We start from the raw sequence: 69,686 nt of genomic DNA, 5'->3' as shown, positions 1-69,686 counted from the left end.
GCTGTTGGGCACATCTGGATTTTGACATGGATTTTACTCTCATGCCACTGGGAACCCTAGAGCTTTAGGGCATGGACACCTTCCTGCTTGGCAGGAACAAAGAAGCCTCCTGCCACTTGAACCTCCAGTGCCCCCCCTTACTCTGTGAGGTTTTCCTTCCTCTCAGAAGCTCTTCCACAAGGCCACAGTTCAGCCCAGGGTTGCTTCCAGCAGACACCTTTGTTGGCTTCATTATATGATTCTTATTCCTTCCAAAACTGCAGACCTGAACCTTTTCTTCAGGTTCTTGTATTTCCCTCCTGTCACTGCTCTGCCATGACTCAGCCTCTTGCTCAATGGGTTTCAAAGAGGTTGAAAAGCACTTTTGAAGGTGTATCCAAAAAGTAGTCCTCCTGCAGGTGCCCCACAGTAACCTCTTGGCAACATTCTGTACAAACCCAGCATTAATTCATGCTGCCCTTGAGCCAGCACTGCAGTGAGAGTCCTGCAGCCTCAGCTTTCCTCTCACTCAACTTTCAAGCTCTTCAAGGAGCTGTCTGAACTCAGGGCTGAGCCCAACAGAGATGTCCTGTCCCCCAAAACAGCATCACTGGGGGAATGCATCCCCTGAATAGCTCTGCAGACCCATTTCCACCAGTCCTCATCACCTCCCTGCTTCTAGGGAAGCTAGACCTTAGGACCCCCATGCAGGAGAAATTCCCATTGCCTAGTAGCTGTTTCAGCTCCATGCCTAGTCCAAGCTATCACCATGCAGGCTCTAACATCACACACAAACCCTATCAGCTTCCACCAATCATGACATCTACCTTGACTCTTGACTTTCTGCCAGGGTCTCTCTTAGCTAAGGCTGCAGGGAGGCTGCACAAAACCACAGAATCATAGATTGATGGAATGGGTTGGGTTGGAAGGGACCTTCAAGATCATCTACTTCCCATATCCCTGCCATGGGCTGGGACACCTTCACAGAATCACAGAATGGTTTGGGTTGGAAAGAACCTTCAAGACCATCCAGCTCCAGCCTTCCTGCCACAGCTGGAGACCTTCCACTAGAACAGGTTGCTCAAGACCTCATTCAACCTGGTCTTGAACACCTCCAGACAACTTGACCAGCTTGATTCAAGGCTTTCTCCAATTTGCTTCTTCAAAGGCAGCAGCAGCCACAGAAACCTTGTGCTCTCTTCCCTCTTTCACAGTAAGACAGCTTTGCAGGAGAGAGAGCTGGTTGGGTTGATCCACTCTATCCACCCCAGCAACCACAAGATTTTCCTAATTTCCTCATTTCCTGACTTTCCTAATTTCCTGACTTTCCTAATTTCCTAATTTCCTGACTTTCCTAAATTCAGAATCCACCAGAGAAAGCTGATGAATTTGTTTGTTTGTTTGGCTCCTGCTGCTGGCTCAGACTCTCTGCTCAGCTCCCTGCTTCACCATGAGCCAGAGGTGTCTGAGGGCTTGCACAAGAGATACCTGGAAGGCTGATACATAAACAATTGCTAATCCCCACAGCAAGATATAAATCATCCCTGCCTGCTTTGTTCCTTGATGGGGCCAACCCCATTCATCAGCAGATCTATTATGTTAACAGTGCTCATAAATAACTTCCCTGCTTCCTCTAATTAAGTATTGGTGTGAATGTGACTTGTCTAACATGTCAAGATTAGTCCCCTGCTGTGAGCTTGGGTAGAGCTCTTCAACCTGATTTGTGACCTCCAACTGGGATTAAATCAGGGACAAGGCCCTGATAATTCCACCCAAGAATATATATATATATTTTTTTTTCATCTGTTTGCTTTTTTTGTTCTGCATCTGTTGTGAGTTTTAAGAACCTGAAAGGAGGTTGCAGTGAGGTTGGGGCTGGGCTTCTTCCCCCTGGTATCAGGTAACAGAAGGAGAGGAAATGGCCTGAAATTGTGTCAGGGAGGGTTAGGTTGGAGATGAGGAAAATGTTCTTTGCTGCAAGAGTGGTCAGGGATTGGAACAGGCTGCCCAGGGAGGTGGTGGAGTCCCCATCCCTGGGGGTGTCCAAGAAACCTGGGGCCATGGCACTTGGGGCCACAGTGTGATGGCCATGGTGGTGGTGGGCTGATGGTTGGCCTCGATGATCTTACAGGCTTTTTCCAATCACAATAATTCTATGATTCTATCATCTTGGAGGTCTCTTCCAACCAAAACAATTCTGTGGTTCTGTGATTCTACCCTTCATGACTGCCCTTACTTTCCTGTCCATTCTGGTCTTCTCCCCATTCCCAAATACTGCCATAGCTCACCTCTTCTGATTTCTCCAGCCCTGCCATCGATGCTTGGCTTTGACTCAAGGCAAGTAATCTGATGCAACCTTGGGGTTTGCACTTCACGAGTCCTGCCCTGTTGATTGAGGAGAAGGAGGAGAGAGAGCCTGCTGTCTGCAACCCTCTTCAGCTCTTCACAACCTTTTAGGTTCCAGCTCTGGACCCACCCCCCACCCCCGCAAAAGGTGAGGATAACTCCTGGCGTGTGATCTCCTGCCGTGGCTGTGCCTGTGGTGAGGAACTCTAGAGGGTTAAAACTGTGCTTCTGAAACCAGCTTAGGGAAAAGTCACATGCACAGGGGAGGTTTTGCAAGTTGGTGCTTGCAGCTCAGGGTAATGAGTGTGGAGGTGCAGACTTCTTGCCTTCATGGCTGCCCTTATTTTCCTGTCCATTCTGCTCTTCTCCCCATCCCCAAATACTGCCATAGCATGTGAGACCCACATCAGCCCCCAGCCAGTGATTGTTTGCCCCCAGGAAACTGCTATTTGAGATGCACAGTTGGTGCAAAATGCTACCTCTCACTAAGGAAAAGGGCTGGGCTCCAGCTTTCATCACCAGTTCCCTCTGTCAGCATGAACAGGTCACTTGCTCTTGGTGCAACTCACTTACACACAGCTCTGAGGAGGAAGTTTTCTCACTTTAGTGATCCACAGGTGATGAATCCTCCTGGGCCAGGGACCTCTGCTTGCAGAGAGTGTGCCACAGACCTATCCAGCCTGCAACCTTTGTGCCTCTGATGGGGAGCAGAGATGCCTGCACTCCCTCACAACTCCTAAGGACTCATGTGGGCAGCACATGAGGGGGATTCTGCCCCTCTGCTTCATTCTGCTAACATCCCACCTGCAGTGCTGGGGCCAGCTCTGGAGTCCTCAGTCCTCTCTGTGTGGTTAGCAGACACAAGGATGGTCTCTGGGCTGTGCTCCTTTTTCTCCACCCAAGGCAGGGACACCTTTCTTGGTGAGAATTGTACCTCCATGACACAGCTGAACTTTTGCTGCATTTCTGTGATCTGCTGGAGCTACTGAAGAGATTTGTGCTTCTGACTGTGTCAGATGTTGCCCAGGATTTATGAACTTGTGCTCAATCCTTTGCAGTTATTCCATTTCTCACCAGCAATCCCCAAACTGCTTTAGCTGTTACTTTAATAAATTAAACCTTTTGATCCTTTAAACTTTTTGATCCTGGGCCAGTGCCAGTCCTTACTGGGGCACTGAAAAAAAAAAAAAAAAAAAACAAATTAAAAAAAAAAGAAAAAGAGGCAAATGTTAATTTTGTCAAACAGTTCCAGTAAGAGTCCTGGGCTCTGAGACAGGCAGATGACAGCATCTTAGCCAGAGCATGACAGCCTGCATCTGACCACTTTGCTGACTGTTTGTCAGTGGTACTCATAAGGTGGCTTGCAAAGGTGTGAGAGGATCCACTGGCACCCCATACAGGTGAGTGAGGATGGTGAGACACTGCCACAGGTTGCCCAGGGAGGCTGTGGATGCCCCTTCCCTGAAGGTGTTCAAGGCCACGTTGGATGAGACCTTGAGCAAAGTGGTCCAGTGAAGGGTGACCCTGCCTGTGGCAGGGGATTGGAACTGGATGATCTTCAAGAGCCCTTCCAACCCAAACCCTGCTATGACTCCATGACACACTCTGTGACACCTCTGCAGAGCTGGCACACCATCCTCCCCCTGCACTCACCTCCCATCCTTTCCTGAAGGAGCTGATGTGCTGCATGCCCAGCACTACATATCTGTGTGGGGAGGGCACTGTCCCTTATCAGCACTGTCTTGCTGAAGCCCTGACCTGCTGTGTGTCAGCAGCACTGCAGTGAAGGCTGAGAGCAGCTGCCTCATGGGCTGAACACTCAGGGATCTCTTACCACCCATTCCTGACAGATAAGGACCTGGAATACAGATAAACCTGGTGTGTGCTGGAAGTCCTGAGTGCATCACCCACCACTGCACGTGGGGCTGCTCTCAGTGACTCTGCACAGCGACTTGAACTTTCTTAAAAGCATCTGGGACCAGAATTTAGGAACAAGTTCTTTACCATGAGGGTAGTGGAACACTGGAACAGGTTGCCCAGGGAGGTGGTTGGGGTCCCATCCCTGGAGATATTCAAGGTGAGGCTCAACAGGGCTCTGGGCAACCTGATCTAGTTGAAGATGCCTCTGCTTGCTGCAGCAGGGGTTGGACTGGATGACCTTTGGAGGTGCCTTCCAACCCAGACCACTTTGTGATTCTATGATGTGTGTGAATTTGGAGTGAGCTAGGGGTTGGTCTCTTCTCTCATGCAAGAAGTGACAGGACAAGTCTCAAGTTGTGCCAGGCTGGACATTAGGAAAAGTTTCTTCCCGGCAAGGGTTCTCAAGCATTGGAACAGGCTGCCCAGGGAGGTGGTGGAGTCACCATCCCTGGAGGTGTCCAAGAAATGTGTGGACATGGCAGTTTGAGATGTGGTTTCGTGGTCTTTGATCTTAGTCTCCATGATCTTAGAGGTCTTTTCCAATCGATGGAGTCACCATCCCTGGAGGTATTCAAAAGATTTGTGGATGTGGTGCTGAGGGATGTGGTTTAGTGGCAGTGTCTCAGCAGTAGAGCTGGGATTGTGAACTCTAGGCAAGCAGTTGGACTTGATAAACTCAAAGGTCTCTTCCAATCTCAGCAGTTCTATGGTTCCATGACTCACAGAGCACATCCCTCAGCATTACCCCAGTGAAGCACCACCAGTCCCTGGAGGCATATTTCTTTTCCACCCATCTGTCAGGACCAAGGCCTGAGGAAAAGCATTTTAAGAAAGATGGCTTTGCCCTTGGCACCTCATCTCTGCTAAAGGGCATGCAGCCTGTCTGCCTGAGCAGAGCTGGAGGAGACCTCTGCTCCCACAGCACTTGGTTTGCCTTCAGCCCTCTCCCCCTTGGCTGTGTCATTTACCTGGGATTCCCACTAAAGCACAAGAGATAGGAAGAACCCAGCTTGTTTGCTTTTGGACTTGATAAATAAACCTCATTTCCCAGACTGCTGTTCTGCTGAGCCAAGTGGGAGCTCCTGTTGGAGCAGCAAGGAGTTTATCTGAAAATGTAAAGCTCTTGAATGAGCCCTTCCAGGGCAGTGAGCTCAGATCTGGTAGCCCAGGCTATTTTTACCTCTCTTTTAATTAATGCAGATAAATTTCCACACAAGCCCTGGAATGCAGTTCTGGATCTGGGTTTTAAATAGAAATGAGTCTAGCAGGCTGCAAAAAATAAGCCAGTTGGAGATGCCTGGTTGCAGCTCTCTGCCTCCAGCCCTCGCTCTTGGCTGCTGGACAGGCAGCCAGCTGGGAGGAAGGACCCAAACGTCAGAGCCAGTGGCTCAGCCACTCTGCTGCTTGGCTGGGCTCACCACATGCAAACCAGCTAGGATGAGGCCACTGCTTACTCATACATTCACAGACTGGTTTGGCTTGCAAGGGACTTGCAAACCCTCCTGCCGTAGGCAGGGACACCTCCCACCAGCCCAGGTTGCTCAAGGCCTCATCCAGCCTGGCCTGGAACACCTCCAGGGAGGAGGCATCCACAACCTCCCTGGACAATCTGTTCCAGTGTCTCACTGTAAAGAATTTCTTACTAATCTCCAGTCTAAATCTCTCCTCATAGAATCATAGAGTCAAAGAATCAGTCAGGGTGGGAAGGGACCTCCAGAATTATTCAGTTCCAACCCCCCTGCCATGGGCAGGGACACCTCACACTACAGCAGGCTGGCCAGAGCCTCATCCAGCCTGGCCTTAAACACCTGCAAGCAGGAGGCATCCACAACCTCCCTGGGCAACCTGTTCCACTGTCTCCCCTGGAGACAGTGGAAAGAATTTCCTGGAAAGAATTTCCTCCTAATCTCCAGTCTAAATCTCCCCTTCTCAGGCTTCAATCCATCCCCTCTTCTCCTATCACTACAAGCTCTTGTAGAAATCCCTTCCCAGCTTTCTTTTGGGCACCTTTCAGGTAGAGGGGCTTGGGAACTCATTCCCCACATTCCTTGAAACCTTCTTTGGGAAGGAGAAGCCCATGCCTACACCGAAGTCTACTCCATTTCCCAATATCCCAAGGAGTGGGACTGGGCACCTCTGGGTGTTCAAGCTCCCTGCCTCCCCCAGACCAGAGAGACATAGGGAGAAGGAAACAAAATCCAAAAGATAACAGCAAGCACAGGGAAGAAACTAGGATATGAAGGTGAGGCCAATGGCTGCAAAAGAATCACCAAGGTCTGAGGAGGGCAGCTTTGGACTGGAGATTAGGAAGGAATTCTTTACAGTGAGGGTAGTGAGGCAGTGGAACAGGTTGCCCAGGGGGGTTGTGGATGCTCCCTCCCCAGACATATTAAAGGCAAGATTGGATGAGGCCTTGAGCAACCTGGTCTAGTGGGAGGTGTCCCTGCCCATGGCAGAGGAGTTAGAACTGGATGATCTTCAAGGTCCCTTCCCACCCAAACCCAGTCTGTGAATCAATGAATTTCATCAGCTTCCCAAGAGGTCTTGGCTTTTCAGCCAGCGTGGCTGCTCAGAGGATTTATTTCCCTTTTCAAAATTAAACAAGGATGTTGCCAGCTGGCAGCCAGAGAAAAGTCTCCATGTGGATACATCCACGCAGCAGCATCCTCCACAAAGGCTGCTTCCTGGAGCACATCATGGGAAGCCACCACCCCCTGTGTGCTCTGAGCACGTCGCACCAGCAGCCACTGAGCACATCTGCTGCATCCCCCGCCTGCACTTCCCCAGGGATCCCAGCCTGCTCCTAAAAGATCCATTCTAGTGGGTTTTGTATCAATAGTGGTCAGGTGCTCCTGAGTCACCTCCTTCCACCATGTCAGGCTTCAGAGGTTCAGGGGATGAAGGCAGCTCAGCTCCCTGCAGAAGGCAGACGCTGTCCCTTGCTGGTTTGCTTTCACTTGGGAACAAACCATTTGTGGTACCCAAGGACCAGCCTCTCCCTCTTCCTTCTTTGAATTGGCCTCTGCCAGCCCAGCCACGATTAGCTTTGGCCATGGGGCTGCACAGAGAAGTAGCTAAAAAAGGGGGTCCCAGCCTGATTGCTTTGAGGGTGGCATGCAGTGGGGAGGCAGCATCTGTGCTCCAAGTTCAGAAACAGCAAAGAGAGAAGAAGAAATTGCAGCCATGTCCCTGAAATCACTAAGGGTAGGATCACAAAGGACCCAGCTCCCACACAGCCCCAAAACACACTAAAGGTTTGAGGAACAACTGGTTCCCAGTCACAGAGGAAACCTGTGATAAGGCTTGGAGGAAGCACAGCTTACCCAAAGCCCTGGGGAGACAGGACTCTGGAGAAGAGAAGGAGCTTGGAGGAGAGACAGCTCCAGGGAGACCCTTCAGTGGACTTCCAGTACCTGAAGGGTGCTACAGGAAAGCTGGGGAGGGACTGTTTGCAAGGACTGGGAGTGATAGGATGAGGTGCAATGGCTTTGAGCTGGAAGAGGGGAGACTGAGACTGGAGATTAGGAAGAAATTCTTCACAATGAGGGTGATGAGACAGTGGAAAAGCTTGATCAGGGAGGTTGTGGATGCTCCCTCCCCAGACATATTAAAGGCAAGATTGGATGAGGCCTTGAGCAACCTGGTCTAGTGGGAGGTGTCCCTGCCCATGGCAGAGGAGTTGGAACTGGATGACCTTCAAGGTCCCTTCCCACCCAAACCATTCAATGAATCAATGAATTTCATCAGCTTCCCAAGAGGTCTTGGCTTTTCAGCCAGCGTGGCTGCTCAGGGGATCCGTTTCCCTTTTCCAAAATTAAACAAGGATGTTGCCAGCTGGCAGCCAGAGAAAAGTCCCCATGAGGATACATCCACGCAGCAGCATCCTCCACAAAGGCTGCTTCCTGGAGCACATCATGGGAAGCCACCACCCCCTGTGTGCTCTGAGCACGTCGCACCAGCAGCCACTGAGCACATCCGCAGCAACCGCTGAGCACATCCGCAGCAACCGCTGAGCACATCCGCAGCAACCGCTGAGCACATCCGCAGCAGCTGCCGAGCACATCTGCAGCAGCCGCCGAGCACATCTGCAGCAGCTGCCGAGCACATCTGCAGCAGCTGCCGAGCACATCTGCAGCAGCTGCCAAGCACATCTGCAGCAGCCGCCGAGGACAACTGAAGCAGCTGCAGAGCACAACTGCAGCAACTGCCGAGCACAACTACAGCAGCCACCAAGCATATCTGCAGCAGCCGCCGAGCACAACTGCAGCAGCCGCCGAGCACAACCGCAGCAGCCACCGAGCACAACCGCAGCAGCCACTGAGCACATCTGCAGCAGCCGCCGAGCACAAGTGCAACAGCCGCTGAGCACAAGTGCAGCAGCCGCCGAGCACAACCGCAGCAGCCGCCGAGCACAACCGCAGCAGCTGCTGAGCACAACCGCAGCCGCCGAGCACAACCGCAGCAGCCGCCGAGCACATCTGCAGCAGCCGCCGAGCACAACCGCAGCAGCCGCCGAGCACATCTGCAGCAGCCGCCGAGCACAACCGCAGCAGCCGCTGAGCACAACCGCAGCCGCCGAGCAGAAGTGCAGCAGCCGTCGAGCACAAGTACAGCAGCCACCGAGCACAACCGCAGCAGCCGCCGAGCACATTTGCAGCAGCTGCCAAGCACAACCGCAGCCGCCGAGCACAACTGCAGCAGCCGCCGAGCACATCTGCAGCAGCCGCCGAGCACAACCGCAGCAGCCGCCGAGCACATCTGCAGCAGCCGCCGAGCACAACCGCAGCAGCCGCTGAGCACAACCGCAGCCGCCGAGCAGAAGTGCAGCAGCCGTCGAGCACAAGTACAGCAGCCGCCGAGCACAACCGCAGCAGCCGCCGAGCACATTTGCAGCAGCTGCCAAGCACAACCGCAGCAGCCGCTGAGCACATCTGCAGCAGCCGCCGAGCACAACTGCAGCAGCCACCGAGCACATTTGCAGCAGCTGCCAAGCACAACTGCAGCAGCCGCCGAGCACATCTGCAGCAGCTGCCGAGCACAACCGCAGCAGCCGCCGAGCACAACCACAGCAGCCGCCAAGCACAAGTGCAGCAGCCGCCGAGCACAACCTCAGCAGCCGCTGAGCACAACCTCAGCAGCCACTGAGCACATCTGCAGCAGCCACCAAGCACATTTGCAGCAGCTGCCAAGAACAACTGCAGCAGCCGCCGAGCACATCTGCAGCAGCTGCCGAGCAGAAGTGCAGCAGCCGCCAAGCACATCTGCAGCAGCCGCCGAGCACAAGTGCAGCAGCTGCCGAGCACAACTGCAGCAGCCGCCAAGCACATCTGCAGCAGCCACCGAGCACAAGTGCAGCAGCTGCCGAGCACAAGTGCAGCAGCTGCCGAGCACAACTGCAGCAGCCGCCAAGCACAACTGCAGCAGCCACCAAGCACATTTGCAGCAGCTGCCGAGCACAACTGCAGCAGCCGCTGAGCACATCTGCAGCAGCTGTGAGCACGACTGCAGCAGCCGCCGAGCACAACCACAGCAGCCGCCGAGCACAACCGCAGCAGCCGCCGAGCACAACCTCAGCAGCTGCCGCCGAGCACAACTGCAGCAGCCGCCGAGCACAAGTGCAGCAGCTGCCAAGCACAACTGCAGCAGCCGCCGAGCACATTTGCAGCAGCTGCCAAGCACAACTGCAGCAGCCGCCGAGCACATCTGCAGCATCTGCCGAGCACAAGTGCAGCAGCCTCCGAGCACAAGTGCAGCAGCCGCCGAGCACAACCTCAGCAGCTGCTGAGCACAACCGCAGCAGCCGCCGAGCACAACCGCAGCAGCCGCCGAGCACAACACAACCGCAGCAGCCGCCGAGCACAACCGCAGCAGCCGCCGAGCACAACCGCAGCAGCCGCCGAGCACAACTGCAGCAGCCGCCGAGCACAACTGCAGCAGCCGCCAAGCACATCTGCAGAAGCCCTCGCCTGCACTTCACCAGGGATCCCCAGGGTGACAAGACACTGGAACCGGTTGCCCAGGGAGGTTGTGGTTGTCCCCTCCCTGGAGTTGTTCAAGGCCAGTGTAGATGAGGCTATGAGCAATCTGGGCTGGTGAGAGGTGTCCCTACCCATGACAGGGGGTTGGAAATAGAGGATCTTTGAGGTCTCTTCCAACCCAACCCATTCTATAAATCTGCCTCTGCTCTCCTTGACATCAGCAGCTTCAGATCAGCAGAGGGAAACCACCCTGGGGAGGTTTCTCTGCCTTCTGAGCATCTCACTGTAGCTTCTTGCCACAGTAATTTGTAGTACAGATTTCCAGTGCTGCCCAGGAGCAAATGGATAACAAATCCCTGGCTGTAGCTCCAAGGGATGCCAGGCAGCAGAGCCAGTGGGCTGGCTCAGATAGAGAGCCTTTTATCAACAGAAACATGGATGAATGCAAATTCACAAAACCCCTTTATCTAGCAGCCCTATCACAGGAAATTAATTCAAAAGCACCCTCCAGGAAATTCCAGGGTTGGCAAAATTAATCAGAGCAACATTTAATCTCCTTGGTACTTTGTCATATATATATATATACACACACATATTTATTTAATTTCTTTTTTTTTTTTATCGCATTTCTCTCTCTTTTTCTTTTCTTTCTTGAAAAACATTGTGTTCTTACAAAAGAAGAATTGGAACAATACTGGGATGAGGTGGCCAAGGGAAAACAGGAGCTAGCTGAGGTTGTTACTGTGAACAGCTGTAGCAACAGGCTTGAATGTAGAGTGAAAACAGATGAGACAGCAGCTCCTGATAGGTGCATGTTTAATAATCCAAAGTCTAGGAGGAGGTGATTAATTGCCTTTGTGTGGAATTATTTATTGAGATTTATACCAAGGAGGAAATAACATTTGCCTGGAACCAATGTATCTTCACTAGTATGGTAGAGGGGAAAAAAATGTAATTATTTAGTTTTGAGAGCTCTCCTTTGCCAAAACCTGACACAGCCCAAGTCACATCAGCCATCTACTTCCAGGCTGTGTGCTCTGCCCCTCTCCCATCTGAGTCTTGCCCTTCCCCATGCCTCTTAGAATCATTGAATTGTCAGGGTTGGAAGGGACCTCAAGGATCAGCCAGTTCCAACCCCTCTGCCATGGGCAGGGACACCTCACACCACAGCAGGTTGCTCACAGCCACATCCAGCCTGGCTGCAAAAACCTCCAGGGATGAGGCTTCCACCACCTCCCTGGCAACCTGTGCCGGTGTCCCACCACCCTCATGGGCAAGAACTTCTTCCTGAGATCCAATCTGAATCTCCCCACTTCCAGCTTTGTTCCATTCTCCCTAGTCCTATCACTACCTGATAGCCTAAAAAGTCCCTCCCCAGCTTTCTTGTAGCCCCCTTCAGATACTAGAAGGTCACAAGAAGGTCTCCTCAGAGCCTCCTCTTCTCCAGATTGAACAACCCCAACTCTCTCAGTCTGTCCTCATAGCAGAGCAGCTCCAGCCCTCTGCTCATCCTCATGGCCCTTCTCTGGACACCTTCCAGCACCTTCAGATCCTTCCTGTAATAAAGGCTCCAGAACTGGACACAGTACTCCAGGTGTGGTCTCACCAGAGCAGAGCACCCAGCACACAGGAGGGGTGTCAGGGCTGTGCAGGGACCAGCAACAGCACCCAGGACCCCAAACCCCCCAGTGTGTGGGATCCCACCCAAGTGAAGGCCTACATTGGGATCATAGAATCACAGAATGGTTTGGCTTGGAAAGGTCCTTAAAGATCATCCAGTTCCCCCCTGCCCCTGCCATGGACAGGGACACCTTCCACTAGGTTGCTCAAGGCACCATACAGCCTGGCCTTGAGCACCTCCAGGGAAGGGTCCATGCCCTGGGAGTGAGCTGCTCCTGGCACAAATGGTCCCAGCTGAGAGCTGTGACGTGCTGCGACTTTTCATCCCAACAGCTTCCTGCAGCCTCTCTCACAGGGGGTGCTTTGCCCAAAGAAAATCAAGTGTGGTCCCTGCTCAGAAACATGCCTTAGCTCCTCAGGTGTGAAGGACATTGAGAAATGAAGCTCCAGGATGCCAAGGGTTAGGGCTGGGCTAACCACTGATGCTTTCTGGGAACCCCTTTGCAGTCCCAAAGGGAAGAGAAAGGGAATGAGGGACAGAGGCTGATGGGTTGGGAAAGAAACTAAACCAGTTTCAATAAAACCCAAAATAACAATGGTTAAATAAAATAGAGACAAATAGACACAAACCAATATGCAACCCAACCCCTGATGGCAAGGACATCACCCTTGGCACCAACAATGCTGGGGACAGGCACTGGGGAAGTCCCAGACTGGATTCAGCTACAGGAGCTGGATTCAGGAACACATGGATTGGGATGGAAGGCAGAAGTGAGTCCTCCTGGGGCACCAGCCATTGAAGAAGGGGCTTGACCCTGGCAGTCCCTCAGCTTTCTCCTGAAGATGTTGTCCATGGGATGCAATTCCTTCTTGGCCAGTTTGGGGTCACCTGTCCTGTCCAGTCCTCTCTGCAGGTGTCACCTCTCACTTCCTGTGGCCCAAGGTGGGGCACAAGCTGGGGCAGAGGAGCCAGGCTAAGCCAGAGCCTTTCTGCAGCCCAGCCTTTGGCAGGAACTCTCCCCATCAGCTAGAAGCAGGCACTGGCTGAGCAAACCTGCCCTGAACTGCAGAAAGTGCCTCAGTGAGCAGAAACTGAGGTGAGAAGTGACATCATTGGACAGAATTAGTTCTGGCTAGCTCAAACCAGGACACTTGCATAAGAGCACAGTGAGAGCAGAGCCAGGAGTGGAGCTGTTCTCTCCTGCCCAACCCTGGGCACCCAACTGTTGTGCCTCTTTAGGAAACCTCCCACAGGATTTGTCACATCCTCCAAGTCTGGCTTGCCTCATGCTGAAGGAGAAGAGCAAGAAGGGTCATGTCTGCAAGGGGGCTGGCTCCATGGGAAGAGCTGAGCAGGAGGAGCAGCACAGCCTCAGGTTACCAGCAAAGCATCCCCAGACCATGCCAAGTAGCAGAAGCCTTTTGACATCTCTTCACCCCAGGAGACACCATCCTGTCCCTTACCAGGGTGACTTCTTCACCCCAGGAGACACCATCCTGTCCCTTACCAGGGTGACTTCTCTACCCCAGGAGACACCATCCTGTCCCTTACCAGGATGACTTCTTCACCCCAGGAGACACCATCCTGTCCCTTACCAGGGTGACTTCTCCACCCTAGGAGACACCATCCTGTCCCTTACCAAGGTGACTTCTCCACCCTAGGAGACACCATCCTGTCCCTTACCAAGGTGACTTCTCCACCCTAGGAGACACCACCCTGTCCCTTACAATACCTACACATTTTTAAACACCTCCAGGGATGGGGACTCCACCACCTCCCTGGGCAGCCTGTTCTAATCCCTGAGCACTCTTGCAGCACAGACATTTTTCCTAATATCCAACCTAACCCCCCCTGGCACAACTTCAGGCCATTTGCCCTTGTCCTGTCAAGAGGAAATGGCCTCATCAACCTATTCTTGGTTCTACATAGTACTTTCTATTTCTCTTCACAGGGAGGGTTTGCTTCTGTGCCTTTATTTTCCTTTCCTGAGCTGCCCACACTTCTGCTTCTCTTCAGCTACTTTCTGGTCTCAGACTGGCAGCCAGTTCACAGCATGAACTCAAACCATAGCTGGCAGTCCACATGATCTGAAAGAAGGGTTGTGAAGCCCTGGAATGGACTACCCAGGGCAGTGGTGGAGTCCCCATCCCTGGAAGGGTATCAAAGCCATGAAGATGTGGTGCTGAGGGACATGGTTTAGTGACCTGGCAATGCTGGGCTGATTGTGGGACTCAATGATCTCAAAGGTCTCTTCCACGCAAAACAATTCTGTGATTTTGTGATTCTAATTTAGAAGTGCAAATTTGCCTTCCCTTTAAAAGCTGTGGTTGGTTTGAGTTTGGTTTTGTTTTGTTTGTTTTCAATTGGTGTGAGCACCAGTGCACACCTCCCACCAGCCCAGGTTGCTCAAGGCCTCATCCAGCCTGGTTTTGAACACCTCCAGGGAGTGGACATCCACAACTTCCCTGGGCAATCTGTTCCAGGCTATCCCCACCCTCAGTGGAATGGATTTCTTACTAATCTCCAGTCTAAATCTCCCCTCATAGAATCATAGAATCAGTCAGGCTTGGAAGGGACCACAAGGATCATCCAGTTCCAACCCCCCTGCCATGGGCAGGGACACCTCACACTACAGCAGGCTGGCCAGAGCCTCATCCAGCCTGGCCTTAAACACCTGCAAGCAGGAGGCATCCACAACCTTCCTGGGCAACCTGGAGACAGTGGAAAGAATTTCCTGGAAAGAATTTCCTCCTAATCTCCAGTCTAAATCTCCCCTTCTCAGGCTTCAATCCATCCCCTCTTCTCCTATCACTACAAGCTCTTGTAGAAATCCCTTCCCAGCTTTCTTTTGGGCACCTTTCAGGTAGAGGGGCTTGGGAACTCATTCCCCACATTCCTTGAAACCTTCTTTGGGAAGGAGAAGCCCATGCCTACACCGAAGTCTACTCCATTTCCCAATATCCCAAGGAGTGGGACTGGGCACCTCTGGGTGCTCAAGCTCCCTGCCTCCCCCAGACCAGAGAGACATAGGGAGAAGGAAACAAAATCCAAAAGATAACAGCAAGCACAGGGAAGAAACTAGGATATGAAGGTGAGGCCAATGGCTGCAAAAGAATCACCAAGGTCTGAGGAGGGCAGCTTTGGACTGGAGATTAGGAAGGAATTCTTTACAGTGAGGGTAGTGAGGCAGTGGAACAGGTTGCCCAGGGGGGTTGTGGATGCTCCCTCCCCAGAGATATTAAAGGGGGGGAGGGGATGATGATGCACCAATTTGGTCCTTAGCCAGGCTGCTAACTACACCCCTGGTAGTGACAAAAGAAATGGGACTGCAATCAAGGGAAGGGCCCCAGCTTGCAGCCCCTGAGGGGGTGGTTTGTTAGCTTGGGGAGCACAGTAAACAAGAATGGTTTCTACCAAGTTAGACAGGGGGGAGGTTTGTAGAGCAGGGATTTGGCTGTTAGTGCTGATGGGACATTTAGAGAGGAATTGCTCTGGGCTACTTCCCAGACCAGCCCAGGGTGGCTGCAGGCCAGGCTGTTGAGTGCACAGACCTGATGTAACTTCTCCTCATAGTAGTTTTAAGTCTCTGGAGCTGGCTCCCTTGCCTTTTAATGTGGTTAGCTGGGATTTACAGTGCTCTAAGTGGGGCTGGAAGCAAGTTCTCTGTGCCTATGAAAGAGTGAAATCAGTGCCTTGACAAAGAGCCCAGCAAGCCAAAGCTTCTGCAATACTGAAATCTCAGGGGGGATGGAGAATGGGATTTTCAGAACCACCAAACAGACACCCAGAGGCACCTCACAGTATCACAGGAGATTAGAGGTTGGAAGGGACCTCCAGAGAGCATTGAGTCCAACCCCAAACTTGTTGTGGGTTGTGAGTCTTTAAAAACCCCAAGCTGAGACCTGAGTGAGTCATAGAACCACAGAATGCATCAGGTTGGAAGGGACCCTCAAAGGTCATCTTGTGCAGCCTCCCTGCAGTGAGCTAGAGAAGGCTGCTCAGGGCCCCATCAATTTCACCCTCAATGTCTCCAGGGATGGGGACTTGACCACCTCCCTGGGCAACCTGTTCCTGTGTCCCACCACCCTCATTGTGCAGAACTTCCTCCTAATATCCAACCTAAATCTCCCCTGTTCCGACTTCAAACCATTGCCTCTTGTCTTATCACCAGAGGCCCCTGAAAACAGTCATAGAATCATGGAATCAGTCAGGGTTGGAAGGGACCACAAAGATTATCCAGTTCCAACCCCCCTGCCATGGGCAGGGACACCTCACACCACAGCAGGTTGCTCACAGCCACATCCAGCCTGGCTGCAAACACCTCCAGGGATGAGGCTTCCACCACCTCCCTGGGCAACCTCTGCCAGTGTCTCACCACCCTCATGGGGAAGAATTTCTTCCTGACATCCAATTTGAATCTCCCCACTTCCAGATTTGCTCCATTCCCCCCAGTCCTATCACTCCCTGACACCCTCAAAAGTCCCTCCCCAGCTTTCTTGTAGCTCCCTTCAGATACTGGAAGGCCACAAGAAGGTCACCTTGGAGCCTTCTCTTCTGCAGACTGCACAACCCCAACTCTCTCAGTCTGTCCTGATAGGAGCAGTGCTCCAGCCCTCTGCTCATCCTCATGGTCCCTCCCCAGCCTTCCTGTAAGTCCCCTTCAGGTATTGAAATGTAGCTCTGAGGTCTCCCTGGAGCCTTCTCTTCTCCAGGCTGAACAGCTCCAGCTCTCTCAGCCTGGCCTCTCAGGAGACTGATGTTTGCCTGCTCCATGCTGGGTGCAGTCTCTCAGCTCTTTGCCACACTGCCCATGGAGGTGATGCTCGTGGGTCTTGCAAAAGGGGAGGGCCAGAGGGACTTGTGATGCTTGCCCCAGCTGGAGATTTGTGGTGTGAGATCCACCCCATTCAGAGAAAGCAGAACCACCTCTTGCTCCAGGAGAGTGCAAGAGTCATGCTCTGCTTCCCTGAGCCAGGGTAGGAGCTGTGAGATCCCAAAACAGGCATCAGTCAGGTGTGGACCTGAGCACCAGGACCACAGCACTGCTGCTCTGGGTCACTGAGGAGCAGCTGCTGAGTCAAAGCTGCTGGTGCAGGGGATATCTCCAGCCTGCTCCTGCTCTCCCTGTGGCACAGCAGGAGGAATTCCTCTGCAGGTGACAGCAGGTGTTGGTGCCTGACCTGTCTCTGCAGGGCTGGGGTGGCAGAGCCAGGAATTTCTGCCTGATGCTGACATCGTGCCCCAGTAAGTAGTAATAGTAAATAGTGCCCCTGAGTAAAGTGTCCTTAGGGAAGAGGGATTGAGAACTCCTGAGGGGCAATGAAATCAAGCAGAGATCCCCATACTGTGCAGCAGATGCTGTCTTCACAGGTCCAGTCCAGAGAACATTCTAACAGGCACAGTGGAAATCTCACCACCAGAGTTAACTGGGGCAAGGTAAGTGAGAAGACCTCACGAGATCTGTGCTGTGAGATGTCTGTGCTCGTCCTGTTTCAGGCTGGGCTGCACTTGGTCTGTCCCAGCTGTGTGCTGGGCTCATGGGATAACTCTTCCTGCCACCTGCACATCCCAAGCAAAGTGTTTTGTCTAACTTCTCTCTGCCACATCAAAGAGAAACTCTCCAGAACTTGCTTCCCCAGACAGGAGTGAGGGAATTCAAGGAGAAGAGATCTTCAGGAGTCACCCTTGTAAGGGACAGATGGTGTCTCTGGGGAGCCTGTTCCAGTGTTTGAGAACCTTTAAGTGAGGAAGTTTCTTCTAATGTCCAACCTAAACCTCCTCTGGTGCAACCTGAGGCCATTTCCTCCTGTCCTATCCACTTGTTCCTTGGGAGAAGCAACCAACCCCAACCTGGCTCCTACCTCCTTTCAGGGAGTTGTGGCAAGATGCTTTCCAAGAAGATGCAGGAGACAGAGATCTTTATCCTGTGCTTTGTGGGCAACTTACCTCCCTGCTAATAATCCCTGGCTTCCTCAAGAGGCTGTCAGGATTGCTGGAAATTCCCAGCAAGAGTGATGATGGCAGCAGGGCCAGGCAGGGTGACAGCTCCCATGCCTTTGAAGTGATTAGCAACCAGCAGGAGATGAAACACACCCTGAGGGATCTCCTCTGTTGGCTCTGCTGCCAGTATTTGCTCAGTGCCTGGAGAGGAGCCAAGCTGGGCTGGCACTGCTGCCACCTGTCTGCCCTCGCTCCACAGGGCACTAACCAATCCTCCAGCTCTCCCTGGGGCTCTTGCAAGGTCCCATCCTCCTGAAGCCCTCCCCACGATGGCTGGGCACTTTCCATGGCATGCATGAGCTGCACTGGTGTCTCTCTTCTCTCTCAGCAAGGATGTCACTTTGCCAAGGGCTGGAAAAGGCACAGGCAGAGGGTTTTGGGGTGTTTGGCCACAAAAGGCTTTCATTTACCTTCATCTCTCCTCAGCCTTGCAAATGCCAGGACCAATTACTCAGTAATATGTTTTTTGCAATGACTGCCTCCAGGATGGAGCCAGTGGTCCAGGCCTGTCAAAAAAAATGAGCACCATTCCAGAGCAAAGAATTCACCAAGGTGACAAGAGCCAGTCCCACCTGAGGAGCATTTGATTCAACAGGAATTCCCCACCACTGGTGCCAAGAACAAAGCATCCAGGAAAAACTGATGCCACCTTTGGCTCAAAGGAAAGCCCAGCTCTACCCTGCCTTGTTGTGCATGGTCATGAATAACTGTCCCCACAAGAGCCTCACCAGCTCCTCAGCACCAACACCCCTCCAGCCCTGCATGCCAGGGAGCATAGCCTTGTTGGGACTTGCTGGCATTCTGCTGACACCTTGCCTCCTCCTGATGCCAGAGAGGTTCCTGACACAGCCCAGCAGGCTGCCTGGGGTTCTTGCCCAGCCCCACCACCACCAGCAGCACTACAGAAGCACATTTTGCCTCCTTGCTGCCCTGCTGCTCCAGAGCTGTGCCCAGAATAGAATGTTCAGACAGTTTGCAGTGCCCCAGCCCCCTGGTGGGTGCTAAACATCATCCTTCCTTCCTCCTGAGCTCCACCAGATCTCTAAACCTATCTCTCCCAGCTTGTTTCCTCTTAAGCAAGTAGGGGTTCAAAGAACACTGAGGGGCTAAGCAGTGGGGAAGGGCAGATGTAGCTTGGACTTGCTGGCATTCTGCTCACCCCTTGCCTCCTCCTGATGCCAGAGAGGTTCCTGACACAGTCCAGCAGGCTGCCTGGGGTTCTTGCCCAGCCCCACCACCAGCACCAGCACATAGGGGTTCAAAGAACACTGAGGAGCTAAGCTGAAGCAGTGGGAGAAGGGCAGATGTAGCAAGGCTGAGGGTAAAAGCCACCAACAGACCTGGGGAGATTGTGGCAATTCAGCTGTGACCACACTGCTCCTTGTATCAAACTCTAGTTTCATTCACACCAAAGGTGTCTCCAGGTCTATCTGCAGAACCTCCAGCTCTTGGACATGGCTACAGCAGAGCCCAGGTTGCCCAGGGAGGTGGTGGAAGCCTCATCCCTGGAGGTTTTTGCAGCCAGGCTGGATGTGGCTGTGAGCAACCTGCTGGAGTGTGAGGTGTCCCTGCCCATGGCAGGGGGGTTGGAACTGGCTGAGCCTTGAGGTCCTTTCCAACCCTGACAATTCTGTGATGCTATGACCTGAAAGAGGGTCAGGCTGCTGGCTAGAGATGAGGTCTCTCATAGAATCATAGAATCAGTCAGGGTTGGAAGGCACCACAAGGCTCAGCCAGTTCCAACCCCCCTGCCATGCCCAGGGACACCTCACACCAGATCAGGCTGCCCAGAGCCTCATCCAGCCTGGCCTTAAACACCTCCAGGGATGGAGCCTCAACCACCTCCCTGCACAACCCATTCCAGGCTCTCACCACTCTCATGAGGAAGAACTTCTTCCTCATGTCCAGCCTGAATCTCCCCACTTCCAGCTTTGTTCCATTCCCCCAGTCCTATCACTACCTGATAGCCTAAAAAGTCCCTCCCCAGCTTTCTTGTAGTCCCCTTCAGATATTGGAAGGCCACAAGAAGGTCACCTCAGAGCCTTCTCTTCTCCAGACTGAACAGCCCCAACTCTCTCAGTCTCTCCTCATGAACTTCACAATCTCTGATCATGGGCAATATCAGAGGTTTGATGGATGATAGGTTGTCTGCAGCCCATGGATTAATTTGATGACTAGTTGCTTAGAGGTGCTAGTGCTCAAGAGACTGAGAAGTTTCATCAGTCTGGAGAAGAGAAGGCTCCAAGGAGACCTTCTTGTGGCCTTCCAGGATCTGAAGGGTGCTACAAGAAAGCTGGGGAGGGACTTTTGAGGGTGTCAGGGAGTGATAGGACTGGGGGGAATGGAGCAAAACTAGAAATGGAGAGATTCAAATTGGATGTTAGGAAGAAATTCTTCCCCATGAGGGTGGTGAGACACTGGCACAGGTTGCCCAGGGAGGTGGTGGTGGAAGCCTCATCCCTGGAGGTTTTTAAGGCCAGGCTGGATGTGGCTGTGAGCAACCTGCTGTAGTGTGAGGTGTCCCTGCCCATGGCAGGGGGGTTGGAACTGGCTGATCCTTGAGGTCCCTTCCAACCCTGACAATTCTATGGCTCTTCAGAAAAGTTCAGGTCCCACACCAGCACTTGGAGAACTGCCCTGCTTCTCCCAAGAGGCTGGAGTGCTGGGTGCTGTGCTCCACAGTGTAAAGTGCCAAAGGGATAAGCACTTATGACCAGAATTTGCTGCTTACAAGGGAGCTGAGCTGCTCTGAAAGCCCAGGCCAGATTATGGGTTTCAAATACTGGAAGATCTGTCCCTGAGCTCTTAATCTAGTTTGTGGGCTCATCACAAATGGAGCTGAGCCATTCTTGGAAGGAAAACTTGGCAAGAGCAGTTTTTCTCCACTCTATCAGTAGAAACCACATTCAAAGCTCAGGCCAACAAATCTAGACTGGGGTGTGATTAAATCCTGTAGCAGCCTCTCCCCATGGCTGAGGTAAGTGGTGACACTGGGGAGCAGCCAGAGCTAATTGCACAGGAACAGGACCAACACCAAAAGTCACCTCCCAGGTTGCTCTCTGGGTTACACACCTGGATGGGAGCTGAACACCAGCTGAGCTAGGTCTGAAATCCCAGAATCCCAGCATGGAATGGACCTCTGGAGATCACCCAGTCCAACCCCCCTGCTAAAGCAAGGCACCCACAGCAGCTTGCCCAGGATCACAATGTCCAGGTGGGTTTGGAATCTCTCCAGAGAAGGAGGCTCCCCAACCTCTCTGGGCAGCCTGCTGCAGGTTTCTAGCACCCTCACATCAAAGAATTTTCTCCTTCTCCTCACATGGTACCTCCTGGGCTCCAGTTTGTGCTCATTGCCCCTTGTCTTGTTGCTGGGCAGCATGGAGAAGAGTCTGGCCCCATCCTCTTGCTCCCCTCATGCTGAGCATTGCTCAGATCCCCTCTGGGGCTGCTCTTCTCCAGGCTCAACACCCCCAGGGCTCTCAGCCTCCTCACAGAGATGCTCCAGGCCCCTCTGCACCTCCGTGGCCCATCATGGCTTGTGCCAAAGAGCTGTCTCCTGCAGCCCTACTGAGAGCAGGAGGTTGTGCCTTGATACCATCAGTGGGTATGAACAACCTTCCCCTCAGCAGAACAGGGCACAGGGAGAGGAGCTCAGCTCTCCTCTGCCAGCAGCCTTGCATCAGTGCAATCCTGTCAAGGTCAGCAGTTGTTCTCCTCCTATTTATACTTAGTGAGAAGAAAACCAGAGCTGAGCTATTCTTTTTCAAAGGCCTCTGCTAACAAGAGCTCTCTTCCAGCAGCTGATTTACTGCCCCTCTGAGACTCCAAAGTCAAATCTGTTGATCTAAAAAGTCTTTCCCTTCACCTCCAGTCCTCAGTGACCCTTGCTGTTCTCTGGCAGCCAGGCTGAACATGCTCTTGGTTGCCCACACCACTAAATCACACATTATCTGGGCTTGGATTGGGTGAAAGTTCTGGATAATGAGGCATGAGATAGAAGAGGACTCAGCTGAGTCTTAGTGGTGTGCTCAGCAAAACTGTTTGGAGAGGAAAAATTAAGCAAGATGGATTTTTGCCATTAAAAACCAACTTGTGTGATTTAGGACATGGGGAGGAGGAGGTGCCCTGAGCAAAACCATGAAGCATCTGTGGAGCCTCCCACTGTGGAAGGAACCATGAAGTGGAAGAAGGGCCCGAGGAGGATTTGCTGCCACCAGGCACAATGGGAGAGCTCCTGTGGGCACCTCGCTGGGAGCAAGCAGAGAGCAGAGATGTTCTCCTCACCCAGGAGACCTCAGGCACTGCCAGAGGTGCTGAGATATGCACCACAGGACAACCTCTCCTCCCACAAGCCTCTTGCCATCCACCTTTTCTCTTTAGCTTAGCACCACCTAGAGGGATGCATCTGCAAACCCAGTGCAGAGGTAACACCCAGCAGGCTGGGTCTGGAACAGGGGAAACCAAAGAACTGCCAGCAAAGCCTCCAAAGAGCAGCTTGCTCCTCCAGCCACCCTCACTGCCCAAAGAACAGGGCTGTGGTGCAACCATTCCCTTTGTCTTGGTAAGCTCTGCTGCAGAATGGAAAGCTGGAGTGGAGGTTGGGAGGGTTTAGGAGAAAAGGTCTGCTCAGGATTTGGGATATTTATCTTGAATTTTGGTGTCTCCTTTAAAGCCCTAGAGATCTGGCACCACATACAAGTTCCAGTGACCTCTGTGATTGTGATGGCTTAGAGCCAAGGTCATTCTCCATGTCCCTTTGAGCCTCCACCAACACCACACAGCAGCTGAACTGAAGGGTTCTGTGCTGCATGTCACAGTTTGCAGTGCATCAGCACTTACTCAAATCTCCCAGTGTGGAACACCAGGACAAGACCAAGGCTGAGTTGGAGAGACTTTAGCATTTTCTTCTACAGCAGCCCAGGCTGCTGACCTGCAGTGCCATGAGATGCAATACCTGGGCTGCATCAGCCTCATCTCTGGCCAACCTTATAACATCCCAAGGCAAGGCCATCAAAACCAAAGTCTGACCTGCCTGAATCACTCAGTGCTTGGTTAGGAGACAGGAGGCACATTGCCCTGGCCAAAGGGCAAAGAAGAAGCTGTCAGAATTCACCTGACTTTGAGATTAAGGAGTGCAGAGCAAACCTAAACACCAGCAAGGTTTGCAAGGGATGCACAAACCCTGCATGTCTTTAGGAACTGGCTGCAGCAACCCCAAGGGCAAAAATCAAGCAGTGCTCTGGAGGGGACACAGGGGGAAGGAGCCTGTCTGCTAGGGATGTCACCTTACCTTCCCCTGCATACAAGGGGATGTGGTGTAAGAGGGTTTGAAGGTCTGGCTGGAGAGGGAAGGGCATTCTTCTCCCTGCAGTGTTCAGACAGCAGCAGAAAACCAGCAGAGGAAATGTCCTCAGCCCTGCTCCACATGAACAAAGTGCAAGCTGCAGCCATCCTCTGCTGCTCAGCTCAGAGACCACAGCACAAGGTCTATCCCCCAAACCTCCATCAGCCCTGAAGCACAGCCATCAGCTCCTCCAGCCAAGGCCAAGCCAACCCTCCAGCATGCAAACCTCAGATGATCTGAGTGCTTTCTCCTGCCCAGGAGGTGCTGGGTTCCCTTTCCCAGCACACACAGCCCAGCCTGGAGGCCAATCCTGCCTCCCAGCATGTGACTGGGTGTTGCTGGAGCAACATCCCTGCGTGAGCCAGCGACGGAAGGAGGAAGCTGGGCTGTAGAGAAATAAAACCACCACAGAGCTGACTGCCAGGGGAGAAAGAGGAACAGGCAGGCTGGCTGGAGAGGAGAACCTTGCTGAGTCCCAGAGAAAATGGTTTGAGTAATTATCATTGGTAAGGAGACCTCTTGCTTGAGGCAGGAAAGCTTGGAGGGGGTTCTGCCAGGGAAATACACTGCCTGTTTTATGACCTTGGCTTGTGGGGGGAGAAAGGCTGGAGCCAGAGCAGGTTGAAACAGAGCACCAAACACAGTACCTCCCTTTAGCCCATTAAACCCAGTCCCCCCCCAGCCCATCCCATGTCCTCTGTTACTTTTGTCCATAACCCTCCATGGATCCAGCCCAACCCCCAGCAGATCCTCCTCTGCCAGGATCCCCAGCTCACAGAGGTCCCATCCTGGGGCTGTGTGGGGAGGGAGTTTGGGGCAGCTGGCGCTCTGCATTGCTGCAGTCAGCAGCCTCCCTTTTCCCATCAGCCTGTCGCTGTGTGGCCAAGAAGATGAGGACCCTGTGCAGACAGGAGCAGCAGGAGCCAGCGCCCTGCCCGGCACAGGCAGCTCCCCACAGCCAGCACCACCGTGAGCCTGCAGCTCGCTGGGGCTGGGGACATCCACGCACCTCAGCCCCGACCACGCGGGGATGGAGGGGCCAGGGTTTGCCTGGGCTTGCAAGCTGGTTGGGGGAGGAGGGAGGTCGCCTCCTGCTGCTGCCCACTGCTAGCTTGCAGGGAAGATGCTGTGGGTCCCCACCCCCCCTGCCTGTGCTGCTGTGACCACAGACTTCCTCCGAGCCAGGCACTGTGTCTGAGGAAGAACCATACCAGGTAGAAGTTGCACAAGTTTCTTTCTCCTTCCTGCTTTCTCTTCCCTGGCTGTGTTTTTACCTTTAAATTCCGTGGCTGCATCCTAATCCCTGACAGGGAGGATGAGCAAAGAGCAGCTTTGGGAGGGAGGACAGAACTCCAGTGGGGACAGCCAGGGGGGTGAGTGGCTGTGACCTGCTGAAGCTTCACTTCCCCTGAGCTACATCTCCCTGGGGCAATCGATCTTATGCCAGGCACCCTGCTAAACGGCCAAATGCAGCACCATGCACCCAGCTGGCACAGCGATTCCTTTCCTTGCTGCCAATCCTCCCCCAGCCCCTTCCTGGCCCATTTAAAGCACACAAATCACTTTGACTTTGCAGATCCCTCATGCAACGCCCTGCAGAGCAGCTGCCCCTCCTGCCCACCCCCATTTCAGCATGTACCCACCGAGGACCTGCCTGGCTCCTTGTCCCTTCCCCAGCCATGGGGGCTGCTCGTGGTGTGGAGATCTCACCAGGCTGCTGCTGCTGCTGCTGTTGTTGTATCTCCCAGCCATGTGCTCAGGAGTTAAAGCTCAACAAGAAATCGTTTTTCAACAGCAGACAGAGGGATTTCAGCCTGGCAAGATCTGCCCCACCAAGAGCAGTTTTGCTGGTTGAGCTGAGTCACTCCTGATTGCTCTTGTGCAAACATGCCCAGAGCTGCACCCAAGCACATTCCCAGGCAGCTGCCACAGGGGTCAGGTGTCTCCCATGGCCTCCTACCTCTGCCAGAAGCTCAGGGCTGTCAAAGGAGACTTGCAGGGAAGATGTAGGGCTGAGCTCTTCCCTTTTTGCTGCTTCCTTGTCCAGTGTGCAAGGAGAAGAAGGGGAGCCACATGCCTTTGGGGGTCCTGTAACATCTCCAGAAGATCACCTTGCCCCTCAAATAACATCCAGATCCTTAATGGGGGAAGGAAGTGAGATGTTGCTCTTTGCTAATGCCTTAATTAAGTGCACATGAAGGAAAAGCAGAACATCATCATCTGGGCTGCAGTGAGGGCCAAGGTTCTGCAGAGCCCAGAACAGGAAGATCAGGACAAGCACTGGAGTGTGTTGATGAGAGCAATCACACTCCTCTGAGCACTGGAGGACCTTAAGCTCCTTCTCTGCAGTTAATTGCTGGGTGTTTAATTGCATCAGGGAGCTGCCCAGTTGGTAGCAGCAGAGAGGGTCTGGCCCTGTGCATCTCTGGCAGGCTGGGCACAACCAACCTGTCAGCTGCTGTGGGCACAGGGACTCCACCAGCATGAGAGCAGTGGTGGGCTGCACCAGTTTAAAGGGTAAGGGTGGGCTGCAGAAGGTTAAAGGGTAAGGGTGGGCTGCAGAAGGTTAAAGGGTAGGGGTGGGCTGCACCAGGTTAAAGGGTAGGGGTGAGCTGCAGAAGGTTAAAGGGTAGGGGTGGGCTGCACCAGGTTAAAGGGTAGGGGTGGGCTGCAGAAGGTTAAAGGGTAGGGGTGGGCTGCACCAGTGTAAAGGGTAGGGGTGGGCTGCACCAGGTTAAAGGGTAGGGGTGGGCTGCACCAGGTAAAGGGTAGGGGTGGGCTGCACCAGGTTAAAGGGTAAGGGGTGGGCTGCACCAGGTTAAAGGGTAGGGGTGGGCTGCACCAGGTTAAAGGGTAGGGGTGGGCTGCACCAGGTTAAAGGGTAGGGGTGGGCTGCACCAGTGTAAAGGGTAGGGGTGGGCTGCACCAGGTTAAAGGGTAGGGTGGGCTGCACCAGGTTAAAGGGTAGGGGTGGGCTGCACCAGGTTAAAGGGTAAGGGTGGGCTGCACCAGGTTAAAGGGTAGGGGTGGGCTGCACCAGGTTAAAGGGTAGGGGTGGGCTGCACCAGTGTAAAGGGTAGGGGTGGGCTGCACCAGGTTAAAGGGTAAGGGTGGGCTGCACCAGGTTAAAGGGTAGGGGTGGGCTGCACCAGGTTAAAGGGTAGGGGTGGGCTGCACCAGGTTAAAGGGTAGGGGTGGGCTGCACCAGTGTAAAGGGTAAGGGTGGGCTGCACCAGTGTAAAGGGTAAGGGTGGGCTGCAGAAGGTTAAAGGGTAGGGGTGGGCTGCACCAGGTTAAAGGGTAAGGGTGGGCTGCACCTCTCCTTAGCATGGAGAAGCCCACAGCAGGGAGCCCTGGGGCATCCCAGGGAAAGCTGGCCCAGAAAAGGCACAAGGAGCACACAGCTCAGCAGAGCACAGAGCTGGCTGGGAAATGGAGATGACCTGGAGGCACTGGTGGTGTCCAGGTCACAGTTTGGAGGCTGCAGATCTTTATCCCCTCCTTGTAGCAAGCTGGGCTCTGCTGGGAGCTCTCTGGATCATGAACCTGGCCTGGTGGCCTCACCCTTACCTTGTGGAAGGTGTTTTTCCCATCAGCAGGTTTTCTGAGCACCTTGCCTGTTCACACCCCAGCCTTGTCCCTTCAGCAATCACTTCTCCTGCTGGCTAATCCTGAATCCTCCTCTTCTCCTTTCCCTGATGTTTTTGCATTTGCAGATGTAAAGGGATCAGCAGCCCCCCAAGCAAGATCCTTGCTTCCCAGGAGCAGCAATCCTATCCAAGAGCAGCCCTGCAAGTCCTGTGGTCCTCCCCTGAAGGCCACAAGCTTTCTTCCCACTGCTTTCCCCTGGGAATCCTGCAACCCAGGGATTGGGAAACGTTAGCAAATCCCTCCTGGATCTGCTCTCAACACAGAAGAACAGTGATAGAATGTCCTCACTGATCTCATGGCACCAGAATTTTCCAGATGGCAGAAAAATCCAGAGATTGCCAACGTGTATCAGGTGCTCCTGGCACTTTTGGGCCATGGAGCACCAGGGGAAGAGCAATGAGCAGCAAAGCAGATTTCTCTGCTCTGAAACCAGCTTGTGCTCCCAAAGATACTGCTGTAGGTTTCCATGAAGGCAAAACCAGCTCCTGGGCTGGAGTGAGGAACCTTAGAGCTTAGTTCTATGGAAATCCCACGGTGTTTTGTACTTCCCCCTTCACTCTGAAGCTGTCCTTAGTGGGCAGACAGCTCCCTGGTGTCACACACAGCACCCACAGAGCAGAGGGCTGCAAGGACCACAGTGGGATCCCCCTCCAGCAACCCCCCCCCCATTGCCACAGAGAGCAATGACAGCAGAATCCCAAACTCTGCACCAGCAGGGAGGAATCTGCTCAACCCCTTCCTGTGACAGCCCAGGCTGGGCCAGAAATAAAGGTGGCTGGAAGAGGCTGGTTGGGAGCCTGGTGGTGCTCCTCCTGGAAGGGGTTTGCAGTCAGAGGCTGTTTGAACAGGCTGCTGCTGCACTGAGTCACTGCTGAGGTTCACCTTGCTGCTCTTGGAGCAAGGGATGGCTCTTGTCCCTTCATTGTTTGTGATAAACATGGCCAGGGAGGGAGCAGTCATCCTGCAGCCCTAAGGATGTGAGCTCCTGGGTCTCCAGGCCTCAGCCTCTTGCTGCCATCCTGAGCAATGGTTTGGCCTTTGGTACCAAAACTGTTCTGGTAAAATATCATGTGAGGAGAAGATGCTTAGTGGCAGGATGGGATGTAGAGAGTGAAGGGACATGCACAAAGTAGTGACCTTAACTTGAACCCCCTCCTGGCTTTCTGTGTCCTATGCTGAACTGTGTTACAGTGGGAGAGGCATAAACCCTGCCCAGGGGGCTGCAGGAGATGGGGAGAGAGGAAGGGCTGGAAGGTGGTGAAGAGACCCAGATCTCCTATGCACACTCAGAGACAGCAAGGCTGGAAAACACAGACCTTAGAACTCTTTATTCTGACCATTGCCACTTCCTAGGACAGCTGTCAGCACCAAACTGTGTGGTTAGGTGGTCAGGTAAACACCAGTGCCTGCAGTCACCTGGATTTCATGGATGGCCTGGCTCTGGGCACAGAGGAGGACACCAGCAGCTCCTGAGCCATCCAGCAGCTCCCCATTCAGGGGCACACCACCTCTTGGAGGCTTACTGAGCAGCACTGCCCATTCCCTCATGGACTCCACACAAAACCTCCTCTCACATCCTGTGTGCACACACAGTGGGGAGAAAGGAGGAAAGGAAAACCAAAGGAGATCAGCTTGTCCCAAAGGGGAGCAGAAAAGGGAGTCTGAACACAACTCTGCTCCAGGATGCCCTAGCCAGGGTCCAGTGCTTTCTTTAGCACTTAATCCCAGGGATCACCAAGATGTCCATCACCATCCTCCCAGGGCAGGCAGCGGCAGTGGCAGGTACCAAGCATTGTCCCAGGCTAGTTCTTAAGTCAAGTCTGGCTTAAGTCCATGTCCAAAGCCCAGGACAAAGCTCCCTGGCACTGACAGCTACGTGACACAAACCTAATCCAGAGCAAGCACCACATCTGCAGCCCAGCTACACACAGACTAAAGACCCCCAAGCTGTTCATCTGAAAGGCACAGGGCTGGCACCCACAGGTTCCCTACAGCTCTCCACAGTCCCCAAGTAAGAGCAGTGGGAAAATTCCCAAGGGAGCTCCAGGCTCTCCTTGGATTGTTTCTGGTCCTCAGGACAGCTCCTTCACACCAAGCCAGTGGGCAGGCAGAATGTCTCAAAGGTGAGCATCTTTCTGGTGGTGGTGGGGGGGGGGGGTCTCACATGTTTTATTAGAGTCACATTTCCACTGCTTCATCCAGAGAAGTCCAGCAGGAGTGGAAACAGCCCTCTGCTCTGCCCCACAGCTTCTGCACTCTTGTGTCAGGGCAGCTTGGACTTCAGTGCCTTCCAGTCAGCTGCCCATGACCCAGCCCTGCTGTGTGTTGAGCGTGGTGGTCTTGATGAACTGGCAGAGACAGGGCACACTGCTGGGCTCCAGGTGCCCCCCTGCCACGGCCCGAGGGAGCTGGCCAGTGACCAGGAGCCGGACGTAGCAGCCACTGAAGATCACCAGGAGCTGCTGGGCCATCACCTGGAAGGAGCACAAGAGGTGTCAGGGCAGAGCATCTACCTGCAGGAAGTGTTGATGCCCAATGCCAGCACAAGGGGCAGTGGTGGAAGCTGAGGCATAGGAAGTTCCATGGAAAGAGGAGGAAGAATATAGACGTGCTGGAAGATGTCCAGAGAAGGGCCATGAGGATGAGCAGAGGGCTGGAGCACCTCTCCTATGAGGACAGACTGAGAGAGTTGGGGCTGTTCAGTGTGGAGAAGAGAAGGCTCTGAGGTGACCTTCTTGTGGCCTTCCAGTATCTGAAGGAGGCTACAAGAAAGCTGGGGAGGGACTTTTTAGGCTATCAGGTAGTGATAGGACTGGGGGGAATGGAACAAAGCTGGAAGTGGGGAGATTCAGACTGGATGTGAGGAAGAAGTTCTTCCCCATGAGAGTGGTGAGAGCCTGGAATGGGTTGTCCAGGGAGGTGGTTGAGGCTCCATCCCTGGAGGTGTTTAAGGCCAGGCTGGATGAGGCTCTGGGCAGTCTGATCTAGTGTGAGGTGTCCCTGGGCATGGCAGGGGGGTTGGAACTGGCTGATCCTTGTGGTCCCTTCCAACCCTGACTGATTCTATGATTCTATGAATTATTTCCCTGTGAGGGTGACAGAACCCTGGAACAGGCTGCCCAGGGGGGGTTGTGGAGTCTCCCTCTCTGGAGATATTCAAGACCCCCCTGGATGAGGTCCTGTGTGATCTGCTCTAGCTGACCTTGCTCTGGATGAGCTTTTGAGGTCCCTTCCAGCCCCTAACATTCTGTGGTTCTATGACACATTAAGTACCATTTGCTCCTTCCTTCAAGGACTGTCCTTGTGTGGAGGGAACAGGACAGGAGCCAAGAGCATATATAACTGTCCCAGATCCCTTTCTGGTCACACTGTCCCCACAGGGGAGTGACATGAAATGACCAGTCAATGGTGGGTGGCCAGAAAGCCAGGCTGTTCAGGGACCTGCCTGCCTGCCCAGTGCCTCCTGGTGCTTGTTTGTGCCTGCAGACAGCCAGAGAGCTTCAATCTGCTGGATGTCACCTGCACCGAGTTTGCTTAGCAACAGCGAGCAGAAAAGAGTAAAATAAATCAAAATCAGCCCTTCTGAGGCTCCTTGCTGAGCAGGAATGAGGACACATTTGTTGCTCAGCACTGCACAAGTCTTTGAAGGCATGATCCAGGCTGGATGTGGCTGTGAGCAACCTGCTGGAGTGTGAGGTGTCCCTGCCCATGGCAGGGGGGTTGGAACTGGCTGAGCCTTGAGGTCCCTTCCAACCCTGACAATTCTGTGATCCACAGAGGAGGCATGGCCAGGCCTCATCCCTACCCTGGACACAGGCACTGGGTTCCTGTACACACCCTGGAAGGGTTTCTCTTCCAAAGGTGCAGACCCCCATGGCCACCAGCAAGTAAAAGCCCAATCCATTGATTCCCCAAGGATTCAGCACTAGCTGTTCAGTAAGCACTAACTGCTCAGCAGCATCAGGGCTGCAGAAGGTGTGTGTAGATCTTCAGCCTTCCAGGTGCTCCTACTGATTAAAAAAACAAACAAAAAAAACCCCATAAAGAAGGTGTCCCCATGGCTGGCAGCAGCTGGGACAAGTTTTGGAGTGGAGGTGGCTGGTGAGGTGATTCAGCTCCTCTGGCTCGCACCTCTCAGGAGGGATATTTCTCATTACCTCTGGTGGGCCCTCAGGAACGAGGTGGAGCAGCTCATTGCATGTCACAGGCTCTTTTTTTAGGTTCACTGCAGTGGATAAAAGAGGAGACTCTTCACGTGAAGCCTTCTCCTCCTCCTCTTCCTCCTCCAGCTGTGGGTCAGGCTGAACCACTGCCTCCATCACCACACACAGCTGGTCCAGGCTGTGCTTCAGGCCTGACTGGAAGAGAAAGAGATTTTGGGGGTCTCCAAAGGCAGGTAGCAGAAGGGACAGCTTTTGAAGAGCAGAATTTCCTCCTGCATGCTTTTTACTTCTGGGAGTTATCATCAGGAGCTGGTGAAGGGCCTGGAGAACAGGGCTGGTGGGGAGCAGCTGAAGGACCTGGAGCTGTTTATAGTCTGGAGAGAAGGAGGCTGAGGGGAGACCTCATTGCTCTCTACAGCTCCCTGGAAGGAGGTGGCAGTGAGGGGGGGATTAGTCTCTTCTCCCTAGCATCAAGTGATAGAACAAGAGGAAATGGCCTAAAGCTGTGCTAGGGGAGGGTTAGGTTGGGTGTTAGGGAAAATGTCTTTGCTGCAAGAGTGGTCAGGGATCAGCACAGGCTGCCCAGGGAGGTGCTGGAGTCCTCATCCCTGGAGGTGTTCAAGAAATGTGTGCCCATGGCACTTGGGGACATAGTTTGATGGCCATGGTGGTGTTGGGTTGATGGTTGGACTGGATGATCTCAGAGGGCTTTTCCAATCACAATGATTCTATGATCCCAGAGCTGGCCAGGAGCCATGCCCAGCACTTGGAGCTGAGGCTCTTCATCACACAGCCCTGCTACCATCAGCTGCCTCTCGTGCTGGTGGCTGCTCCCAGCATCATGGTCACAGCATGGAGAGTCTTGTCTTCAGGAGCTATAGATCACCCAACTGAATTGGTGCCTTACTTCCCATCCCCTGAGCCACATCTGTCACTCCATCCAGGGACATGAGCAACCTTGGGATTTTTGAGGGGATGCACCCCCTCACCTCTCATGCCATGGTCAGCAAGAGTAGTTTGATCTTTGGAGCTTTGTATACCCAGAGAGGGAAAAGCATCATTTGAAGGCCAAGAGGACAATGTTTTTACCCAGTTAACCCAGCAAACTGCTCACTTATTCCTCAGGCTATGCCATTATCTCAGGAGGACAGCTCAAGGTGGCAGCTGCTCCAAGGTGTGACACAATTAGCCCTTGATTCTTGATGACTTTCCTTTATTAAAGCCATGCAGTTAATTATCCAGACACTCAGGTACCAAACAAAGCCCTGCTGATCCAGGCACTGACAGATGCAGTTTATCCCCCTCCCAGTCTGTCCAGATCCCAGTTCACAGCAGGGGATGCCCAGAAGGATACTCAGGCACTTGGTTCTCCTTGCCCACCTCCATCCCACCAGAGCCAGGGCACAGGGGGAGACTTGCTGCACTCAGGCTCACAGGATGTTAGGGGTTGGAAGGGACCTCCAAAGATCATCCAGTCCAACCCCCCTGCCACAGCAGGAGCAGAGAATCCAGCACAGGTCACACAGGAACACATCCAGATGGGGCTGGAAAGGCTCCAGAGAAGGAGACTCCACAACCTCTCTGGGCAGCCTGTTCCAGTGCTCTGTGACCCTCACAGTGCAGAAGTTCCTCCTCATGTTGAGGTGGAACCTCCTGTGCTGGAGTTTATATCCATTGCCCCTTGTCCTATCCCAGGGTGCAACTGAGCAGAGCCTGTCCCTGTCCCTGTCCCCTCCATTCTGACCCCCAGCCCTCAGATATTTATAAATACTTATTAAATCCCCTCTCAGTCTTCCCTCCAGAGTAACCAGCCCCAGGACTTTCAACTTCTCCAATCCCTCAATCATCCTGGTAGCCCTTCCTTGGACTCTCTCCAGCAGATCCCTGTTCCTCTTGAACTGGGGAGCCCAAAACTGGATGTAATATTCCAGGAGTGGTCTCACCAGAGCAGAGCAGAGGGGGAGAAGAACCTCCCTGGATGTACTGGACACACTGCTGTGAATGCAGCCCAGGCACACCACCTCCATCACTTACCTCATGTGTCCTCTGCAGGTCCATGATGTGAGCAGCCAAGGACTGGAGGCAGTGCTCTGGGCTGAAGTGCACAAACCACAGCTGGGATGGGCAGGTTAAGGAAGAGCTCCTTCCATGCTTCCCTCTCCACAGCCCTCAGATCCTGGTATAGACCTTGGAGGAAGTGGAGCTGAGGCAGCTGCTGGCCCTTGGGATGCTCAGGACTGGGTTAGGAAGCAAATAACACAGCACAGGACTAATTCTAAACCAAGAGGTCTGGACTAGGCAAAACCTTAAGGCAAAGAGGGGTGGCAGTGGCAGTGGCAGGGAAGGAGGACATTGCCCCAGAAAGCAGTCAGTCCTGCTTGCACATCTCCTGCATCCTGGAGGGATGACAACCAGGATAACCCAGGGCACTGCTCTTCACTAATCCCAGTGGCCTTACATCTAACTGTCTGGAGGCTTTAGCACAAGAAGGACATGGACCTGTTAGAGCAGGACCAGAGGAGTGCTGCTGGGAGGGCTGGAAACCCTCTGTTGTGAGGCCAGGCTGAGAGAGTTGGGGTTGTTCAGCCTGGAGAAGCCTCATGGCCTTTCAGTACTTAAAGGGCTGCTCAGAAAGCTGGGGGCAGGCTTTTCAGCAGGGCCTGTTGTGACAGAGCAAGGGGTGATGATACCACAGCAGACTGAGAAATCATAGATCCTTGGGTTGTATTCTGCTCTCTGGTAGCTCTGGGACACATAGGTAAAGATGAAGGCTGCCCTAAATCTCTGTCTTGTCCTGTAAAGGTAGCTCTAAAGTGCAGCAAATAAGCCTCCCCCTACCTGGTTTCTTGGCAGGACAAGAGGAAATGGCCTCAAGCTGTGCCAAGTGAGGTTTAGGTTGGACATTAGGAATAATTTTTTCCCCAAAAGGGTTGCCAAGCCCTGGCCCAGGCTGCCCAGGGCAGTGGTGGAGTCCCTATGCCTGGAGGGCTTTCAAAGCCTTGTAGATGTGATGCTGAGGGACAGGGCTTAGTGGTGAGCTGGAAGTGCTGGGTTGGAGTCAACAATCTTAAAGGTCTCTTCCAACCTCAATGATTCTATGAATCCTCAATCTACACATTTAAAAGGGCAAAAGTCCTTGGCAGACACAGACCTGGCTGCCAGGCAAGTGACCATGAAATCAAGTTCTCTAATGTGGCTGAAGCTGGGAGCCCAGGGCTGCAAATCACCCAGAGAGCAGAGGCTCTTGGCTGCTGCTGGCTCAGGTTGTCTCTGCAAGGCAGAGCTCCCAGGAACAGAGCCTTTGGTGTTTTCTGTGCTGCTTGGGGGTTCTTTTTCCACAGGCAGAGTGCTGTCCCTCTGCTCCTCATAAGAACCATCACTGTCACCTAGGCAGAAGACACTTCAAGGAATAATTGCCTGCCTGAAGGACTAATCCCACTTCAATCTCTCAGGCTCATTGTTTTTCATTGCCTCTGGGCATAGATCAATCTCCATTTATTGGAGAAGAAAAAAATACCCAATCCCTTCTGCCATCCAAGAGCAGAAAACCAGACCAAACCAAAACAACAAATCCTAGAAATCCCACCTCCTGGAAACCCTCAGGGACCATCTACAAAGGCCTCCATGTCATGAATTGCCCTGGGAGGGGGCTACAAATGACTCCTCATGGAAAGGATACTTGCAGGATGTTGTGTGGCCCATCCAGGGCATCTGTAATGCCCAGGATTAAACTGTGTTGGATCAAGAGTTCATTGAGAGCTGCCAGCCTGACATCTGTATTCATATTTATCTGTTAAAAGAATGCAGGGGAAATGAGTATGCTCTACAGCCCAGGCTGGAATGCAGTCTGCAGCTGGGCAACCCCAAATGCCACCTCTCAGAAAGGAAAGCAGCCTGCAGTCAGGCAGGATTGTCACCAGCCTTCAGCACTGGCCAAGCCACCACTAGCAGATGGCTGTGCTGCCAGAAATCTCACTCAGGATCACACAGAATCACAGAATTAACCAGGTTGGAAAAGACCTCAGAGATCATCAAGTCCAAACTATCACCCAACATCTAATCAACTAAGCCATGGCACTGAGTGCCTCATCCAGTCTTATTTTAAACACCTCCAGGGATGGTGACTCTATCACCTCCCTGGGCAGCACATCCCATGGCCAATTTCTCTTTCTGGGAAGAATTTCTTCCTAACATCCAGCCCAAACCTCCCCTGGTGCAGCCTGAGACTGTGTCCTCTTGTTCTGGTGCTCTCTGCCTGGGAGCAGAGCCCAACCCCCACCTGGCTACAACCTCCCTTCAGGTAGTTGTAGACAGCAATGAGGTCTGCCCTGAGCCTCCTCTTCTCCAGGCTGAACACCCCCAGCTCCCTCAGCCTCTCCTCACAGGGCTGTGCTCCAGACCCCTCCCCAGCTTTGTTGCCCTTCTCTGGACACCTTCCAGTCCCTCAACATCTCTCTTGAACTGAGGAGCCCAGACCTGGACACAGCACTCAAGGTGTGGTCTAACCAGTGCTGAGCACAGGGCAGGATGAGTTCCCTGCTCCTGCTGGCCACACATTCCTGATCCAGGCCAGGATGCCATTGGCCTTCTTGGCCCCCTGGGCACACTGCTGGCTCCTGTTCAGCTGCTGTCAACCAGCACCCCCAGGTCCCTTTCTTCCTTCCTAGACAAGATGTATGAAGTGGAATTGACTTCCAGTGTCACGTTCACTCTTCCTTCCCCAGCAGTCCCCAAGTGAAGGAATCCTTTTCCTGATCCTCTGTTTGCCTGCTTTCCCTTTGGAAGCATCATGCCACAGCTGTCATCAGAGGTTTGCTCCCAAATCCATTACAATCAGTGCAAAGGTCTCTGTGGATTTTGAATCAAGCCTTTCCAAGACTGTTCTTCAGATCACTCCTTAGAAATTTCCATCCTGCTGTGATCCTACAAACAACAGCTGACAAAAGCCAAGCAGTGGAGGCTGCAGACTGGTTGTGTCTCATGCTAATGTCATCTCATTCTTTCCTTCTACTGCACAGTCCACCTCAGTTGCAGCATTTTATTGCTGCAGTTAGGAGCTGCCTTTTCCTTCTGGACCTCCTGCAAGGCAGATGTGGTAGGGCCTGGACCATGACTCCACAACTGAAAGGGTTTGTCAAAAGGCAAGGCACAGGCTGCCCAGAGCAGGGATGGAGTGCCCATTCCTGGAGGGGTTTCAAAGCCATGGAGATATGGTGCTGAGGGACATGGCTTAGGAGTGACCTGACAGCTAACAGCTGGACTGGGTGATCTTGAAAGGTCTCTGCCAACCAAAACAATTCTGAGACTCTCTGGCTCCAAAGCACTGCAGATGCCACCAATGGCTGCAGGGACTGTGGTCAGAAGCAGGGCTCTGCTGATGAGTCCTCGTGACTCCCCACCAGCCATGGGGGTGCAACCCATGCTCTGCAAGGGTTTCTTTACCCCCAGCAGCAGCAGCAGCAGCAGCAGGAGCTTTGAGCCAGCCTGCCAGGCTCCAACACCTACGTTTCAGGCATTACAACACTTTCCTTGGCTGCAAAACACCCCTTGCCTGAACCTGATCTGCAAGTCTGCTTCCTCCTCAGAGAGTTATGCTCCTTTTGTGCTTCCAGGAGGTGGCCTGGCTCCTAGCACTTTGGTGGGAGGGAGACCTCCTCCTTGGACCTTGCATGGGCACACACCAGCAGCCTCCTCTTACCTTCCTCTGGCGACGGTTGATAACCAGTATGAGGACCACAGTGACCACGACAGCAGCCAAGGTCACCAGCACACTGGCCTCCCAGGAACGCCCAAAGGAGCACAGCTGGACTGTGGAGTAAATGTTTGTCCAGAGAGACACATAGAAAACCTGCAAAGCCCATGGAGACTGATGAGAGTCACAAAACCATGAGTGAAGTGAAGAGAACTACCAACCCCTTCTGCCAGGCTAATCATAACTCCCCAGAAACTGAGTCACAGGAGACTTTCAGAGGGTGAGAAAGGGCAGAAGTTCTTTCCAACAATGAACAGGGGAAATGAAGGACTAGAAGGATGAAGAAAAGACTAGAAGGATGAAGAAAGGACCAGAAGGATGAAGAAAGGACTAGAAGGATGAAGAAAGGACTAGAAGGATGAAGAAAGGACTGGAAGGATGAAGAAAGGACTGGAAGGATGAAGAAAGGGCTAGAAGGATGAAGAAAGGACTGGAAGGATGAAGAAAGGACTGGAAGGGTGAAGAAAGGACTAGAAGGATGAAGAAAGGACTAGAAGGATGAAGAAAAGACTAGAAGGATGAAGAAAGGACTAGAAGGATGAAGAAAGGGCTAGAAGGATGAAGAAAGGGCTAGAAGGATGAAGAAAAGACTAGAAGGATGAAGAAAGGACTAGAAGGATGAAGAAAGGGCTAGAAGGATGAAGAAAAGACTAGAAGGATGAAGAAAGGACTAGAAGGATGAAGAAAGGACTAGAAGGATGAAGAAAAGACTAGAAGGATGAAGAAAGGACTAGAAGGATGAAGAAAGGGCTAGAAGGATGAAGAAAGGACTGGAAGGATGAAGAAAGGACTAGAAGGATGAAGAAAGGGCTAGAAGGATGAAGAAAAGACTAGAAGGATGAAGAAAGGACTAGAAGGATGAAGAAAGGACTAGAAGGATGAAGAAAAGACTAGAAGGATGGAGTGAGCTCTAGTTTATTATGAAATATCACTGGCCCTCAAAGACAGAGAGTGGCAGAGATGATGATTCATACCTAGGAAGGACTGCAGCTGAGTTCTGCCATTTAGATAAGCAATGCACTCCCTGAGCCATATTGATAACACTTCTAAAAGTCTCTTTATTTAGAAAGCTCTTCTGTCACTGCACTCAAGGTGGTGCAGAGACCACTCAATTACAATGACACTCAAATGGTGGGCACTGGGCTCAAGGACTGTGTTAAGGACTTGGCTTTTGCATAAAGACAGGCAAAAAAAAAAAAAAAATCATTCACTTGGCCTTTACTTCACACAGCCTGAATTTGAGCATGAGATTGCCCAGAAGCAGAGGACAGCTACAGCAGAGAGTGTCACAGCATCATCCTGCAATAATATTTGCACTAACCAGGCACCAAAACCCTCAAAACACCAAGCAGCAGCTCCTACAAAGGAGAAGATGTGTAATGGCTGTGCAAAAAAATAAATGAAACTGGGATAAAGGAATCAGATTTTCTCACACCCACACTGCAAAGTATGAGCCTTACAGTAGATGCTAATGGTTGGGGTCTCTAGAGGAGCTTCTCCCACCAGAAGATGACCAGACAATCACCTCAGCAAGCTGACTGCTCCAGTGGTCTAGATTAGCAACAGGACCAGAACATCTACAGGCTTTTAAACTCAAGTTTAAAGATGTCTGATGGAGGTTCTACTACCTACACATGCTGGTTCCCCAGCCATGGACAGCCAAGCCACTTTGGTGGGACTACCTGCATGGAAATGGAGAAGGTGCCCTGCCCTCCATCTACAAAAAAAATCTGTGACCTGGGATTTCCAAAAGAGCCCACTAGAATGAGTGAAACTCCTCCTCACCCAAACCTCCCCCCCTGAGCACAAGAACCTCAGGTGTAGGTCTTGCTGCATCTCAGCACTCCCCTGCCAAGCCTGCCCTGAGCCCCCACGGTCCTCACCACAGCCACGGCGATCTGGAAGGCCCTGGAGTTGTAGAACATGTACCTCCTCACTTCAGGCTTCAGGACAGCATCCTGGAGCAACCTTCTCCACTGATCTGCTGCCACCTGCTCAGGGAGCAAACAGCAAACCAGAGCCACTCCCCAATTTTGGGCTCCTAGTCCCACCAGGACCTCTTTGGGCAGTCACCCTGGGGGTGACTGCAGCAGAAAGCTGTGTCCCAGAGCACCCTCCCACGGAGCACAGCACCAATCCCATCCATACAGCTGTCACAGCCCCAAAACTCCTGTTCTTGCCTCATTTGCAGTGAGTAATGTGTCCCTGGAAAGTGCAGGGAAAGTCACAAGAGAAAGCCACTTTTCAATGACAAAGGATGAGACAAGACAGATTGTCCCAGGGGTGTCCCATCAGAGTGACTTTCAAATATGCTGAATGGGAGGTTTAATCCAAGATCACTGCAAGTGAATTTCTGGCCATGGGGAGCAGACTGAAGTTGAACTGAAACAAGCAGCTCTCAGCTGTCTGTGATGTGGTTGCAAAAGCAAGGGAGGTGCAGGGAGCCTTCACTCCCACGTGGACCCCAGGGCAGATAACACAGGAGGAGCTTACCTGAACCCCAAGGGACTTCAGCTTCTCTGTGCAAAGCTCCATGTCAAAGGAGGTGGTTGAGCAGTTGTTGTCCATGCTGAGCACCATGAGCACCTGGCCATTGAGGGGTTCTGCAAGAGCCCAAAGCTGTCATGAGCACAGCTCTGGCATGAGTTTTTCTCCTAGAAGCTAAGGAGTGCCTGGCAAAAGGAAAGCTGAGCAACTTGGACATCCATGACATGTTCTAAATGGATCCAGAATCCCCAGCTGGATATTGTTAAGGACACCACAAGATGCTTTGCAAGCAGCCTGCTACTGTCCCCTTTAAGAAAACAACCTAAGGAAAGGGAGGGAACTCCAAATACATTCCAGGAGAGAGCAGTCAGAGATGCTCTGATCTTCAGCAGGATAATATCTTGCCTCACTGATCCCTAACTGAAAGGACAAGGGACTCAAGCTGCTGGGTGCTGCTGATATTATCTGCCTCTTAGAGAGATCCCTCCTTGCCCACCCACCCCAAGCAAAAGCTTGAGCAATCAAATTAAAATGCTTTCCAATAACCACATTGTCTGGGAGGTGGAAGGGCTGCCCTGGAGAAAGAGCCTCACAGATCTTCCATCATCCAGGTCCCCATTCCAGCAGAGCTCCTGGGCAGCTCAAGGCCTTCATCTTCCCAGCTTTAGCTAGGGCCAGGATCAGAGATGTAATCTAGAGACCCAGGCTGCAGTCAGGAGCACAGAAAGTGTGAGGACAGCCTGTGCTAGATTTGAGGAGCAGGCTGCTGAGAGAGAGCAGCCTTGGAGAGGCACAGGAGAGCTCTGATCTCCAGGCATCCCATCTGACACTCAGCTAGAGTTCATACAGGCTGTGCCATGCCAAGAGGAAGAGATCAGGTGTAAGGAAGTGGGTGGTTCAGATGAGATCCTGTTTCTCTGAAGCCTTTCATCCAGCTCTCCAGCTTTCCTCCTGCTTTGCTGAGCTGGGGTCAGCCAGGAGCTGCTCCAGCTGCCACTGCTCAGTGTCCTCTCAGTCTGCTGTGCTGGCAGAGACTCAGCATGCACTCACCTCTCCCTGTGCCACCTATGTCCTCCATCCTCACCACCTCTTCACTGCTCAGGAGCAGGAGGTGCCAAGGGAAACGAGGCACGCACAGCAGGGTGTGACTGCATCGAGTCCAAAAGGGAAGAGCAGACACATCTGAAACCTCCAGGATAAGAAGGTCCTGTTTTGTCTGCTGAGGTTTTTCTCCTCCTGACACAGAGCAGTGGAGGTGGGGAGTATAAGGCAAGAGTGGAAACAAATAGCCTCAGCCTTGGGCTCAGCTCTCCTGTTCTCCTCTTCACTCTCCTGAGCTGCTGTTAATGAGCAGCTTTGGAAAATCTCTCTTCTGGTCTTTTAAGGGCACTGCACTCAGTACAAGTTCATAGAGCCATAGAATGGTCTAGGTTGGAAAGGACCTTAGAGATGATCTAGTTCCAAGCCCCTGCTATGAGCAGGGACACCTCCCACCAGCCCAGGTTGATCCAAGCCCCATCCAACTTGACCTTGAATGCCTCCAGGGAGGGAGCATCCACAACCTCCCTGGGCAACCTGTTCCAGTGTCTCCCCACCCTGACTGGGAAGAATTTCTTCCCAAAGTCTAATCTAAATCACTCCTCTTTCAATTTAAAGCCACTGCTCCTCATCTTATCACAACACTCCCTGATAAAGTCCCTCCCCAGCTTTCCTGAAAATTCTCCTAAAGTGGAAAACTTCCAATAGAAATCAGATCACAGACTCAAGGTTCTCATCACGTTTCTAAAACTCCCTACAGGAGGAGTCCAGATTTCCCTTAGGGAAAGAAAGAGAACCAGGTGTAGGCACTGGGAGACAAAGAGAAGCCCTCTACAAGCAAGTGTAGGCACTAGGAGGCAAAGAGGAAGCCTTCTACAGCCAGGTGTAGGCACTGGGAGACAAAGAGAAGCCCTCTACAACCAGGGACAGGCACTAGGAGGCAAAGAGGAAGCCTTCTACAGCCAGGTGTAGGCACCAGGAGACAAAGAGAAGCCCTCTACAACCAGATGTAGGTACTGGAAGACAAAGAGAACCCTTCTATAGCCAGGGATAGGCACAGTGAAGTCTCCCTGGAGCTGCTTGCTTACCTTTCACCCACTGCAGGGATCCTTCCTTCAAATCATTTTTACAGTAGAGGATGGAGCAGATGGAGTCCTTTTTCTCACTTCCACCAGCCTGGCTGGTCTGTGCCATGCTGAAGGTGTCTCCCCTTGAGGCCCTCTGTGTGGTGCTGTCAGAAGTTCAGCACGTAGTCTATCCACCTTATCTTCCACCACTAAGGAGCAGGGCTCCAGCCCCAGGCAGCCAGCCTGCTCTCCTCCTCAGGGAGCAGATGGTGAAATCCTCATTCACACTCCCACTGATGACTTCCTCGAGATCCTGCTTTCCATGAGCAAGGAGGCATTTTCTAGCCCTGAAAAGGGGAAAAGGAAATCCCACATCTTGCAGAGACAGCCCAGACCACTCAGGTGTACTCTGCCCTTCGGACCCTGCTCCCTGAGCAGGCTGGCAGCAGGCAGGTGTTGGCCAGCCACAACGGCAACAGGCAGAGGCTTGCCTTCCTCTGCAGTCACCTTCTCTTGTGCTAAAGGTGGAAAAGTTACCCTTAAACATGCCTTAAATCATCCCAACATCCTTACATCTTCAACTGTTGTGAACAACTACTCAAGGACTAGGCAGGATCCCTCCTTGTGAAGCCAGCAGGTGCTTTGCTATTGCTCTTCTTGGGCACTTTCAGTGCTGCCCAGGGAGGTGGTGGAGTCCCCATCCCTGGAGGTGTTCAAGAGGGGATTGGACATGGCACTTGGTGCCATGGTTTAGTAGGCATGAGGTCTTGGGTGACAGGTTGGACTTGATGATCCTTCAGGTCTTTTCCAACCTTATTGATTCTGTGACAGTGGAGCAGGTGGCAGTGTCCCTCCCAGGAAGGGAAGCAGCCTGCTCCCTGATGCCTTGGACGATTCCCACCACGTGAAGAAGCAGTGCAGATAAGGAGGGACACTGCATCTGCTGAAGGCAGAGGCAAGCAGGAGCTCTTGGAATGGCTCTTGGAATGGGCTGCCCAGGGAGGTGGTGGAGTCACCATCCCTGGAGGTGTTCAAGGGGGGATTGGACGTGGCACTTGGTGCCATGGTTTAGATAGGCATGAGGTGTAGGGTGACAGGTTGGACTTGATGATCTTTGAGGTCTCTTCCAACCTGCTTGATTCTATGATTCTATGATTCTTGCCCAGTAGCAGTGAAGCCTTTGAGGGTCTCTGCTTTCCTTTCCCCTCTCTTTTCCTCTCTGGGTGGTGGCAGGAGCCAACAGGGCACATCCCCACAGCAGGCACCGTGTCTGTGGGTTTTCCAGGGAGATGCTGCTGATGCATATCTCTAACCTCCTGCCAGGACCTGTGGGTGGCTATTAAAGCAAGTGCTTGAAGACTCTGACATTTACTTTTCAAATATCTTCCACTCACATGGCTCAGCCACAACCAGGCTGGCTCTCCAAAGCTAGCATTTGCTTTCCAACCTTCCCTTGCTCTTACTTTTGCACCAGGAGGTTGTTGCTGTGTCTTGGTGTAAAGGATCCTCTCAGAGATCATCTGCCCCCCACCCAAAGAGGATTGCTTTGGTTTTGACTGATGGTGGTTGCTGTAGCTACCCCTTTGCACAAAGCCAGGGCAGTCACTGGTTGAAGGATCAGAAAGGAAATTGAAGCAAGAGAAACAACACCAAAGCTTCTTCAAGGATCATCAGAATTTAAATTGAGGCAACAGAAACAACACCAAAGCCTCTTCTAATTGCAGAAAACACTTGCAGAGGGCTGGAAACTCACAGGTAGAGGAGCCAAGGCATGGCAGATGTGGCACAAGAGGTGTGCAGAGTGTGTGTGTGTGTGCAGGGGATGGGCACAGCACCTGCTCTTCACCACTCCAGGTGAGGAGTGATGCTGCTGTACCTAGAGTTTGGCTCTTCTGTGTGATCTCCTTGCTGAGCATGGGCTTCCACATGTTACAGAGATTGTCTCCCAGCACCAAAGGTGAAATCAGACAGTGAATTTCTCACTGCTCTCCTTCTTTTGCCTTTCACCCCTTCAGGTTATTGCCAAAGAGAAAGAAAGACAAAAATCAGCAGCAAAGCAAACAGAGAAAAAAACAGAGGAAACGAGGAAAATCTAACTAAAACCTCCCACCCTGCTGTTGCTGCTGTCACATTAAGTTAGGGATGAATCAAGGCTCTCTTTGGTTGAAATGTTGAGAATTTTGTGTCTCTAGAGGACAGTCCCCAGGAGATGACAGCAAAGGATGCAGCAACTCAGCCTCCCCCAGCCTGTTGAGGAGCTGCAGGAGGGAAAGAGGCTCCTCCAGCCAGGACCAGCTCCTTGGCAAAGGCAGCTTTGCTTTTACCTCTTGGTGCAGCACACACCTGGCTTGGCTCCATTGCTTTTTACTGCACAACAACTGCCTGGTTTTGGAGATAGGTCCTCCCCAGATCTCCCTCTGCCACCTCATGTTCTAGCACGAGGGGCATCCTCTCAACTCCTGCACTCCCCAGGCTCTGTCTCTCTCCACATCTCTTCCTATTCTTTATGCAATGCCAACATCTCTCTGGTGACTTTGACTCCTTCAGGCTATGGACCTTCATTTTAGGACACCTCCAAGTCAAGCTAAAGAGCAGAGAAACATTCAGTAAGTCTGCTTAATTTCCAGAGCAGAGGCTTACCTGGTCCAGCTCACCTCCTGGTCTTGGGAAGCCAGCTCAAATCCCTCCTCTTCCTCCTCCTCACAGTCCTTCATCTGCCATTATCCTGAGCACTTCCCAGGTGCCACAGTGTCCCACCACTGAGTGGGAAGATTGCTGTCCTCCCTGTGTCTCCCAGGGACCATGGACTAACCAGGCACAGCTCACTCAAGGCAAGAAGCCTGCACCTCCACACTCATTACCCTGAGCTGCAAGCACCAACTTGCAAAACCTCCCCTGTGCATGTGACTTTTCCCTAAGCTGGTTTCAGAAGCACAGTTTTAACCCTCTAGAGTTCCTCACCACAGGCACAGCCACGGCAGGAGATCACACCCCAGGAGTTATCCTCACCTTTTGCAGGCTGGGGGCTCCAGAGCTGGAACCTGAAAGGTTGTGAAGAGCTGAAGAGGGTTGCAGACAGCAGGCTCTCTCTCCTCCTTCTCCTCAATCAACAGGGCAGGACTCGTGAAGTGCAAACCCCAAGGTTGCATCAGATTACTTGCCTTGAGTCAAAGCCAAGCATCGATGGCAGGGCTGGAGAAATCAGAAGAGGTGAGAAAGATCTCAAGGCTGAGACCAGGTCACTATATTTAGCACAAGGTCCTGTGCAGAAGGAAACAGGGATAGCATGCAGGGTGGGAACTGCAGCTTCCTCAAAACAAGAGGCTGTGCTGATAGGGAGGGAGCCTGTGACTTTCCTCCTCTCATCTCCAGCTGCTGGACTCAGAAGAAAAGCAGGAGGCTCAGACACAGGCTCAGACAGCCTCCAGAACAGCTTCACATGCTGCAGAAGTCATTTGCTTTCATGCAAGAGACAGTGCTGAGAGACGCCCCAAGGAAGAGGAATCACTAGCCTGGGAATCGTGGGTTTATGGCTCACCAAAAGCTAGAAGATCCATGGAGGGAAGGACTCAAGTCTCTCAGTGAGGGTTAGTGAATGGTTTAAAAGTGCAAAAGGAACAGAGAAGCAGCTTGGTGGCAGTGCCCGTGCGCACTTCCTGCAGAAAACGCTGCTCTGCTCTGGGAGGGAGGAAATTCTTCAGCCCTGCTTGCTCCAGACATCGCTGAGCAATGAGGTCATTGCCCCACGTGGCTGCATGGGCCGGAGACCTGACTGCAAAGCCACTTACCCACACGGGATCCTGTTTCACCGGGAACTGCCAGCTCCCACAGCCCAGGTGCTGGGAAAACCCAGAGCAGTCTTCTGGCTGTCGCCACTAGCTCAAGGCCCAGCTCAAATCCCCACCCCAGATAGCACCATGCAAAGCTTTGGATGCTTTTGCAAATGCTCCTCATCAAAAGCTTTGGCTTGGTTTCCTCCTCTCCTTGCCAAGGCAGAGATCCTGACAGAAGGGGATTATAACAACCAAAGTGCTTAGAAAAAGCCCCAGGCAGAACTCTGTGGGGGCAATGAACTTGAAAGCAGTGTTCATAATCACCTGCAGTGCTCGCACCAAACACCTCTGGTTTGGCAAGACCTGCCTGTATGGGCTGCTCAGGCACCAACACCACAGCCCATCAGCACAAGCAGAAAAGGCCTGCTCTCCTGGGAAGGGTGTTGCAAGTTAAAAAAAAACACCCCCAAACCCATCAACCCCAAAGCACAGATGGAAATTTCAAGTTTAAAGTAATTCAGATTTTGTTGTTCTCAAGGAGCCCCAAAGGCCACACACTATTAACTCATTAGGTCCTCTTGAAGTGACAGGATGGCATAGAACCCTAGAAGCATAGAATCACAGAAACACAGAATCATAGAATCACACAATTCATAGAACCACAAAATCATAGAATCACAAAATCAGAATCACAGAATCAGAATCAGAGAATCACAGAATCATAGAATCACAAAATAACAGAATCACAGAATCACAGAACCAGGCTGAATCTTCCCACTTCCAGCTTTGTTCCATTCCCCCAGTCCTGTCACTCCTTATATCCTAAAATGTCCCTCCACAGCTTTCTTGTAGCCCCCTTCAGGTACTGGAAGGCCACAAGAAGGTCACCTCAGAGTCTTCTCTTCTCCAGACTGAACAGCCCCAACTCTCTCAGTCTGTCCTCAGAGCAGAGCAGCTCCAGCCCTCTGCTCAACCTTGTGACCCTTCTCTGGACACCTTCCAGCATGTCCAGATCCCTCTTGTAACAGAGGCTCCAGAACTGGATGCAGTACTCCAGGAGTGGTCTCAGCAGAGTGGAGCAGAGGGGGAGAATCCCCTCCCTGGCCCTGCTGGCCACACTTCTCCTGATGCAGCCCAGGCTCTGCTTGGCTCTCTGGGCTGCAAGTGCTCACTGCTGGCTCCTGCTGAGCTTCTCATCCCCCAGCACCCCCAAGTCTCTCTCCTCAGGGCTGCTCTCCAGCCAGTCCCTGCCCAGCCTGTATTGGTGCTTGGGATTGCCTCGACCCAGCTGCAGGACCTTGCACTTGGTCTTGTTGAACCTCCTGAGGTTGGCTTGTGCCCAGCTCTGCAGCCTGTCCAGGTCCCTCTGGATGGATCCCTTCCCTCCAGCCTGTCTGCTGCCCCACACAGCTTGGTGTCATCAGCAAACCTGCTGAGGGTGCACTCAATGCCTCTGTCCATGGCACCAACAAATGTGTTGAAGTGGTTGTGTGTTTGATTGCTGGAGACTGGGTTTGATTGCACCTTTCTGAGTTCAGCTTTACTCTGCTCATCAGGAAATCTCAAGCTGTTGGTTTCACATCGCTTCCCCCATTTATCAAGATCATTTTGAATTGTAATTCAGTCCCCTGCACTGTTTGTATCTCCTCCCAGCTTGGTGCCCTGGACATGCATCATAACTGTACTCTCTATTCCATAGGCTGCATCAATGAATATATTACAGGGAACCTGGTTCCAGCAAAAAAAAAATCTGCTGTTTGAAGTGCTTCCTCAAACCAACAGTAACACTACCACCTCCTGTCCCCTGTCCTCAGGGACAGCCTCATCCTCTGTTGTGTTCTTCATCTCTGAGATGTTTGAACTGCTTGATGTTTGCACAGTGAGACACGTTGTAAGACATGAACTTACTGGAGCAGGGCCAGAGGAGGCCACAGCAATGATCCAAGGGCTGGAAGCCCTCTGCTGGGAGGTCAGGCTGGGAGAGTTGGGGTTGTGCAGCCTGGAGAAGAGAAGGCTCCAGGGAGACCTTCTGGTGGCCTTGCAGTGCTTAAAGGGCTGATCAGGAAGCTGGGGACAGACTTTTTCTCAGGGCCTGGTGACAGGACAAGGGGGGATGATTTGAAACTAACAGAGGGAGATTCAGACTGGAGAGAAGGGAGAACTGTTTGACAAAGGGTGGCAAGACCCTGTCCCAGGCTGCCCAGAGAGGTGGGAGAAGCTCCATCCCTGGAGCCATTCCAGGTCAGGGTGTCTGGGGCTCTGAGCACCCTGCTGTAGTTGCAGATGTCCCTGCTGACTGTAGGCTGTTGGACTGCATGAGCATCAAAGCTCCCTTCCAACCCAAACCACCCTACAGTTCTGTGATAGTTCAAGTCCCACTCTTTTGAATACTGAGAGGTGCACTCTTCAGATTGCTTTTTCCTGTTCTGACTCTGGAACAGGCTGCCCAGGGAGGCTGTGGATGCCTCCTCCCTGGGGGTATTCAAGGCCAGGTGGGATGAGGCTGAGTCAACACAGGGAGCTTGGAGTAGATGATCCAGAGAAGGGCAAGGAGGCTGGGGAGGGGTCTGGAGCACAGCCCTGTGAGGAGAGGCTGAGGGAGCTGGGGGTGTTCAGCCTGGAGAAGAGGAGGCTCAGGGGAGACCTCATTGCTCTCTACAACTACCTGAAGGGAGGTTGTAGCCAGGTGGGGGTTGGGCTCTGCTCCCAGGCAAGCAGCAGCAGCACAAGAGGACACAGTCTCAAGCTGCACCAGGGGAGGTTTAGGCTGGAGGTGAGGAGAAAGTTCTTCCCAGAAAGAGTAATTGGCCATGGGAATGTGCTGCCCAGGGAGGTGGTGGAGTCTCCATCCCTGGAGGTGTTCAGAAAAGGATTGGATGTGGCACTTGGAGCCATGGTTTGGTTAGTCATGAGGTGCTGGGGGATAGGTTGGGGTTGATGATCTCTGAGGTCTTTTCCAACCTGGTTGATTCTATGATTCTATGATCTCTGAAGCCCCTTTCAACCTAAGCCGTTGCTGATTCAATGATCCTAACACCACTTTCTCTCTCTATTTACCACAAGGCTTCAGAACCTTCACTTTTTTTTTCTTTCTTTTTTTTTTTTTTTTAGTGTCTGAAAGGCTGAGAACCCTTCAGTGCTACTCCTGCTCTGTTTGCCATGGCCCCACTGCAGTCTGCTCCCTGCCTTGGCCCTGCACACTGCAGTGGTGAGCAGCAGCCAGCACAGGCAGATCTCCCTCTGCTTCTGATGGAAGTGCATTTGCAGTGCAGAACTCTGGAATCATTCCATTGCTTTATTTTTATTTTCACTTGAGCCTTGATTAAGAGAACAAAGCCTTGTCTTGTCCTTCCCTTCCCTCCCTGCACACACACAGTCTTCTTTTCACAGGCTCTGGGATTTGCTTTTGGTGGGTTTTGGTGTTTTGTTTTTTTTTTTTTTTTTCTTTTGTCAAACAGCTCAGCAGAGCTGACAGATTGGCAGTCATTTAATATAGAAACTTGATTTCACAATCTCCCTAAATTACAGGTTTCAAATGAAAAATGACACTTGCTGAAGGCATAAAGTGTGGATCTTGGGTGGTGTGGGTTTGTAGTTTCTTCCTTCCCTCCCCCTCCTCTACTTCTGCCTTTTTCCTGTGAAGATTTAAAGTATTATTCCTTTTATTATGGTAATGTAAAAGCTTCTTTCTTGCATCTCAAATTAAAGGAGGGAGAGCTCGCTGTGTGCTTTGGCTAATGATGCAACTATTGATCCAGAAGTTGCTTTATTAGATTATTTTGAGACAGCCAAATGTAATTTAATAACCTATTTATTTTCTATCCCTATGGCAGGCCGAGATACAATGTTTGCTGGATGAAATTAGTGCTCTCTCCTTTCCATCTCAAAGAAACATGACACAGGGCTCCTCTCTTGGATTAGCTGGGGGGATTTTTTTTTTTTTTTTGACAAAACATTGATCTTGAGGATCCTTCAGAGTCTTTTCTTGCAATACATTGAAGCCTGCTGGGGTCAGTTGCACCCTGGGCTGCATCTCCAGCAGTGTGGGCAGCAAGGGCAGGGAGGGGATTCTGCCCCTCTGCTGTGCTCTGCTCAGACCCCTCCTGCGGTGCTGGGGCAGCTCTGGAGTGCTCAGCACAGACAGGGACCTGGTGGAGCAGGGCCAGAGGAGGCCACAGCAATGCTGGCAGGGCTGGAAGCCCTCTGCTGGGAGGCCAGGCTGAGAGCTGACCTTGTTCAGCCTGGAGAAGGCTCCAGGGAGACCTTCTGCTGGCCTTTCAGTGCTTCAAGGGGCTGAGCAGAGAGCTGGGGACAGACCTTTGAGCAGGGCCTGTTGTGACAGGTTTGAAACTAAAAGAGGGAGATTTAGACCAGAGGTTTGTTACAATGAGAGTGGTGAGAGGCTGTGATTAGAGCAGAGGATGTGAACCTGAGCTGGAACAGGGACTTTGATTTCCCCTCTGCCTCCCCTCCTGGAAGGCTGTGAGCTGTGACTTCTCTGCAGCCCCTGGCTCAAACAGGCAGCAGAGAGGAGGCACTGACCTTCAGACCAAGCTGAGGAGTGAGCTCTGTGAGCTTCAAGCAGCACAATCATGTGTCCTAATTGTATCTCCAGGTGACACTCTCATTCTGGTGACAATAAGGCATTAGCCCATCTGCTGCTCCTGCAGCTGATGCCTTCTCAATGGCATTTGAAAAGAGAACAGCATCAGCTCTGGAAACACTCAGATAAAGTCTGAAAAGGAGTTCCACACAGATCAAGTACAAACTGCTGTCCATGAGCATGAATCAAAGAATCAGGGAAAACACCAGGTTGGAAGGGACCTTTACAGGTCCTCTAGTCCAACCCTCCTGAAGTCAGCAGAGACATCTGCAACCAGAGCAGGCTGCTCAGAACCTCAAACAAGCTGACCTGGAATGGTTCCAGGGATCTCCCACCTCTCTGGGCAACCTGGGCCAGGGTCTCACCACCCTCAGTGTCAAAAATTTCTTTCTTCTCTCCAGTTTCTACCTAGTTTAGGCATGAAGGCACCAGTTAAACCTTTCCTAGAGCATCACAGTGCAAGATGAGAGCTTCTCAACACAAACCCAAACCTCTACCCTGCCAACAAAGCCATCCTTGCTGGAGAGCAGAGACTGGGAACACTCCTGTGCAAAGTCCTCAGCCTGGGAATTCTCAGCAGCTAAGTTTCAGGGAAATATTACAGAAAATTGATCTTCTTGCAACACTTTGTTCTACAGGGAGCACTTTCACACCATCTTTTGCCAAGAGGAAACGATGAGAGAAGGGTTTTTCCTTTTCTCCTGCCTCTTACTGCTCTAGAGAGCAAGGAGAGAAAGTCCTCATTAACAAAGGGAAACTTAAGAAGCAGCAGAAGCAAGTGGGCCACACACTGCTTTCCCTGGACAAAGGAGCAGTTTGCTACTTTCACTGAGCAGCAAACAGGAGGAACTTGCTAATTACAGCCTGGAGCTAGCAGGACTTTCATCAGGAGCATCGTGCTGGAGACTGAGCACCTGTGCTCAACGGGAAAAAGTGTTCCATCTCCAAAGGACAGCCTTGAATTAGCGTGGCTGCAACCTTTTATGAGGCCACAGCTCCTCTCCAGTCATCAGACCAGACCAATTACAACTGCTGTGATCCTCTTCTCCTTGTACTGACCTGGCTCTTCCCCCACCCTGGCACACTTGACTTTGCAGGAGGCTTTTGTTTCAGTTTCACAACCTGTTTAATATCTTGAATTCCCGAAAAGATCCTTTTAGAACTACAACATCACAAAATATTACAACAGGTGACACCCTGGCAATCTCCTCTTTCATCCCCCTGTGTGACTGCAGGCAGACTTTCAGCCCTCCATCAAGGCTTTCATCCATGCTGCTTTCCTCCCCTCCCAACCACACTCCAGAGTTCTGAGCAGCTTTTCATGCCTGTGGAAATTGGAGATGTCAGGAGGAACAGCACCACTGTGGTCTCTCATGTAAATCCTGAACAGATCTCCACTCTCAGGTTTCATCAGGTACATCAGCTAAGGCCAGCTCTGTGAGGTTCAACAAGGCCAAATGCTGGGGGCTGCACTTGGGCCCCCATGAATACTTCAGGCTTGGGCAGAGTGGATGGAAACTGCCCATTACAGAAAGGATCTGGGGGTGCTGGTTGGCAGACAGCTCAAGATGAGCCAGCTTGTGCCCAGGTGGGCAAGAATGCCACCAGCATCCTGGCCAGGACCAAGAATAGTGTGGCCAGCAGGAACAGGACAGGGATGGTCTCCTGTATTTGGCATTGGTGAGGCCACACCTTGAGTATTGGGGTCAGTTTTGGCCTCCTCACTCCAAGAAGAACATTGAGGGGCTGAAGGAGGTCCAGAGAAGGACAACACAGCTGGTGAAGGGTCTGGAGAACAGGGCTGGTGAGGAGCAGCTGAGGGAGCTGGGGTTGTTTAGCCTGGAGAAAAGGAGGCTGAGGGGAGACCTCATGGCTCTCTACAACTCCCTGAGACTGGAGCCAGGTGGGGCTTGGTCTCTTCTCCAAAGAAAAAAGTGATAGGACAAGAGGAAACAGCCTCAAGTTGTGCCAAGGGAGTTTGAGGTTGGACATGAGGAACAATTTCTTCCCTGAAAGAGTTGTCAAGCCTTGGAACAGGCTGCCCAGGACAGTGGTGGAGTCCCCACCCCTGGAGGGATTTCAAAGCCCTGTAGACGTGGTGCTGAGGGCCCTGGTTTAGTGGTGACCTCACAGTGCTGGGTTAAGAGTTGGACCTGGAATCTATGACAATATTCTGGTGGTGAGAGGAGGAAGAAGAAACCACTGAAACCTCTTGATACATTCCTGAATACTTTAGATTGAAGAGTGTGAAAACAATGCCCAGACAGCACCAATACTTTTGTCTCCCAGTTGCTGGGGCCAGCAGGATGCTGCAGGATACAGCATGACCTTGATACAAACAAGCAGTGCCCAGTACTTGACTAAAGGTTAATTACACAGCACTTGGCTATCAAACTATTCTAGTGAACTGGCAACATTCTGTTTCCCCTAATGGTCAGCAGAACATTTGTTCTGAAGGGCTTTGAAATGATCTGGCAGGTAAAGCACCAGACTGGAGCCAAGAGGAGGAGCTGGGTAATGGGTTTTTAACTTACCTGCTGTAACCTTCAGACATTTGCTGCATCTCTGTATCGGTACTTGAGACTTTCTCTGCAGACTGCAAACTCCCAAGCAACACAGTGAGACTTTGCTAACACTCTCAGAACAAGTTAGCAGGAACAAAAAGTGTGAGCAGCACAAGAGAGGTGATTCTGCCCCTCTAGTCTGCTCTCATGAGACCCCACCTGCAGTACTGCAATCAGTTCTGGTGCCTCCAACACAAAAAGGACATGAAAGTCTTGGGGCAGGTCGAGAGGAGGCCACAAAGATCATCAGAGGGCTGAACCACCTCCCCTGTGGGGACAGGCTGAGAGTTGGGGTGGTTCAGCCTGGAGAAGGCTCCAAGGAGACCTTCAAGCAGCCTTCCAGTAACTGAAAGGGGCTACAAGAAAGCACGGGAGGGACTTTTGACAAAGGCTTGTAGTGATAGGATGAGGGGCAATGGCTTTGAGCTAGAAGAGGGGAGATTGAGACTGGAGGTTAGGATGAAATTCTTGACAGTGAAGGTGGGAAGACACTGGCACAGGTTGCCCAGGGAGGTTGTGGACGCCTCCTCCCTGAAGGTGTTCCAGGCCAGGCTGCTTGAGGCCTTGAGCAACCTGGGCTGGTGGGAGGTGTCCCTGCCCATGGCAGGGGAGTTGGAGCTGGATGATTTTCAAGCTCTCTTCCAACTCAAACCATCCTCTGATTCTATGAACAAGACTGACCAGAGACTGGAGTTAAGGAAGCGTTTTACTTTCAAGTGTCATAATGCCAGACTTGTAACTCAAGCTAACAGCAGAACATACAGAGAATATTCAATACAGAGGAACTCAAGCACCTGGAAATCATCAGCCAGCACTGTACAGCCAGAGAATTCTTCTGATGAGGTTTAACCTCTGTACAAAGGTTAACAACACACTGAAAAATGCATTTTGGTCAAGAACACAGCTACACAGGCCTATTACTGACACAGGCTCTCCCTCTACACCTGGCCAGCAACTCTCTCCCCTTCCTACTTTGCAGAGGAAAGCCTCTCCCCGAACACTACCCAGAGGGAATGAGAGCAGTAATGTGCCCATGTGAATATATACTCAACAGCACAGATCTGAGACGTGGCCACTGACAAGCTCTGAATCCATGGCAAGAGAGGAACTGACGGAACTCCAATGAGACACTGATGACCTACAACTCACTGAAATAACTGAACACATGTACAAGGGGAACAGTGAAGGCATGGCTGAGAGCTGGACATTGCACCTGAAGCTCAGATGGCACTGCCCAGCATTTCCAGTGTGTGGATTATTCCTGCTCCCCTGGCTAGCCGTTGATGCGGTAATTGACGTGGATTTCAGGTTTGATGTCGCACACCAGCGACAGCAGCTGGGAGAGGACCACCTCACGGTTCTTCTGGAAGTTCTGCTGGATCACACTCATCTTCTCCTGGGTCTCTTTCTCAACCTCAGTGGTGCAGCTGCCATGAGATCCAAGCGCCTACGGACAGCAAAGGGAAGAGAAAGCTCAGGTGAGAGGTGGTTTGAGTCAGACAAGGCTGCATCTGGCTCCGTGCTTTGTTCTTCTGGGCTGCCTCACTGCACACCTCGAGCACTCCTCTGTGCTGGGGAAGAGCACTTAAAAAAAACCAAACCAAACCAAAACAAAATACTGTTGGAATCAGAGAGTCATACAATGGTTTGGGCTCAAAGGGACCTTAAAGACCACCTAGTTCTGATCCCCCTGCCATGGGCAGGGATGCCTCCCACCAGCCCAAGGTTGCTCAAGGCCTCATCCAACCCGGCCTTGAACACTTCCAGGCAGGGGACATCCACAACCTCCACAGGCAACCTGTTCCAGTGTCTCCCCACCCCCACTGGAATGAATTTCTTCCTTATCTCCAGTCTAAAGCTGCCCTCCTCAAGCTTCAATCCATTCCCCCTTGTCCTATCACTACAAGCCCTTGTAAAAAGTCCCTTCCTGGCTTTCTTGTAGGCCCCCTTCAGTTACTGCTCTAAGGTCTGCTCTCTGCTTAGATTTCCCACTGACCTTGCTTAAGTTCACATTTCATCCACATCCATGTTTTTAATCCTCTTTCATTCATTATATATCAGTTTAGATCATGAGCCTCTAAAAAATGCCTGAAATAAAGGTCCTGCTGTACTGGAGCCTGGAACCCCTGGGCACTACTGTACTATGCAGTGTAAGGAAAGTGAACATCTGGTGTAGTTTAAGCACAATATTCACATCATCCCACTGCTTCTGCCCTTGGAGATACCTTTATAAAGATCTTTGCCTTCCTAACAGGACTGTGAGCCATGAGATAAGCAGAACAAGGAACCCCTCAGCTTACATTGCCCTTCTCGCCCCATATAAAAGGACTGAGAGGGCAAATTCTTACTGTAAATGAGGGGGGGGAAAGGCACAGGAAAAATATGCCAAGAGACCAGCACTCCAGAACTTCTCTCCCTGGAGAAGGATAAATGAAACAGGGAAATCCACATCATAAGCCTGACATGGGCTGGTACCATGTGCCTAGAGAGCCAAGCTAACAACTGACTGCAAAAAACTCACGGGATCACAGAATGGTTTGGGTTGGAAGTTACCTTAAAGATCATCTAGTTCCAAGCCCTCTACCATGGGCAGGGACATCTCCTACTAGGCCAGGTTGCTCAAGGCTCCAACCAAACTGGCTTTGAAAACTTGGAGCCTCCACAACTTCTCTAAGCAGCCTGTTCCAGTGCCTCACCACCCTTGTGGGGAAGAATTTTTTCCTAATGTTTAATCTAAATCCAGCTTCTACCAATTTGAAGCCATTCCCCCTCACCTTGTCACTCTGTGCCTTTGTAAAAAGTCCCTCTCTGGTAGCCCCCTTCAAATACCAGAAGGCCAGCAGAAGGTCTTCCCTGAAGCCTTCACTTCTCTAGGCTGAACAACCCCAACTCTCTCAGCCTGGCCTCACAGCAAAGGACTCCCCCAGCATGGCTGTGGCCTCCTCTGGCCCATCTCCAACAGGTCCCTGTCTGTGCTGTGCTGAGGACTCCAGAGCTGGTCCCAGCACTGTGTATGGTACATCAGCAGAACACAGCAGAGGGGCAGAATCCCCTCTCTGCCCCTGCTGCCCGCACTGCTGGGGATCAGCCCAGGACACAGTTGGTTTCTGGGTTGCAAATTAATCATGACTCACTGCCATGGAAGCTATTACACAGGAGAACAGAGGAGGTGGTGGTGTGCTAACCAGAAGATGGGCAGAGAGGAAGGTTGCCAGGCTGTTTTCTGAAGAGTTCAGAACTAACACAGGCTCATGAGCAGCAGACACAATCTCAGCTCTATGCCTCTTTTTCAGGTGGAAAGGAAAAAAAAAACCCTCAGGCAGCAGTGCTAAGTGCAACACAAGCCTCAGAACTGCTTCAGCAAGAGTCCAGCATGTACAAGGCAAGTGGTCTCTACCAGATCAGCATTGTAGAAACCAGCTTGCCACAGGAGGAATGAGTTTGGCCTGTTTTTCATGCTGCTACACACAGGAGGTTCTGGGAGGCTGTCACCCATCACGGCACCAGCCAGCACATGAGCTCATTAAGCTAATTCCCTCCCAGTCAATAGTTCTGGCTGTGGAGATGCAACACAGCACGTTCTGATTCACTGCCACCGGTTTTTCCATGACACGTGGCTGCGCATCAGGGGAAGGCAGTTAGGGAAGTACCACTCCAGCAGCACCTTCCACCCCGAGGGCCCCTCTCAGGGCAAGGAACCCCCAACACAAGGCTGAGGGGCTGGGGAGGTAACAGAATGCTCTAGAAAACCAACCGCTGCCTCCTTGGCTTTGAACTCCTTCTCCCTCTGCAGGCGGTACTGCTCGATCTCTGCCTGGGCTTCTTCCTTGGCCTGCTTCAGCCTCCGATTCTTCCCTGTTTCCAAAGAACAGCACCAATTCAATAAAGAGAAAGCATCAGGAGCATGTTTCCCCCAATCTCTCCAGCTCCTCGATGCACAACAATCACCACAGCGTTTGCTCCTTCCACAGGAGACCCCAGCAGGGCCCTCACAGCTCCTGCAGCTTTGTGGCGTTGGCCAGACTCAAGGAGCACAAGGCTGCCCTGTGGGCCACCAAACCATCACCACGCTCACCTAGCAACAAGCTTCCACCAGTGAGAGACCAAAAAACATGCAGACATGGCACTTCAGGACATGATCTAAGTGGGCATGATGGTGTTGGGTTGATGGTTGGACTTGATCTGAGAGGTCTTGTCCAACCATGATCTTAGAGGCATTTTATAACCTTGATCTTAGAGGCATTTTATAACCTTGATCTTAGAGGCATTTTATAACCTTGATCTTAGAGGTCTTTTCCAACCTTCACCTTAGAGGTCTTTTCCAACCTTGACCTTAAGAGGTCTTTTCCAACCTTGACCTTAGAGGTCTTTTCCAACCATGATCTTAGGGGTCTTTTCCAACCATGATCTTTCCAACCTTGACCTTAAGAGGTCTTTTCCAACCGTAACCTTAAGAGGTCTTTTCCAACCTTAGTTATGATTCTCTAGGCCAGCTGATGCATTGTGCAACCCATAGGTCTCACCTTGCTCTTACCAGCATGCAGGATCTCTGAGTGATGCCAAAGAGGACAGCAAAAAGAACTCTTTTAAGTCTGAAGTTTTGCCTCAGGCCACTTGTGCAACCCATAGACAAACTGCTTCAACTTCCCCTTTTGGACTTTCCACCACATTCTCCCCACCACGGTTGTTATTACCATCACATAAAAGATACAATCGTCCCATTCTCACAACAGTCCAGGGGCAGAACTGCAAGACAGGGCAGCTCCGTTGAAAGAAATAAAACATCGCTTGAACGAGAGGCAATTCCTAACGGTGGGGACCTCTGCAACCACAATTCCTCCCACTCCGCAGGAAAAAAACCAACTCGGAATCACGAGAAACAGCTCTCCCCTCCCTAAACCACATCAGCGACAGGAAAACACTGCTCTCACCCAGCAGAAAACACACCGAAAAGCAGGGAAGATGCAATGAGCACAACCCCCACACCTCCCGCAACTTGCAGCCGCAGCTGCCACCAAGGCGACGCGTTCGATGGTGTTCCGCAATCGCTGTGGTTCAGGACTCCCTGTCCTCCTCCTCAAGCTCTTCAAGCCCCTCCAGCCACCATCGGTTACCCTTGCTCAGAGGCCTCACCGATTCGGCTTCGTTCCGAGGCGGCCGCGGAGGGTTAGACCGTGCCGGGCACCCCCGGGGTGCCCGGCACGGTCTAACCCTCCGCGGCCGCCCCATACTTACGTTTTCGAGCCTCGGCCACCTTCTCTGCAGCTCGTTTCTCGGCCTGCAGCAACTGCTGGATGCCCTGCGACTGGCTCGCCATGGCGGAGCCCTTGCCGGTCCCTTCCGCTCAGCGCCGGTAGCGTCACCGCGTCAGGACAAGGCTCCGCCTCGGCACCGCCTCCGCCGTGCCCCCTGCGGCGGGGTGCCGAGGAGGGTTTTGCCTATGGGTTGTGGGGGTTGTAGAGTGGTTTGGGTTGAAAGGGAGGTTTTGAAGGTCGGTAGGTCCAACACGTATCCAGGGATATTTGCGACTCTTTTCTGGAGAAGAGAAGGTTCCGAGGAGACCTTCTTGTGGCGTTTCAGTATCTGAAAGGGGATGCAGGAAAGCTGCTGAGGGATGGTTTAGGGTGTCAGGGAGCGATAGGAGTGGAGGAATGGAACAAAAATAGAAACGGGGAGATTCAGATTGGATGTCAGGAAGAAATTCTTCCCCGTGAGGGTGGTGAGACACTGGCACAGGTTGCCCAGGGAGGTGGTGGAAGCCTCATCCCTGGAGATTTTTGTAGCCAGGCTGGATGTGGCTGTGAGCAACCTGCTGTAGTGTGAGGTGTCCCTGCCCATGGCAGGGGGGTTGGAACTGGCTGATCCTTGAGGTCCCTTCCAACTCTAACAATTCTATGATTCTATGATAAAGCAGCTTGCTCAGAGCTCCAAACAACCTCACCTGGAATGGTTCCAGGGATGGAGCAGCTTACCACTTCCCTGGGCAGCCTGGGACAGGGTCTCACCACCCTCAGTGTAAAAGATTTCATCCTTCTATCTTGTCTAAATCTCCACCTTCTAATTTACTAACCCCCCCAGTCACAACAGGCTCAAGGGTGAAACCCCATATCGCATGCAGCTGGGCCAGCCTCATCTAGTGTGGAGTGTCCCTGCCCATGGCAGGGGGGTTGGAACTAGATGATCCTTATGGTCCCTTCCAATCCTGACTGATTCTATGATTCTATGACTGAGCTTCACATGGAGGGGATCTGGTGCTGAAAGCAGCCTGCGTTGGTTTGCTGCAAAGCCAGCAATGAAATGGACATGAGGCAGCAATGTGCACTCCCAGCTCTGAGCCATCCCTCTCCTGGGCTTATCCCCAGCAGCGTGGGCAGCAGGGGCAGGGAGGGGATTCTGCCCCTCTGCTGTGCTCTGCTGAGACCCCCCCTGCAGTGCTGGGACAGCTCTGGAGTCCTCAGCACAGAGAGGGACCTGTTGGAGTAGGGCCAGAGGAGGTCACAGCAATGCTGGCAGGGCTGGAAGCCCTCTGCTGGGAGGCCAGGCTGAGAGAGTTGGGGTTGTTCAGCCTGGAGAAGAGAAGGCTCCAGGGAGACTTTCTGGTGGCCTTTCAGTGCTTCAAGGGGATGAGCAGAGAGCTGCAAACACACTTTTAAGCAGGGCCTGTTGTGACAGGCCAGGGGATGATGGTTTGAAATCAAAAGAGGGAGATTTGAACTAGAATGAGGGAGGAAATTCTTGGCACTGAGAATGGTGAGACCCTGTCCCAGGTTGCCCAGAGAGGTTGGAGATGCCCTATCGCTGGAACTATTTCAGGTCAGGTTGTCTGGGGGTCTGAGCAACCTGCTCTAGTTGCAGATGTCCCTGCTGGATTAGATGAGCCTCCAATCCAAACAATTCTATGATTTTCCAGGGGCTCCCACTGGACTCAGGCTCCTCTACAGAATCACTTCCACCTCACCCCCAACCCTGCTTCGCTCCAACCTTGCTCCAGCCCAACCTTCAGCCATCACATCCCGGGAAGGATTTAAAGCCCTGGACACAGTTCCCCTGACACTTTCAGAGAATAAATTACAATTATTGCCAAATAATACTGCTCTGACGAAGCATCAGAGCCATGAGAGTGACTCACATCACTGCAGGGAGGACTGAGGGGCTGCGGGTATGCGTTCGCCGTCCCCCGCGATGAATCAAATGCATATTTATAGTGCTGGAGAGGAACTGTGAGTGTTTGGCAGGGTGACCTTCAACTGGGCCCAGTGATTATCTAAATGGGCTTAGCAGGCCTGTCTGTGGAGTGTTATATTTGCTTCAGTAAAAAGAAAGACAAAAGCAAAGATGAAGAGCTGTGGTCATAAATCTGGGTTTGAAGCAAGCCTGCGACCCAGCGCTTCGCGTGCAGGGAGCAGGTGCTGGCTGCAAAGGGACAAGCAGGTTCCCACCTCAATGCTGGCTGCTCCCATGGTACACAGAACTGTGGTGGCAGAGGGAAATCCAGAAGATCTGGTCCTGAGTCACAGCAGGGGCAAGTTTGGCCAAGGGGGTGCAGCTTAGTGCTGTGCTGGTTCAGCCAAGGGGATGAAGCTTACTGCTGTGCTGGTTATCAGTGAGCACAGAAAGGAAAGGACAGAAAGTGTGGGGGCAGTTCAAAATATGGCACATTTCAAGAGGTGTTGGGGGTTCAGCTGGGCCAGATCCAAGCTGTTTGACAAGAGAACTGGCACCAAAATTGAAGTTGTCTCATCTGGCACTGGATCTGAGGACCCCCTTGCCCTCCTTTCACCTCAGACTTCTGCAAAAGCCACCAGTAAATTAAACTCTCCCACTGACTCCTGCAGTCCTTAGATGGTGCCTCCACCCTGCTCCCATCTAGAAGCTCGCCAGCCTCATTAGTTGCTGCCATTTTCTCAGGGATGTCCATCTGATGCTGATTAAAGCCCTTGAGATGAACCCCCAGACTGTCCCCACAGCAGGTTGCTCTGAAGGCAACATCACACATCGAGCCAGGTTTGCAGCAAAGGAGCTGAAACAAGCCTGACTCTGCCCTGAAGTCACAGCAGTCACCAGGGGATTATTTTCCTCCCTGGTGACTGATTTTCAGAGTTGCTGCTTCTGTCTGTAAGATAATGATGATAACGATGCCCTTTCCTGCCACCAGAAACATCACAGCATCACAGTATATCAGAGGTTGGAAGGGACCTCAAGAGCTCATCAGGTCCAACCCCCCCCTGCCAGAGCAGGAGCACTGAGGGTAGTCTGCCCAGGAATGCATCCAGGTGGGGTTTGAAAGTCTCCAGAGAAGGAGACTCCACAACCCCCCCGGGCAGCCTGCTCCAGGGCTCTGTCACTCTCACTGTGAGGAAGTTTCTCCTCCTGTTGAGGTGAAATCTTCTCTGTTCAAGTTTGAAGCTGTTGTTCCTTGGCTTATCATTGTGAACCACCCAAAAGAGCCTGGCCCCCTCCACTTGACACCCACCCCTCAGCTATTGATAGACATTGATCAGATCCCCTCTCAGTCTTCTCTTCTCCAGACTAAACAGCCCTAGGGCTCTCAGGCTCTCTTCAGAGGGGAGATGCTCAAGTTCCTTAATCATTCTTGTGGCTCTCCATTGGATTTTCTCCAGCAGGTCTCTGTCTCTCTCTTGAACTGGGGAGCCCAAAACCAGACACAGGATTCCCAGACAACCAGCAGCAGAACAAGAGGACACAGTCTCAAGCTGTGCCAGGGGAGGTTTAGGCTGGAGGTGAGGAGAAAGTTCTTCCCAGAGAGAGTGGCTGGCCATTGGAATGTGCTGCCCAGGGAGGTGGTGGAGTCCCCATCCCTGGAGGTGTTCAAGAGGGGATTGGACGTGGCACTTGGTGCCATGGTTTAGATAGTCATGAGGTTTGGGGTGACAGGTTGGACTGGATGATCTTTGAGGTCTCTTCCAGCCTTCTTGATTCTATGATTCTATGATTCTAAGTGAAACCTCATGGGGAGTGTCACATGAAACACACCAGTCCAAGCTGTTGGAACAACTTCCCCATTCATTTCAACTGTTGAAAAATGGCTTCTCATTCAGTACCAGAAAAATAAATAAAAGTGTTTCCAATTCTCAAGCCTGTATCTGGATGAGTAAGAAAGCTGCTTCCTCAGCTTTAAAATTCCACCAGCAATGGATTGATAGTTTGTTAGAAAGGTTGGACTAGATGATCCTGGAGGTCCCTTCCAACCTGTTAGTCTATGAAGTTATGAATCACAGTACTTCAAAATTTGGCTTTTGTCCCCCCCTGAACCATTGCACATGAGCTTGTCACTCACTAGGGCAGAGATTGGTGAGGATGGGCCAAGCACCATGGGTTTCTTCCCTTTCTTTTCATTTATTTATTTAGGTTGCAAGGGATCTTAAAGATCATCTAATTCCAACCCCACAGCCATAGGCAGAGACACCTTCCACTAGACCAGGTTGCTCAAGGTCTTGAATACCTCCAGGGAGGAGCATCCACAACCTGTTCCAGTGCTTCACCACCCTCACTGGAAAGAATTTCTTCCTAATCTCCAGTCTAAATCTCCTCTACTCAAGTTTCAATCCATTCCCTCTCATCCTATCACATATTATGGAATTGCATTGCTTGGAGAAGACCTTTTAAGATTTTCAGGTATCAGAGCAGGTTACCCAGAGAGGTGGTGCAGCACTGTCCCTGGAGATGTACAAGAAACATGTGGATATGGCACTTCAGGATATGGTTTAATGGCCACGGTGGTGTTAGGCTGAAGGTTGGATTTGATCATCTTAAAGGTCTCTTCCAACTGGAACTATTCTAAGATTCTAAGATCATCAAGTCCAACCATTATCTAACTCGTGGGGAGGGTTCAAGCCATTAGGAGAGCATCACATTACAAGACATGCTGTGCCTTTAGGTTTCTTTAAGGGACAGCAGGCTGCTTTTCAGCACAACAGCCCAAACACAATTTTGAAGTTAGCTGCAGGAGGCAGTGTTCAGAGGTAGCAATCCCTCACTGTCCTGCAGTCAGCAGAGCAGAAGGTCTGCAGGTTCTGCCACACTGTCTGCTGCCAGGCACTGCTGGCTGCTTCCTCATCTCCAGTCTCAGTCTCCCCACTTCCAGCTCAGAGCCATTGCCTCTTGTCCTGTCACACCCAGCCCTTGTCAAAAGCCTCTCCCCAGCTCTCCTGTAGCCCCATCCAGGTACTGGAAGGCTGCTCTAAGGTCTCCCTGAAGCTTTCTCTTCTCCAGGCTGAACAGCCTCAACTCTCAGCCTATCTTCATAAGAGAGGTGCCCCAACCCTCTGGGCACCTTTGTGGCCCTCCTCTGCCTTCCCCTTCCTGCTCACCCTGCTCCAGCCTCTCTGGCTAGACAAATGCCAAGTTAAGTAACATGAAAAGTTTATCCTTTCAGAAGCATCATCTCTGTGTCTGGAGTCTGCCTGGATCTGAAACACCCCAATGCCCAAGGAGAAGCACTGGGCCAGGGGGTGACTTACTCAGTATCAGCTCTTAGCAGAAAGGGAGAGCCATCCTGTAGAGCTTGGAGGAAATAAAAGCATTTGGGGTTTTGGTTTTGGGTTGGTTTTGGTTTTGGTTTTTTTTTTGCTATTTCCACAAATCACATCAGTGAAAGTGAAATGAAGCACATTTCTTCTTTTATTCCCCAACCCCTCCAAAAGCCTTTTATTTTTTCTTGCAAGTTTTGAAGACTGATTTTCACATTCTCTCTTTATCTGTCTGCTTGTGTTTGGCATTGGCTCCTATCTCCATGTACCTGTTACACTGGTTTCTGAGACACATAGAATCATGGAATGGTTTGGGTTGGAAGAGACCTTTCAAGGTCATCCAGTCCAACCCCTCTGCAGTCAGCCAGCACATCTGCATCTAGAACAGGTTGTCCAGAGCCCCAAACCACCTCACTTGGAACAGTTCCAGGGATGGGGCAGCTACCACCTCTCTGGTCAATCTCAGACAGGGTCTCATCACCCTCAGTGTCAAAACCTTCTTCCTTTTCTCCAGTCTTAATCTCCCTCTTTTTAGTTCCAAACCATCACCCCTTGTTCTGTCACAGAAGGCACTGTACAAAAAGTCTGTCCCCAGCTTTATTCTCAAACCCTTTAAACACTGACAGGCCCCCAGAAGGTCTCCCTGGAGCCTTCTGTTTTAGAATCATAGAATAAGTCAGGACTGGAAGGGACCACAAGGATCATCCACTTCCAACCCCCCTGCCATGGGCAGGGACACCTCACACTACAGCAGGCTGGCCAGAGCCTCATCCAGCCTGGCTGCAAACACCTCCAGGGATGGAGCCTCAACCACTTCCCTGGACAACCCATTCCAGGCTCTCACCACTCTCATGGGCAAGAACTTCTTCCTCATGTCCAGTCTGAATCTCCCCACTTCCAGCTTTGTTCCATTCCCCCCAGTCCTATCACTACCTGATAGCCTAAAAAGTCCCTTCCCAGCTTTCTTGTAGCCCCCTTCAGATACTGGAGATACAGGCTGAGCAACCCCAACTCTCTCAGCCTGGCCTCACAGCAGAGGGATTCTAACCTTCAAGGACTCCAATGTCTCATTCCTAAGAATGAGATCTAAAACATAGTCTCTGGTTTCTTTCCAGAGCAGGTAATGACATTTTTTCCTCCCTCAACTCCTCTGCACTTCCAATTGGATTCATCATTATTCTCCATCCCTCCATTTAAACTGGTGGGCTGCACAACTGTCTGCTCCTTGAGCAAGGTTTTGTGTTGAACTCCTGGGAACTGAACTGATTTCTCTCTTCTGAGGTTTAATTCATTAACACAAATCACTTCAAGGCATTGAGATGATGCAGCTGTTAGGTGTTGATAAATGATCATCAGTCAATGGTTAAAAGACTGCCAGTGAAAAATGATTTATTAGAATTCATGGTTGGGAGGGATGTTTTACATTTCTAAAGTGAGAGTTAGGAATCTAAGCCTGACACTGCAGTAACATTTGCACAGGAAACTCAAAGCCTTCACCTGCACAGGTCAGTGCCACCAGGCTGGACTTGTCCTGCACCCAGACTTTGGCCCAAATATTCTTAAACTTAAAAAAAAAAAAAAAAAAACTTTCATTTTTCATTTGGAGTTCCCTTACAATTGAGGGCAATTTAAAGCCTCGAGTAACCTGACTGCAGTGATAGAATTACAGCAGAAGAATGAACTTAAATTTATATTGTAAGAAGGATGAACTTGAGTTTATATCGTAAGAATTGATTTTTTTTGTTGTTGTTCTTTTAAAGGCAGCTCAAGAAGCTGTACTTCTGCTGTCAGCTGTTGTTATCTTTGGGTCAAATGCTGCTTTGGGGTGCTGCTAGGTGTGTTGCAGTGGTTTGCCAGGCAGTCAGGGGCTCCCCAAGCTGCACCCATCAAGCAGAGTGCTCCCATGGCTGCATCTTCAGTGCACCAAGCCATCACAGTCTCACAGCATATCAGAGGCTGGAAAGCACCTCAAGAGATCATCAGGTCCAACCCCCCTGCCAGAGCAGCATCACTTAGGGGAGTCCACACAGGAATGCATCCAGGTGGGGTTTGAAAGTCTCCAGAGGAGACTCCACAACCCCCCTGGGCAGCCTGCTCCAGGGCTCTATCACCCTCACTGGAAAGAAGTTTCTCCTCATGGTGAGCTGAAATCTTCTCTGTTCAAGTTTGAACTCTTTGTTCCTTGGCTTATCACTGTGAACCACCCAAAAGAGCCTGGCCCCCTCCCCTTGACACCCACCCCTCAGCTATTGATAGACATTGTTCAGATCCCTCTCAGTCTTCTCTTCTCCACACTAAACAGCCCCAGGGCTCTCAGTCTCTCTTCACAGGGAGATGCTCAAGTCTCCTAAGCATCCTTGTGGCTCTCTGTTGGATTCTCCTCAGCAGTTCTCTGTCTGTCTTGAACTGGGGAGCCCAAAACTGGATGCAGTATTCCAGGTGTGGAATATGTGCACCATGCTGCAGCCCCTTCTGCTGGGCTCCCATCTCCCAACCCTGCTGATGGGTGGGCAAGTAATGATGAAGCAGCATTTTGTGGTGGTAAACTGAAGCATCACACCTGCTTAAGCATCATGTTATAGAATTATAGAATGGTTTGGGTGGGAAGGGACCTTGAAAGGTCATCCAGTCCAACCCCCCCTGCAGTCAGCAGAGATATCCCCAACTACATCAGGATGCTCAGAGCCCCATCAAGCCTGACCTTGAATGTCTCCAGGGATGGGGTTTCCACCACCTCCATGGGCAATCTGTTCCAGTGTTCCACCACCAAGCACACCACTTATGGACCACATTTCCCCATCACTAACCAGCTGCTTTTGGAGCATCTGCCCTGACCAGCTCAGGGCTGTGCCACCAGGCTGAAGCACAGCCCTGCTGCAAGGCAACTTCTCCTGGAGGGCCCCAACCCTGGTACCTGTCACTAATCCAATCTTACCCTCACCACCAACAGCAACAAACTGAGCTCTCAGTTTCACATAAATCAGCATCAATCTCATAAGCCAGGAAAGCTGGCAGCTCAGTTTTTGTATTCTTCTGTTGCCATGAAATGTCAGCAGACCTTATTAATTCCTTGTGCACCAAAAGAAATCTCCATTCATATTTCCTTGACATTTCCTGGTGTCTATTCTTAACCAGAGGTCAAGTGTCCTTTGCAAGGGATGTGCCTGGAAAGTTTAATCTGTTGTTTGATGAGAGATTGAACCCTTCCCACAGGGCTGAGCTACCAGCTGCTGGTGTGCCCAGTACCTGGGAAGCCTTTGAGGAGTCTCAGATTACTGTTGGTCATGACAGACTCAGGCTGTCTGGGTCAGGATCTTTAGATGATACCAAAAGAGTGAGTCCTGTTATGCACTAATAAATAGCTTCTCACAGAGAACCTCCTCTGTGAGGACAGACAGAGCCAGTTGGGGTTCTTCAACCTAGGTGTGGTGGTTTGAAACTGTCTTTTTAATTTTTCCTTGCAAAGTTCAGAACAGAGAAAGTGAAAGAATGTAAATAAGTCACTATTGGGTGTAAGAAAGCAAAATAACGATTGTTCTAAACACTTCCATTGGGTAGATAGAAATGTTTAAGAACTATTACCCAAAACAAAGTAGGCACTCTGCACATTCTGCGTTCGGCAGTGGGGGCAGTTGCTGGGCTGTCTGGCTGCTGTTTCTTCTTCTCTTCTGGCTGAAGATAACACACTGACCTTGGCAGCTAAGTTAACAGCTTTCTGCTTAACTAACTCTGCTTCTCTGTCCAGGGGGGTCTGGGGGGGAAGCTCCTGGGAGAGAGAGGCCCCTTTGGGAGGGTCCCCTTGGGGGGAAGCAAAGGGAGATCGGTTGTGCTTTTTCTGTTGATTGTATATATATGTGAATGTTGTGAATTTTGTATATTTGTACATATTCATTGCATTTCATTGTAGATTTTAGACTCTGCTTGTAAATACAGCTTTTCATTTGCTTCCAGACTGAGCTAGCCTGGTTATTGTTGGTGGGGGGGAATTTCAGCTCACACCGACACACTTTTTATTTTTTGGCGCCCAACATGGGGCTCGATTGCTTGTTTGATTTATTTCTGCTCAGATTAGGAAGCAAAATGAAGCTGTTTTGGATTTTGAGTAATTTTATTTCATCTATTATCGGTGCAATTGTCTACAGATGGGCTGTTTCCTGCATGATAGACAAGATTGTGAGATATGTGGCATATAAGTCATTTCTTTGGGTTAAGAACAAGTTACTCAATGTTGGTGAATTCTGTTGTGGTCTTATTGGGCTAAGAAGCTATGGTAACTCAACTATGGATCTGCTAGCAGACACATATGAGTTTGTTACTCCTCTTACAACTACAGAGGGTCCTTGGAACCAGTGGTACCCTAGATATCTTGTGCTTGCCTTAATTTTGTTGCTTCTTGGAATAATCATATGGCTACTGATAGCACTGTGTCAAGAAAGACATAAGGCTACTTGCTCTTCCAACTCTGCTGTGAATGTGAAAACCAAGCCAGTAAATTTGGTGGCCACTGTAACCAGAAAGCGTAAAGGAGATGCAGATGCTGCAGGAGATGGTGCAGATGGAGATGAGGGTCCTTCTACTCAGGGTCCCTCTGTTAAGATCCTTCTGATGAGGAAGAGAGGGTTAGCCTTAAAACTCTGGTAGACCTCTTGAGACCCCACATGAATGATGGAGATGTAGGTCAGGATGTAGACCCTAGTAGATTAGCAACTGCTGGTAGTGCCTCTGAACTCAAAGAAATTCAACGGAGGATTAAAATAGGATTATGGGGACAGCAACCTCAGGATGATGATGATGAGGATGACATACAGTCAGCTAATGCACCCAGACAGGAAATTAGACATGTGAGGAAGGATTACATCAGAGGAGATAATGAGCCAGTCCTGTCTTGGCTAGCCAGGTGTTTTGATATGGGAGCCCCAGCATTGGTGGTAGGCGACAAGTCGGCCTCTCAGTTGGGGATGCTCTCAAAGGATACAGGCATAGACAGGCATCTAGGCAAGTGCATTGGTAAAGTTTCTCTGTGGGCACGCCTCCTACTGGCAGTCTCGCTGAGGTACCCCAGCAGAGATGATTTACCATGGAACCCTAAGCCTTGGACCACAATAGATGAGGGAATCAAGCGTCTGAGAGAGCTTGCTGTGAGAGAAGTAATGTATGGAGATCATAAGACTCTGAAACCTGATGAAATTCCTGTTGGAACAGGCCTTGCCAAAAAGCTCATTAAGCTTGCTCCTCCTAATTATGCCACTATTCTGGCAAGCAGGATTGTGGCAAGAAATTATGGTGGAGTGCCTCCCACTGTTGGCCATTTCACTGACCAAATGAGGCAGTTGGAGGATAGTCTTGCACGTACTTCTTTGGTTTCAGCCATTGAAACTTTGTCTGGAGAAATGAAGAATTGCATGAAAGAGCTGAAGGAGGAACTTAAAACCTCCATATCCAACTTGATGAAGGGGGATGATTCTAATTCCTCTTCCTCCAGATGGATACAAGTTTCAGCTGTTAGGAACAGACGTGCTCCAAGAAGGCCATTCCAAAACAGGCCGAACCAAAACAGACAGCAGAGGCAATCACGTGGCAGTATCTGGATAACTCTGCGTGATCAGTTTGGTGAGAACATGAACAGATGGGATGGTCAACCAACTTCTGATCTTTTCAAGAGGTTACGGGAGCTGCAGAGGGGCAGATCCCGAGGTAGCAATACCAGGAGGGTAGCTGTCGCTTCCTCAGTTTCCCAGAACAACTCTGATAGCTCCAACAGTGATCCTAATTCTGATGCTGGACGTTGTGCCAGCTGTACATGTGGAGGTAATCCCCACCATTAGGGGTGCCCTGCCTTCCGCCAGGGGGAGGTAAGGGATAATGGAGATAACAGAATCTATTGGGATGTGTACATCCAGTGGCCTGGCACTTCAAAATTTCAGAAGTACAGGGCCTTGGTTGACACAGGAGCTCAGTGCACCATAATACCATCAAATTATCAAGGGGGAGAATCTATAACTATTCAGGGAGTCACTGGTGGATCTCAAGAGTTGTTTAAGATAGAGGTTGATATAAGTTTAACTGGGAAGCAGTGGAAGAAGCATACTATTGTAACAGGTCCTAATGCACCTTGTATTTTGGGAATTGATTTTCTGAGAGAAGGGCGTTTTAAAGACCCTAAGGGTTACAAATGGGCTTTTGGAATAGCAACTGTAGAAATTGATGGAGGGAAATTGAAGTTGTCCATTAGACCTGAGCTTTCAGATGAATCTGCAGTTGTGGGACAACATGAGATAGAGGATGTAAAGCTGCCGGTTGCTTCTCAAACTGTGCATCACAGACAATACAGAACCAACCGTGACTCTTTGGTGCCCATTCAAAACTTGATTCGTCAGTTGGAGAGTCAGAAGGTCATCAGCAAAACTCATTCACCTTTCAACAGTCCAGTCTGGCCTGTGAGAAAGCAGAATGGAGAGTGGCGTCTGACAGTTGATTTCCGTGCCTTGAATGAAGTAACTCCACCCATGAGTGCAGCTGTACCAGACATGATGGAACTCCAATATGAGCTGGAATCCAAGCAGGCCAAATGGTATGCTACCATAGACATTGCTAAGGCTTTCTTCTCTATTCCCATAGCAGAGGAATGCAGGCCTCAGTTTGCTTTCACCTGGAGAGGCATTCAGTACACATTCAATCGTTTGCCCCAAGGGTGGATTCACAGTTCAACCATCTGCCATGCAGTGATCCATGATGCTTTGGAGAAAGGTGGAGCTCCAGAACACATTCAGTTCATCGATGACATCATCGTCTGGGGTGAGACTGCTGAAGAAGTCTTCGAGAAAGGTAATAAAATCCTTGACATTCTCTTGCAAGCTGGTTTCGCTATCAAGCGAGACAAGGTGAAAGGACCTGCCAGAGAAATCCAGTT

General features: G+C 51.5%; 2 protein-coding genes across 4 annotated transcripts; both read right to left on the bottom strand.

Annotated features, from left to right (window-relative positions):
- Window positions 1–29,133: 29,133 nt before the first annotated feature.
- TMEM268 (transmembrane protein 268) lies at window positions 29,134–41,473 on the bottom strand. Its single transcript, XM_054393597.1, has 8 exons — window positions 41,368–41,473; window positions 39,248–39,357; window positions 38,638–38,748; window positions 36,701–36,850; window positions 34,682–34,792; window positions 33,037–33,117; window positions 30,997–31,197; window positions 29,134–29,313 (listed from the first exon to the last, which is right to left on the bottom strand). The coding sequence occupies exons 1-8, from the start codon at window positions 41,471–41,473 to the stop codon at window positions 29,134–29,136; spliced, it is 1,050 nt and encodes a 349-aa protein (XP_054249572.1).
- An 11,519-nt stretch (window positions 41,474–52,992) lies between these two features.
- On the bottom strand, window positions 52,993–57,609 carry ATP6V1G1 (ATPase H+ transporting V1 subunit G1). Of its 3 annotated transcripts, none has more exons than XM_054393381.1 (3): window positions 57,498–57,609; window positions 56,041–56,141; window positions 52,993–53,733 (listed from the first exon to the last, which is right to left on the bottom strand). In XM_054393381.1, exons 1-3 carry the CDS (start codon window positions 57,601–57,603, stop codon window positions 53,560–53,562), a joined length of 381 nt encoding a protein of 126 aa, XP_054249356.1. In that variant the 5' UTR covers window positions 57,604–57,609; the 3' UTR covers window positions 52,993–53,559. The 3 variants fall into 3 exon arrangements, with proteins under 3 accessions (XP_054249356.1, XP_054249357.1, XP_054249358.1); XM_054393382.1 differs by having other exon boundaries at window positions 57,522–57,609; XM_054393383.1 differs by having other exon boundaries at window positions 52,993–53,679; window positions 56,107–56,141; window positions 57,522–57,609.
- Window positions 57,610–69,686: the final 12,077 nt, after the last annotated feature.

The sequence above is a fragment of the Indicator indicator genome, chromosome 28, assembly GCF_027791375.1.
Source record: "Indicator indicator isolate 239-I01 chromosome 28, UM_Iind_1.1, whole genome shotgun sequence".
NCBI classification, from domain to species: Eukaryota; Metazoa; Chordata; class Aves; order Piciformes; family Indicatoridae; genus Indicator; species Indicator indicator.
Note: the sequence above shows the minus strand (reverse complement) of the source record. Positions and strands in the feature narration are given on the sequence as shown.

Coding starts and splice junctions, on each gene's coding strand:
- ATP6V1G1 (XM_054393381.1), bottom strand. CDS start 57,603: ATGGCGAGCCAGTCGCAGGGCATCCAGCAGTTGCTGCAGGCCGAGAAA. Junction 56,142..57,497: donor GTATGGGGCGGCCGCGGAGG/GTTAGACCGTGC, acceptor CTTTGGAAACAG/GGAAGAATCGGAGGCTGAAG. Junction 53,734..56,040: donor TCAAAGCCAAGGAGGCAGCG/GTTGGTTTTCTA, acceptor TGCTGTCCGTAG/GCGCTTGGATCTCATGGCAG.
- TMEM268 (XM_054393597.1), bottom strand. CDS start 41,473: ATGGCACAGACCAGCCAGGCTGGTGGAAGTGAGAAAAAGGACTCCATC. Junction 31,198..33,036: donor ACCTGCAGAGGACACATGAG/GTAAGTGATGGA, acceptor TTTCTCTTCCAG/TCAGGCCTGAAGCACAGCCT. Junction 29,314..30,996: donor TTCCTGAGGGCCCACCAGAG/GTAATGAGAAAT, acceptor TGCTCCTTCCAG/GTGATGGCCCAGCAGCTCCT.